Genomic DNA, 63,690 nt, shown 5'->3' on the forward strand with positions numbered 1-63,690 from the left:
AAAAAATTTATTTGAAAATTCGAGATTTTGTTGGGAAAACCCACATTTTCCGAAGAAAATTTTCGTCGGAGGAAATCGGGAAAAACATGCCTCTATGTAGAATTAAATTGGGGTAAATTTTTATTTGAGTGTTTTTGGTGTAAAGTTAAAATCTTCGGAGTTATAGACCAATAATTGGAAAAAACACGATTTGGGGCGCCATTTTGTTAATAAAAAAAGTAGCACACTATCTGCGGACTTTGCATACCTATATTATTAATCTATAGGATCATAATATTCGATTCCAGCAATAAAATTGCTGGTAAATAACCTTTCTTTGTACTTTACTAATTAGACCAGCGTATTATAACTATTTTTTTTTCAAAATTTAAAGATTATGCAAAAAAAAACGAAAAATTTATATTTTGTCGATAAAATATTAAATAAGCATCTCATCTTTATAATCTTAATAAGTTTGATCAATGTATCATGATTATTTTGGTTATTATTGCGATCGTAAATTGTTAATTAACAATTGAATTGTTGCTAAAATATTCGTTTAATTTTCACCGGCTTCTGGAATTACAATCTATACAAAGCTTTGATGTCACTAAGTTATTTAATTATTGATTAATAATTACTTACCTAAAACTTTATTTGAAAATTAGAGATTTTGTTGGGAAAACCCGCATTTTCCGAGGAAAATTTTCGTCGGAGCAAATCGGGAAAAACAAATCTCTATGTATAATTTAATTGCGGTGAATTTTTATTTGGGTGTTTTTGTTGTAAAGTTAAAATCTTCGGAGTTATAGAGCAATAATTGAAAAAAATACGATTTGTCGGCGCCATTTTGTTTATAAAAAAAGTAGCACACTATCTGCGGACTTTGCATACCTATATTATTAATATATAGGATCTTATAATTCGATTCCAGCAATAAAATTGCTGGTAAATAACTTTTCCATTAATTTTGCTAATTAGCTCTGAGTAATAATATAATCCAGACGCGCGACAGCCAGTGGCGGTTTCTCCATAAGTGCACATGTGCACGTGAACCCCCAAAATTATTTTCAGAGAAATATTCATATGTAAAATCTATCATTCTATAAAAAACATTTTAATCTAACTACAGTAATTTAAATCTCAAACCACAGATCCAAGGAGTTTATAAGTAATATTTAATTATTTTTATTCTATTTCGACGAGGAAACTTCACGAATGCGAGGCTTTAGACAGAACGTCTCGATCACCGCTCTCACGGGGCGTGCTATCCCTATGACTTTATCATAAGCAAAATACAACTCACCACACACCCCGCTTCCCGCTATAGCCCACAAGTTTAGATTGCCACGAGAGCACAAATCGACTGTGATCTTATGGAATTTTTAACGTGCACAACGCATATAATGAACATTTAAATTTTGCTTTTGTGAAGTTCGAATTTCGGAACAATATTAATCATGAAGGGATTTGTGGATGTGAATATTAGCGTGGAATATTTAACATCAATTAAATTTTCTTCTTTATATTTAGAAGAAAAATTACCAAATTTCTTAATTACGAATATACCTACCAAAGTGCAAAGGTATGTATTATAAATGATAATTTTTTAACATGGAGATTTATGAAAAAACTTATTGATTGTGTAGGTGCTACTATCAATATTTTTTACCGCTTTCCATGTTTCCTACATATTTGGAGAAGAGGAATCATAAAGAACAAAATAGAAGAATCCGATATTAACTATCCGGGGAGAGTCCACTTAAGTGAATTTTTGATTGAAAATAATTTACAAGATGATTTTTCTGAAATAATTTGAATTCTTCAATTACTTGTTAGGATGTCAGTCAACTGCAGACAAATGCAGAAACAGAACGGATGTTTCTCTGCATTGAAACTTATCAAAACCAAAACTTTCCTTAGAATGGCTATGGGCTAGGATCGACTAACAGCACTCGCAATGTTCTCAAAAAAAAAAATGATTCAGGAAATTTCAAATTTTACTGAATTGGGGAGCGTTCAAGTATTACGTAACGCAGTTTTTGGGGAGGAAGGTTTTGTAACGCGCTACGGCGCGTTACATGGGGGGAGGGGGGTTCGAACAGCGCGTTACGTAACATTCTTTTTTAACTTAAATAAAAAAACTACATGATTTCTTTTATGTTTTACATAGACCCCTGAATTGTATTATGATTTGTCTACTGATTTTTCAGCAGACCTACTGATTTTAACTCCGATCTACTGAAAACTGTATAAAACCTACTGACTTGAACTCCAATCTACTTATCTACTGAAAACTGTATAAAATCAACCGAAAACTCTAAAAAAATTCATTGCTCAAATGTAAACCATTTCTCATTTATATTATACAACCCAAAGCCCAACATCCAACAGCGCATAATCTTCTTTCGTTTCACTTCACCTAAATTATATTTAATGGTAAAGTTAGCGACAAAGGATTTTCAGGGTAAAAAAATGATGTCAAGTGCCTAAGTTAACAAGGGATTCTTTCGTTGAGAATTGTTTTGTTTTCAAAAGACCATGTGTCATATTATGTTTCCAATATCCGGAACTGTTCTCTCGGAGTTATTTATGGGTTTATCTGATGAATAGATAGGTAGGTACTTTATATTTTGGTAAAAATGCAATGGGTAATTTAAGAATTTAAGTCCATAACATGCAGTATCGTTTTCAACAGTAGGTAGGTATTCATTAATGTTTTAAATAGGTACGCAAATTTTCAAATTATTTAAAAATGTCTTAATGTTAAAAATAAATAAAAAGCATTAAATACAAAACCCACTATATTGATACTTAGTTTAGAAAAGTGATAGATATTTTAAAAAATAATACCCTTATTTAAAGTGTGATTCCTGAATTACTAATTTCAAAGTTTTATGTGATTAACATCTTGGCGAAAATTATACATAATTTCAAAATTTCACCTTGCATTATTCATAATAGACCCTACATAATCCACATTTTTGAGATGAGGTTGTTAAGCAGCTTCTAAAAACAAAAATATACAGGGTGTTTAATTAAAATTAATGATAATGGACTACGCTAGGCTTGCATGAATCACCCTGTAGGCACATTTATATTTATGTTTAAAAAGCACACATTTTTATATAGGAACATCTACGGGTCCCAGCGTTTTTTTTTAAATTATTTAAAACAAGGACAGAAATAATTTTATTCCATAAGTGCCTTCTTTCTTATATATATACAAGGTGTTTCAGAAAACGGTAACACGATCTCTAGGATAGGTGAAAAATTAAAAAATAATTGGGGTTTGCTTATTGAATAATTTTGGTAACGGCATGCGTTTTCACGATACAGGGCGTTGAAGAACAAAAAGTTTTACACATTTTTTTCACTATTTTTCAGAAACTACTGGTAACATCGTATATTATTCGTTATCCAAAAATTTTTACTAAGCAAAATAAAATGTTGAAATTATAAATATGTTATTTTATTTTAAGCTTTTATTAAAAAAGATAAAATAGAAAAATGCATGAGAAGAACAATAAAGAATGAAACCAAAAATGTATGTAAGGATGGGGCCAAGTAGGGAATATGTAAATGTAAATGTAAAATTAATAATAAAAGAATATTATTGTAAGTTTTGAACATATTTCATGTCATGGGACATGAAATTACGAGTAGCAGGGATAACCAGACACATGAACTGAATAGAAGAATCGTTCTTGGGTGGGCAGCATTTAGAAAACTGAGAGAAACTTTTAAAAGTGAGTTGCCCACATGCCTAAAGAGAAAGGTATTTGATCAGTGCGTCCTCCCAGTCTTGACGTACGGATCAAAAACACTTACCTTAACTAAAGCCTCGGCTACCAAACTAAGAGTAACGCAGAGAAGAATGGAGCGCTCAATGTTAGGAATAACTCTGCAAGACAAAATCAAAAACGAAGAAATCAGGAGAAGAACAAAGGCGACTGACGTCATCGAAAGGCTAGCCAGGTTGAAGTGGAGATGGGCAGAACACATTGCCAGAATGACAGATGGGAGATGGACAAAAAGGTTATTGGAATGGAGGTCAAGCGAAGACAAGAGAAACGTCGGTCGACCGCCTACAAGATGGACTGACGACTTAAGAAAGCTAAATAAAAACTGGATGAGAGCGGCGCAGGATAGACGTGGTTGGAAACGAGGGGAGGAGGCCTATGTTCAGCAGTGGACATTTAAGGCTGAATGATGATTGTAAGTTTTTATTATTACCTCAAATACCATTAAAATAATAACAAAGTTCTTTTACCGAGTTTCCGGTACTTTTCGCAACCTCGTTTTCCATTTAGGTTCAAATGGCCACTTGGGTGTTACGTAACGTTTAGGTAGGGGGAGGGGGGTACAGAAAAACGTTACGGTGCGTTACATGGGGGGAGGGGGTCAAAAATCCTAAAATTGCGTTACGTAATACTTGAACGCTCCCTTGGTTATTGCAGAATTTATCTAAAAAAAAATAACAGGCGACTTGACTTTCGTTACAAAACTTGCTTGTAACTTTTAAACACTAAATTATAATTTTAAGTAAATAAAATACATTATTTATTGTAATTTTTTAAAAATGTCCTTTGATTTTTACTGTTTAACGACACTCTAAAAATTTTACCTAGGGAAATAGGGCCTCAAGGGCATTTACCTCTTAATATTATGTGTGCACCCCCAATACTTTACACCAGGCGCCGCCACTGGCGACAGCCAAATACTCATCAGGATCGGATACAAGAAGGTTTGATCTTTAATTTAGACATCTCTTAATTTCATTCATTGAGATCTTCATTGCAAACTTATATAGGGTGTCCCAAAAGTAGTGGAACGGTCGAATATTTCGCGAACTAAACATCGGATCGAAAAACTGAAAAATACGTATTCAATCATTTTCAAAAATCTATCCAATGACACCAAACACCAACCCCCACTACACCCCCTGGAGGTGGGGTGGGGGGTAACTTTAAAATCTCAAATGGAAACCCCTAGTTTTTCTTGCAGATTTGGATTCGTTACGTAAAAGTAAGCAACTTTTATTCAAGACATTTTTTCGAACTGTGGATAGGTGGCGCTATAATTGGAAAAAACGATTTATCCTGATACCATAGGTAAATTATAGAAACGGTCTAATATCTCGAGAAATGCACTTCCAAATAAGAAACCAAAAAACAGGTTTTTAATATTTTTCGAAAACCTATCGATAAACACCAAAAATGACCCTCCAACCCAACCCCTGGCGACGGGGTGGGGGGTAAATTTAAAATCTTAAATAGCAACCCCCACTTTTTATTGCAGATTCGAATTCGTCATGAAAAATTAAGCAACATTTATTCGAAACATTTTTTAAAATTGCTGATAGATGGCGCTAATAAATCGTATTTTTCCAATTAAAGCGCCATCTATCAACAATTCTAAAAAATGTTTCGAATAAATGTTGCTTAATTTTTCATGGCGAATCCGAATCTGTAATAAAAAGTGGGGGTTGCTATTTAAGATTTTAAAGTTACCCCCACCCCACCTCCAGGGGGTGGGTTGGAGGGTCATTTTTGGTGTTTATCGATAGGTTTTCGAAAAATATTAAAAACCTGTTTTTTGGTTTCTTATTTGGAAGTGCATTTCTCGAGATATTAGACCGTTTCTAAAATTTACCTATGGTATCAGGATAAATCGTTTTTCCCAATTATAGCGCCATCTATCCACAGTTCGAAAAAATGTCTTGAATGAAAGTTGCTTACTTTTACGTAACGAATCCAAATCTGCAAGAAAAACTAGGGGTTTCCATTTGAGATTTTAAAGTTACCCCCCACCCCACCTCCAGGGGGTGTAGTGGGGGTTGGTGTTTGGTGTCATTGGATAGATTTTTGAAAATGATTGAATACGTATTTTTCAGTTTTTCGATCCGATGTTTAGTTCGCGAAATATTCGACCGTTTCACTACTTTTGGGACACTCTGTATATGGAAAAAATGCCATATTTACAAAATATCAGGTTTTGAATTTTCAAGATTTTGGTTACGTGGCAGATGAAACAGGAGTATTATCACCCAAATTTATGTCAAAAAATCCAGTACCTAATGAACTGATTCAACGATGCAAATATACAAAAACGTGCAAAACTAAATCATGTAATTGTAAGAAAAATAATGTTACTTGTGTACCTTTTTGTGGTTGTAATGTAGATGAATGCAAAAATATGAATTTCAAATAAATGTTGTGAACTTTCGAACGCTTTATTAATTTTTTAATTATTATTTATACATCAAACATCAAAAAATTATATTGATTTATACAAACTAAAAACATGGTTACCAAAAAGGTAGATACATATTTAACAAGTATAAAAAAGCGCCGTGAACTCCCAAGCTAAAAACGAAAAATAGCGATTTTCAAGGGCCAAACGCACCAGCAAAAAATATTATTATTGAGGTTACCAAGGGCCTCAATTAAAGATCAAACCTTCTTGTATCCGATCCTGATGAGTATTTGGCTGTCGCATGTCTGGACTATATTATAGTCCAGACGCGCGACAACCCTAGCGCCTGCCCTGTCATAAGCGCTGCATTAACAATTAAAAAAACAGTTTAAAATAAAACAAGCCCAAAATGCTCATCGGGAACTGATAAAAGAAGGTCTGAACTTTAATTTAGGCACTTGGTAACCTCAAAAATAATATTTTTCGCTGGTGCTTTCTTCCCTTGAAAATCGCCATTTTTCGTTTTTTTTTTTCAATTTTAAATTGCTTATAACTCGAGACCTTTTTTGTCCAGAATGGTCCAAAAAATCTAAAAAAAAATTTGTCTGGGAAGAAAATATTGACTTTTGCAATTTGGTAAAAAAAATGGACCACTTTTCGCGTGGGCGACTTCTTGCACCTTATTCTGGGGTGTCTCACGAATATGATTATGCAAAAAAATCTCAAGGGAATATTTTTCCCAACGAACCCGTCGATTTCGCCTTGTCTACGACGAACTCAAAAAAATTGTGACCAATTGGACAACGGAGGCGCCGAACGAAAGACAATGAAAATACACTCACCGGCACAAAATTCTGCCACCCAAAATTTTTGATTAAGTTTGACAATCTATAACTTTATTATTTGTACTGCGATTTTCAAGATTTTTGTATCCGTGTGAAGGTAAATGTATTGATGTCGTTTGTTATTATTCCGGTAACAAAAATGTTTGCGTAGATGGCATTATACGAGGGTGAATGGAAGCGTTGTATTTTCTCCTAATTTTAAAAAATTCTGTGGAAAAATTGAATGGCTGATTTTGCTTCATACTCCTTTTTTATTATCCTGGAGGTATCACTAAGGTTTTGTTTTTTGAATTATCCGAATATCCCTTTTCTTGTAAGAGCTGTAAATAAAAACACTGCTTTGAAGGTTTATTTAATTAAAATATCAAACGCAATAAAATTAACAAATCGAAACAAAATTAACAACAAAACAAAACAATTCAATAGCGGGTATGTCCACCTCTTGCAACAACGACTGCTCGCAATCTTTTTGGCATCGAATAAAGATGTGTTATCCTGGCCTGGGGAATAGCCCGATATTCATCTACCAGGGTCATAACTGTACCAAATTTTCTGGAGGTTTAGGATGACTGCGCATAGCTTTTTTAGTTCATCCCATAAATGCTCAATAGGAGTGAGATCTGGGCTGCATACGGTCCATTCTAATATTATCAATCCAACCTCTATTTTATGAATCAATCAGTGTTTTTATTTACAAAAAATGGTAGAGCTCTCACCAGAAAAAAGATATTCGGGTAATTCAAAAAACAAAATTTTAGTGATGCCTCCGGGATAATGTGACAGGACTATGAAACAAAATCAGCTCTTCCATTTTTCCACAGAATTTTTTAAAGTTAGGAGAAAATACAACGCTTCCATTCACCCCTGTATAATGCCATGCAAGGAAAATTTTCTTGTTACCGGAATAATACCAAACGATATCAATACATGTACAGTAAAATCTATCAGTAACGGCCACTAAAAATGAAAGAACTATTGGCCGATATAGAAAGGTGGCCGGTATTGCCAGTTTTTGTAGTCTACATATAATTGGTTTGGGGAATTTTTAAACTGGCCATTAGTACAGGTGGCCCGTAACACAGGTTTTACTGTACCTACAAATTGGTGCAAGAATTTTGAAAATCGGAGCACAAATATTAAAGTTATAAATTGTCAAACTTAATCAAAAATTTTTGGTGGCGGAATTTTGTGCGGGTGAGTGTATATGGAATAGACCTATGTTCAACAATGGACAAATCAGGGCTGATTGATAATGATGAAGTTTGTATTATAAGTTTTTTTTTATTACATATTTTAATTTACAATCTGCTTCATCGAATCTATAAGCAAATAGTTTGAATGTTAAATACATTAGGGAGAAGCTGCCCTGTGGCAACCCTCCTATTATAATTTTTTACATTTGATCACAATATGTATATTTAATTTATTAAATCTGTTGGCCATAGTTTCTTCAGTCGTCTTGCGAATTTGGGAGGAGTGTTCAGCAGTCTTGCTTCATCATTTGGATGACTTCTCAGTCCATCAAGGTAGCTCTTTGTGATCCTTGGAATTTCTTCCTCTACCAAGGGTGTAGCTGAGTCCTCGTGTAGGGTTTTATTGCTTACATACCAGGGTGCGTTGAATATCATCCTCAATATTTTTGATTGGACTCTTTGTATTATCTTGATATTGGATGGCTTTGAGCAACCCCAGAGTTGAACACCATAGGTCCAAATTGGTTTTATCATAGTTTTATACAGGAGCAGTTTATTTTCAATATTGAGTTTTGATTTTCGACCAATAAGCCAGCTCATTTGTCGTATTTTGATGTTGATCTGGGTTTTCTTGGCTCTCTTGGCTTCCATGTTAATCTTTTGTCAAGGGTTAGTCCCAAATATTTGACTTGTGTGCTGACTGGTAATTGTGTATCATTTAGTGTTATTGTTGGACATACATCCCTTCGGTTTGTAAATGTAACTTGGGTTGACTTCGTTTCATTTACTTTCACCTTCCATTTGTTGAGCCATGTTCCCAATTGGTCAAGGTGGTTTTGCAGTTGTGCAGACGCGATAATAGGGTCCTCATTGACAGCGATTATGGTGGTGTCATCAGCGAATGTTGAGATTTGGGTTGTTTCAGTGCTTGGGATATCTGCGGTAAATAATAGGTAAAGGAGAGGGCCCAGGACACTACCCTGTGGTACACCTGATTTAATGGGAAAATATGTGGAAGTTGCTGTTATATTTTACTTGGAAGTAACGATCTTCAATGTAGGATTTCATGATTAGGTTGTAGGGGGTTGGAAGAATACATTTGAGTTTGTATAAAAGTCCAGTATTATAAGTAAAGATAAACGAGCAACAATATTAACTTTGATAGAAAGGAGCCCGCAACACTCCTTATGGAAAAGTGGCCCGGTCAAATTTAACAAAAGTCTGGTCAATGAGAGTTCTCAGTGCGTAGATTAAAAAAGTCTAGGGCAGCGGTTCTCAATCTGTGGTACATATCATTATTTGCGGTGGTACACAAACACAAAAAAAAATTAAAATAGTACGTAGTACAGTGGAACATCGATAACTCGGATTAATCGGGACCGCGGCCGATCCGGGTTATCGAAAATCCGGGATAGCCGGAGAATATGGTAAAAATTAATAAAATACGGTATACTTACAGATAAACTCCGTTAAAATTGAAATAACATGAAATATACATATTTATAAATATGCACATTACCTACACATCAAAATTACTAAAAAAAAAACACCAAACACAAACGTAAGCAAACGGAAGCGAACAATACAAGACACACAATACAGTCACAACCATGTTATGTTATTTAAGAACAGTGAAAACTAAAGACCATTGTTTATAAAAGAATTTTTTAAATAGTCTTTCCTAAACAATGCTAAGATAGTTTGAAATAAAAAGGAATAGGTACTACAGACAGGTGCCTGTTGTTTCTGCGGCGTGTGCTATGAGTCATTTTTACTATCGTATAGTTCAAATTACACACATACACATTATCTCTCAAAAATATTATACATATTACATACATTGTTATTGTTGAAAGGTTTGTCTGATAATTAACTATTTTGATGGGAAATAAGCCACAATTAAATTGAAAAATAATTTTATGAACGTTTCGACGCCCAAATCGGGTCGTTGTCAAAATACAAAATATTGAAAATCAAAATGTTTATCTGATGAAAATCGGTCCGGGTTAGCCGGATTTCCGGGTTATCGGGGCAGACTTATCGGGGTTCCACTGTACTTAGTAAGTCTTGATAGTACAATCTAAAAAATATAGATGGTACCAAAAATAGTAAAAGGAGCTGTGGGTGGCATAGGCGCCCATACCTATGGGCAGGGGGAGGTGGCATGCCCCCCCTGGCTTTTTAGGTGCTTTAAACTATATATTGTCATCTAATGTATACAAAATGTAATGCGCAACATCTTAACGTCTGCCCCCCTAAAAATTTTTATATGGGCGCCCATGGTGGGTGGTACATGACTCAAAAAGTTTGAGAACCGCTGGTCTAGGGGACCTAGGTCTGAAAAACTATTATTCTGAAGTTATTGAATTTAGGTGCTCGGTTTACGTTAGGTGCACTAATTCACAGTCACGTGAACGAAAATATTTATTATTGAAAGAAGAGAGACCTATTTTTAGTCCATTCTTTCACGGTTTTTGCTCTAAATTTTAAAGAACCGCTTGGATTGACATGAAATTTGCATACGTATAGCTTACATGTCAAAGAAAAAAAGTGATATTGTGCCGATGTGTGCTTTTGCCCTGGGGGTGAGTTTCACCCCCTCTTGGGGGTGAAAAAATACATGTCCAAAATAAGTCCGGAAATGGATAAACTGACTAATTTTAAATAACTTTTGTTCTATAGAGCTTTTTCGCCAAGTCAACCCTTGTCGAGTTATTTGCGAGTGAATATGTTCATTTTTCAACAAAATAACCACATTTTTAGACGGTTTTTCGCAAATAACTCAAAAAGTAAGTATTTTGTCGAAAAAAACGTTCTTAGTAAAAATATAGCTTATAAAAAAGTAAAAAAAAATGGTGTACGCGTTAGGTCTCTGGATCTCGTAGAACCAGAGTTATAGCCAATGAAAAATAGATTCATATTCACCAAATTTCAAATAGAATATTTCGACGTGAAATATCTAAAAAATTAAGCACTTTTTGGGGAAAATCTATTATAACTTTTTTAAAGTCTTTAAAAAAGCTTTATTTCTGTTTTTACAAAAAAGTTTCTGGCATTAAATTTATGCAAGTTACGCTCAAAATAAAGTTGGTCCCTTTTGTTTTTGCAAAAAAAAAATCGGGAAGACCACCCCCTAATTAGCAACTTAAATGAAATTAATCGATACCGCTCCACAAATTATTTTACTTATGTTGTGTTTATATGATCTGTAAGTTTTATCGATTCAAAGTGCTTATTTAAAAAAAAATTGGTTTCAAACTAAAATTTTTAAAAATTTAAATTTTGAAAAATATGCTTTTTTTCAAAATAACTTAAAAATTGTTAGAGATACCAAAAATCTCGAAAAACAAAAAAAGTCAGATTTGCTTTTCTGAATATCATGTATTTTTTTGTTTTTCTGTTAGACAAAAATTGATTAAGATTTGGTGTTTCTAAATTTGCATACATTCGTGATCAGTGACTCGTTCAACCCCTTTTAACTACAGCCCTTTCAATAATAACGACTTTGAACCGATGAAACTTACAGATCATATAAACAATATATACACAAGTCAAGTAATTTGTGAAGTCGTAACGATTAAGTTCATTTAAGATACTAATTAGGGGGTGATTTTCTCGATTTTTTTACCAAAACCAAAAGGGACTAACTTTATTTTGAGCGTAACTTGTTTAATTTTGATGCTAGAATTTTTTTTTTATAAAACAAAAATGAAGCTTTTTTAAACACTTTAAATAAGTAGTAATGAGTTTTCAACGATATGTGCTTCATTTTTGGTTATTTCACGTTAAAGTATTCCATTTGAAATTTGACGAATATGAACCTATTTTTCATTAGCTATAACTCTGCTTCTACTAGGTGTAGAGACGTGATATATACACTATTTTTAAAAAATTTTTACAGGCTATATTTTTGCTAAGAATATTTTTTCGACAAAATACTTACTATTTGAGTTATTTGCGAAAAACCGTCTAAAAGCGTGGTTATTTTGTTGAAAAAATGAACATACATATCGGCACAATATCACTTTTTTTCTTTGACTTGTTAGCTATGTGTATGCCAAATTTCATGTCAATCCAAGCGGTTCTTTAAAATTTAGAGATTTTGCAATATTTTACCGTTAAAGAACGGACTATTTCTCCATGCATATTTGAGTGTTACGTATGAATTCGTGGTCAAAAATAGATGCATCATATTTTAGTCTTCAGAAAACATCCGATTTAGAAAAATTAAGTGGAAGATTTAATTTAAAGAATTGCGAAAATGAAATGGAACTGGGTAGGACACGTGGCACGACAAAACATCGAAAGGTGGACAAGAAACATTGTACATTGGAGACCACACGAGAGCTAATATTCCAGGTCAAATCAACACACTTTGAATTTATTTTTTTTCCTGACTTATTTAGATTTTGGTAAAATTTAGACTACTCATAGTGGATGATTAGGTGGAGAAAAATACAAAATTTTAAATTTTTATCTCAAGCCGTTTCCGAAATGTGGTTGTGTAGTTTTCCAAAAAAATACAAAATACCGCGACCATACTTTATTGGAATGGTTGTAGAAGCTGTCCTAATTGAGCTAGAATGCTGTGAGAGGTATCATTTTGCAGCATTTTTAAAACTCTATAGTGATATATACAACATGACTTTGTAATGGTAAACAAGTTTTTCTCAAACAAAAAAAATATATTTTGATTAAGTTTTTTTCCAAAAAGTACATAATTTAAAATTTTCATAATATTTCCACAAATACATAGTACTGTTGTTAATAACATATAAAAATTTTATCATGGGATGGTGATGGGTTCAACATAAAAAAAATCAATTTCACACATACAGTATGGTGCAAATAAAAGGAATAAATTCGTAATGCCGTAAGGTGGCAGCTTTAAGGAAAAATCCCGAAACAGGTCGATTTTTATTTTTAAATCGTAATTTTTTGGCATATATATCATACTAGTGACGTCATCCATCTGGGCGTGATGACGTAAATGATGATTTTTTTAAATGATACTAGGTCGTGTGCTAGCTCATTTGAAAAATTATTCAATTCTCTATTCAGTAATATAAACAATAATATAGTTATTTATACAGAGTGACAAAAAAGTTTTTTTTAATTAAATTAATTGATAAAAAGAAGAATGTATGTAATTTATTTAATTTAAAATCGATTTTACTGTTGCCAAAAAACAGATAAATTACATACATTCTTCTTTTTTGTCAATTAATTTAATTTAAAAAAAAACTTTTTTGCCACCCTGTATAAATAATTATGTTATTAAAATAAAAATGTATATCATTTTTATTCAGTTGCAATGCAAAGGCAAAACAATCTTACTTTTCAGTTAGAATACGGAGTGCAGTCCAGTCCCTTGAATCGCGATTTTCGGCTCTTATTGGAGCCTTCATCGGAAGGAACGTAGGCACTGTTCTCCATATTTTAACTGATTCGTATCGAGAGGTTTTCCCACCCATTGCAACTGAAGTGATGATAGTAGGTGGCTAACGCCATCTGGCATTGAAAGACGAAGTAGTTTTCAATCCTAATAGTAAATTATTAATATTGAAAATATTAAAAATATTACTAAAAGATTTTTAAATTGAAAACTTATTGGTACACTTTCCTGGTGACACCTCCAAGACTTCTACAATTTGCAAGTCAAATGGATGCTGCAGTGAAGACGAGAGGGAAGGAATTCTACACTATGCAATTCACATCCCCCGTCTGCAGCTGGTAAAGTTCCAACGGAAAAATGCACCTAGTTACTCTACGGAGTAATACGACTATAAAATAAAAAGGTATATCATTTTTATTCAGTTGCAATGCGAAGGCAAAACAATCTTACTTTTCAGTTAGAATACGGAGTGCAGTCCAGTCCGTTGAATCGCGATTTTCGGCTCTTATTGGAGCCTTCATCGGAAGGAACGTAGGCACTGTTCTCCATATTTTAACTGATTCGTATCGAGAGGTTTTCCCACCCATTGCAACTGAAGTGATGATAGTAGGTGGCTAGCGCCATCTGGCATTGAAAGACGAAGTAGTTTTCAATCCTAATAGTAAATTATTAATATTGAAAATATTAAAAATATTACTAAAAGATTTTTAAATTGAAAACTTATTGGTACACTTTCCTGGTGACACCTCCAAGACTTCTACAATTTGCAAGTCAAATGGATGCTGCAGTGAAGACGAGAGGGAAGGAATTCTACACTATGCAATTCACATCCCCCGTCTGCAGCTGGTAAAGTTCCAACGGAAAAATGCACCTAGTTACTCTACGGAGTAATACGACTATAAAATAAAAATGTATATCATTTTTATTCAGTTGCAATGCGAAGGCAAAACAATCTTACTTTTATGTTATTGTTTATAATATCATCCGACGCCCTGAAAGGCACTAAGGATTATGAGAAAGAAGAAGTTTATAATACTGGACAGAGAATTAAATAACCTTTCAAATGAGCTAACACACGACCTATAGTGTCATTTTAAAAAATCATCGATTACGTCAGTACGACCAGATGGATGACGTCACTAGTATGATATATATGCCAAAAAATTACAATTTAAAAATAAAAAACGACCTGTTTCGGGATTTTTCCTTAAAGTCGCCAGCTTGTGACATTACGAATTTATTCCTTTCATTTGCACCATACTGTATGTGTGAAATTTATTTTTTTTTGTTGAACCCATCACCATCCCATGATAAAATTTTTATATGTTATTAACAACAGTATTATGTATTTGTAGGAATATTATGAAAATTTTAAATTATGTTCTTTTTGGAAAAAAACTTAATTAAAATATATTTTTTTTATTTGAGAAAAACTTGTTTATCATAACATCATGTTGTATATATCACTGTAAAGAGCTTTAAAAATGCTGCAAAATGACACCTCTCCCAGCATTCTAGCTCAATTAGGACAGCTTCTACAATCATTCCAATAAAGTATGGTCGCGGTGTTTTGGATTTTTTTGGAAAACTTTACATAACCATATTTCGGAAACGGCTCGAGATAAAAATTTAAAATTTTGTATTTTTGTTTTCCTTATTTGCCGCTATGAGTTTTCCAAATTAAAACCAAATCTGAAGAGGGGTGGAAATTAAGTGTGTTGAGTTGATATGGAATGGCCCACGAGCACAGTCGTAGTAGAAGAAGACCACAAAAACGATGGCTAGACGACATCAAAGCAAAAATGGGGAGAAACTGGCCAAATAGCAGAAAACAGAGAAGAATGAAGAACTCATGGGGAGGCCATTTGTCCAGGAATGGATGCAAACAAGCTGAAGAAGAAGAAGAATATTACTTCCCCATTTGCGTAACTCAAATCTACCTCATTTCAATATAAATATTAATTCTTTTATAGCGATAGCCTCTTTTGTAAAAAATATCTTCCTGTCACCACATCAGCTACTTCAGCATCATTCAGAAGTATAGGTGAAAGTAAAAATTATGATAAGACAAGTTGTTGTTTTTAAATTATCACCTGAAATGGCTGGAAGTATTTTCAGTTTAGTTCTTAGCATTACTGCAGCACAATACAAATGTACACTGTGGGCCGAAATAAAGGAGTACATTTTTTAGTTGAAAATAACTATTTTGCTTTTTGGGCGATTTAATTTCTTTTTGCAGGGATAATAGCCTAACATGTCCCAAATATGACTGCAAATTTGGAAGCAAAAGTAACGTACAGAGTCGGACTTATATAAAAAAATTTATGTAACGGTGCATTTGACCTCGTTGCAAATGAAAACTGTCTCGACTAAAATTGAACTGATATGCTCTTTTGGTAGGTTAACTATCCAGAACACTTCAGTAAAAAGGAAATTTTTCAAAATTACCGGATTCGCAAAATATCATTTTTTTTATTAAATTAGGAAAACAACGTTTTAACAAATAACACATTTATGAAGACAGTTTAATAATTTTAAAACTTAGACTAAAATTTTATGAATGTGGCTAATATTATTGTTTGCCACTTCTTGAAGTCGTCTGCGTCATAAATTGATGGCCCAATTTATTAAACCCTGTTCAAAATTGTTCCAAACAACTGCATTCTTTCTTCGAGTCCGTCATACAAATTTTGTTCGAAAATTCCCCAAATTGAATAGTCAACCGGATTTAATTCTGGGCTGTTAGGTGAGCACATCTCTGGCTCAATATAGTTGGGGCAATTTCACTCAAGAATATCCTTGTATTGTGGGAAGTGTGCGAAGAGCACCATCCTGGTGGAAAGTGTAATCACAACATACTTCTTCCATTTCAGGTAATAGGTGCTGCAAGATTTGTTCTTGATATGTTTCTAAATTAAGTTTTACCCCTTCGTCAACAAAAATCAGACGAGATTTTTCCAACATGGATACTGCAACAGAGACCACTACACCTTTTGAGAAATGACTTTTTTCAATTAAAATATGCTCTAGAGGAATTTCTCTCTTAAATTGTACGTCAGAAAACACCCTATTATTTTGGGTATTTTTAGGAAGCCGTAATAAAACATTTTTTCATGTGAAAACCATATTTTTCTAATGTCTTCACGAGAGCAGAATCTTCTTAGTAGCAAATTACATCTTTCCAGTCGTTTTTCTCTTACATAGGCAGTAAGTGTTTGACAGTAAACTTTTTTAAATACTTTAAGATGGCAATCTTCTTTAATGATTCTTCGAACTGATGTGCGGAAAATCCTAGTTTCTTTTGCGATTTTCCTTGTTCCAACAGATTAGCCAGGTTGCAAATTTCCTAAAACAACCCTTACTCTAGCAATATTTTCTTAAGTTCTTGAGCTTCGCTTCCTTCCTCTTCCACTTTTATATTCAATATTCATGGGTTTCCCTTAGATGTGTTAAAAACTTCCCTATCGTTCCAATATGCCAATTTTTCTCAGGAAATGCATTTACAATTTTTCTTGCACCATAATTATATTTTTCACGTTAATATTTAATTAATATTCTGTCCTCTTTGCTTAAAAGTGACATTATGAACTGACAAATTTACTTACTTAACCATATAGGGGAAAGGTAGGTAAAGTGGAATAATTACCGATTCAAGCTTGTATCCCGGTAGAAGTATTCGTCTTAAAAGTTTGAGTTTATGGAAGAAGCCACTTACGTTATAGCCCTACGTAGTACTGTTAAGAAATTAAACTAATATATCACCACTTCGGAGAAAAACGTCAAAAGTAAAAGTGGTGTAATATTCCACTTTACCCGCCATATTGGAGGTAAAGCGGAATACAAAAACTTAAAATGAATTAATATTATTTATTCAACTAAGCATATAAACAGAGCTCAGGAACATTGAAAAACCCTCGTCTTAACTGTTTTGGTTCATTAATAATCATTTTAATGTCCTTAATGTTGTAATCTAATACATCATCTTTATTAGGCCATTTGAAATATTTTTGCGTCCTTTCCATACACTTTACAGACGCTGATTCACCTGATTTTGAAATTACTAAACCGGGAAATGTTTGTCCGTTGTACTCTACAGCTACATATATCCCTTCCTTACTATCTTCTGTTTTTATGGTAGGAATTTGAACTGGTAGGTCCAACTCTGAACCGCTGTCGGTGTCACTATAAATGCTGATGTTTGCATCATCTTCTTCTTCGCTGTCGCTTTGAAATAGTTGCTTCGTAACTTTCTTGGTTGGATTTTTTGGGGTCGGAGCCTTCAAATTCTTTAACTCTTCAATAAAAGGGGTAGAAGTTGCTACTACAGTTTTTCCTGATCGAGCCCTTTTCTTCGTTGGATTTTTGATATTTGAAGCGACCCGTGGGATAGGTAAAATATCCGCAGGACTAACAATAGTCTTATGGAGGAGAATGTCATTTGACACTGGAGTGGACGCTGATGGCAGGTTAGATGTAGCGAGTAGAGGCCCAGGACGATCAGTTGTATCTGCAGCCACGAAAACGTTTGGATCAGGTCTCTCAAACGGCCAAATACCCGTCTTCTTAAATCCTGAGATAGCTGATGCCATACTAGCTGCCTTCAAGTAAGCTTCTCCGAAGAGAGGACCGACATCATGAATCGTCACAACTTTCCCCGGGTGGGTTCGCAGCCAAACTCGCACTGCCTGTTCATAGAAGGTCGACATGGGATACATAAATGATACGTCCAGTGGCTGAAGTCGATGTGTGCAATGTGGTGGTAGCACCAGGATGTCTACAAAGTTTTTCTTAGCAAGCTCTAAGACTTCAATGTTTTTTATGTGGGTTGAATGGCCATCTAAAATTAGTAAAACCCTGTCCTCGGAGGTAGGCTTCGCAAATTTAATAAAATGGTGAAACCAAGCCGTAAAGATTTCGGTCTGCATCCATCCAGAAGCATGCGTGAAAATTTTGGTATTCAGAGGAACTCCAATGTCGAATGTCAAGTGATGTCTCACCCGTGGAAAAATAAGAGCAGGAGGGATGTATTCCCCTGCAGCGTTGAAGCAAATTTCTGCAGTTGTAAGCGTACCTCTTTCAGCTGATGATAAAACTCCTACTTGCTTTTTCCCCTTTTTTGAAATAATCTTTGAAGGCTTATTTGGCACGGTAGAGATTCCGGTTTCGTCACAATTATAGATGCGGTTAGGTTTGTAGTTGTGTTTTTGGTATAAGTCTTCCAATAAATCAAAGAACTTTCCGACACTAACTGCGTTAAATGCTGACGCTCGCGCTGCTGACGTTTTTTCTGGAAGTCGAAGTGAAAGAACTGGGTGCCGTTTCATGAAACCAAGCAACCATACTTTACCAGCTTCTTTCTTCTCATTATTGAATCTATGTTCAATGTTATTTCGTATGGCAAACTCGTAGGTAAGATATTTTAAGTCAGAAATAGTTAGCCCAAACAGGCGTTCTTCCATTTTAAGAATATAGTCTACCAACATCCTCTCTTGATCTACCGTGAACACGCAACGGAATCGTCCAAGTTGCTTCACTAAACGTTCTTCTGGTGGTCGCTTTAATCTTCTAAAAAGAGTTGTCGATGGAATGTTATATTGTTTTGCAGAAGAATGAATTGATAAACCACCTTGACATGCAGTTAGAGCCTCAGCCATTGCCTTCTCGTCCCAACTCTGCTGCGAAGTCTTTCGTTTGTAAAAATTAGGCATGCTAAAAAAATGTTGTCACTTAATAACATTGTTAAACTTTTAGGAGGTAAAGTGGAACGTCATTCCGCTTTACCCGCATACGTTTCATTCCACTTTACCCGCATCAACATTTTTTCTGTACAAACACGATAGCTACTAACCAAACGTGCTAATAAGTTAAAGAAAGAGTATTTATGTCCACAAATAACCATTTTATACAATAGATAATAAATACGGTTAGAAAAACTTACCTGTTGCTGATAAGAAATTTCGTCTTAGTCACCAAATATTACAACTTTTTGTTAAAAAACAATGATCTTGTTTAACTCACATGAACATATCAATGAAAGTGCGCCATATTGAAGTAAATATTGCCAAATGTCAAAAGGTATATTGTGGTAGGAGTTACAACAATAACCGCCAATTTTGAAATTAAATTTTAAGCTTATTCCGCTTTACCCACCCATTCCACTTTACCTACCTTTCCCCTATACCAAAAAATTCCAGGGCAACCTAAGCAGTCATGGCTTACTAAGTAAAATTGATATATTTGAGCGTTTGAGAAATTCTTAAAACATTTAACAAAAAATACTGCTAATATGAGGCAAAAACGATGTAAAAGATGTTATTTAGTGTTAAGAGGGTTTAGCTCTGGTGAACATAATATTGGAAAAGTACTTGAATAAGATTTCCTAATGTAAGTAAAAATGATATTTTACAAATTCGGGATTTTTTAAAATTGTATGGCGAAGGCGTGTTTTGAACAATATTTAAATAAAAAAATGATATTTTGCGAATCCGGTAATTTTAAAAAATTTCCTTTTTACTGAAGTGTTCTGGATAGTTACCTACCAAAAGTGCATATCAGATCAATTTTAGCTAAAAGAGTTTTTATTTGCAACGAACTCAAATGCACCATTACATAATTTTTTTTATAAGTCCGACTTTGTACGTTATTTTTACTTGCACATTTGCAGTCATGTTGAGAACTTGTTAGGCTATTATGTCTGCAAAAAGAAATTAATTCGCTGAAAAAACAAAAACGTTATTTTCATCTAAAAAATGTACTCCTTTATTTCGGCCCACAGTGTATATCCTTTTCGTGGAAGGGAAGAAAATAAAAAGTATGTGGTATATTCAATAAAAACACAAATAATCACAATAAAAACACAAGTAAAAAAATATTTATTTGTACAATAGGAACGGAGTATCATTCTTTCAGTTTAGACAATTTCGTTGTAATACTTTAGAGTTAAATTATCATATATTTTCAAATTTAAAAAACTTTCTCAACGTTTTTCGCATAGGTCTTTGTACGACCCACACTAATATATAAATAGAAGTAACTAAACCTAACAGAAACAGATACTTATTATTATCTGAATTCCTCTTAAACCAATTCGTATAAACGCTCAAAATTAGAGACAATCCTCCAAAAATGACCACTACGCTGCCACTTGCTACGTGTATAGCTGTATTTAAAGCTGGCTTGATGTAGCGCTTTAGTTCGACATCAAACAAAGCTACAGTACCATTTATTAAGGCAGGTATACACCCTAATAAACCTATGAGACCGAAAATCGCATGTAAGGATTTAAAATGTTCCTTGCCGTGGTTGTTTTTGCTTATAACTACTATTACGAAACCGATCGTAACTAAAATAGAACTAATTGTTAAAGCTATCCAATGGTAACGAACTTTTAAAAGGCGGCCCAAGTTTAGTCTTCTTCCTATCGGATTTTCTTTGGATATGAAGAGGACGCCTTCTATCATTATAAGCATCCACTAAAACGAAAAAATAATTAAAATAACTATAAAACAGTATGGTTATACAGTAACAGGTAAAAAACCATTCACAATTAAAAACAACACACAAAATGAGACATTGTAAATGAGTAATTGTATGTAAATGTAGATTTGTAAAAATATTGCAAAGGATGACCGCGAAATACCGCAGGAAATATATCCGATTTTGTCACTCCTGATGGTGGCAAACACAAATGTACCTACGTTTGTCTTTTTAGTTTTGCATATAGCCGAGGGCACCACCAAAATTAGTCCAAATTCTAAAGACAAAAAACGTAGACAAAAGGGACTTACGAATAATAACAAACCTTTTAGGCTATTGATTATGTTCAAAATAAGAAAGCTAAAAGGAACTACAACGTTAACGGGATTTTATTGTCTCATATGGTCAACGGACATCTATGTTTGAAAAAACCGCGGAGTGCTACCATTTAGATGGGTGCTTTTTTGAGAAAGGGGTGAATTAGTCCCTAGGCACAGGGTGAATTAAGGTGAGTTCCATTCATTTTTGGTACAAACACTTCTACAAGAAAATTGGTCCAGGATAAATTTACTATCCAAATATCATATTTTAAAGTAAAAAGTATTTTTTTTACAAAAATACATTCAAAAGAAAAGCAAGAAAAAAACTCGAAAGAAAGCAATTTTGTTTTTAGCCCCATAACTTTTTTTCCGCAGGGATATAGGTATAGGCATTGCTTTAGCAAAAAATAACTTCCATCCTTTCTCTTTAAAATGAGGTTTGGTAGAAGACTCTAGGATATAAAGTTTCCAAAAGAGAATTTTTCAAAGTTTGCCGCTCACAGAATTTTTGAGCCATTTTCCCCATTATTTCGCAAACATTGTTCTGTAACTTTTTTCTACGCATTTCTAGGTATATGCAGTGGTACATTTAGTAGAAAGAGAACTCAATTACCTTTCCAACGGTCTACAGTATAAGGTCGTACGTCTATTTTTAAACAAGTTGTGCTTTTTCAAGGTTTTATGCTTTTAATGATTTTTTTTATATTTTTTATGATTATTTTTTAAATTTCTCAATATGACTTTTTTTCTTGTACATTTAAGAATATACATTCTGGAATAAGAAAAGCTTATTTTCTTTACTTTAAAATGGTGTATTGCAATCGCCTCTAGGACTATTTTTAAACAAGATATCCGTAGGATATCTAAGGGTATCCGTAATTTGAGAAAAAATTTAAAAATTTTTATTTTTTCAATTAGAAGAATATAATTACATATTGTAACATAATTTTTAATTCCAAATAACTTTTCTTAATAACACTTTTCGATATTGTGAAATATAAGGGTATTTTACTCTTGAGTGAAATCCATATTTTTTAACATACCTCGTACACTATTGATAAAACTTTATATCTGATGATTACATCTTAGGTTTTAGACTATGAAGAGCATTTTATAAAGAATAATTTTTTTCATAAAGTTAATAATAAAAAGTTTTCCATATGGTTCCAACTTAGTGTGACCTATTGCATGTGTATATGTCAAACTTTGAAAAAGCATATCTTGTTTAAAAATAGACCTAGAATTTTTTACAATACACCATTTTAAAGCAAAGAAAATAAGCTTTCGTTCTCATTGCACAATGTGTATATCTAAATATACAATAAAAAAGTTATAATGAGAAACTTAAAAATAATCGTAAAATATATCAAAAATCATTAAAAGTGTCAAACTTTGAAAAACCATATCTTACTTAAAAATAGTCATACAGCCTTCTACGATAGACCATTTTAAAGGTAGTTGACTTTTCTTCCTACTAAATGTAACATTGCATATACCTAAAGCTGCGTAAAAAAAGTTACAGAACAATATTTGCGAAGTAACAAGGAAAATCGCCCAAAATTGTTGTGAGTGGCGAAATTTGAAAAATCATATTTTGGAAACTATAAATCATACAGACTTACACCAAACTCCATTTTAAATAGCAAGGATGGAAGTTTTTTTTCTGTTAAGCAATGCATATACCTATATCCCCGTGGAAAAAAGTTATAGGGCAAGAAACAAAAATGCTTACTGTCGTGTTTTTTTCTTGCTTTTCTTTTAAATATATTTTTGTAAAAAAAAATATTTTTGACTTTAAAATGTAACATTTCGATAGTAAATTTAACCTGGAACAATTTTTCTGTAGACATGTTTGTACCAAAGGTGAATAGAACTCACTCTAATGCGTCCTGTGCCTAGGGACTAATTCACCCCTTTCTTAAAAACGCACCCGTTTAAATGGTAGCACTCCGCGGTTTTTTCATACACAGAGGTCCATTGACTCTATAAAACAAGAAAACCCCGTTAACGTTGTAGTTCCTTTCTAAAATACATAATCAATAGCCTATTTACTGGAATCAAAGAGCACAAATTGTAATAGATAACGTCCAGTCCAGAAATTGAAATCAGGAGAGGAGTTAGGCAGGGATGTTTTATGTCTCCATTACTCTTTAATGCATATAGTGAAGCCATTTTTGAAGAAGCATTGCTATCTCAAAGTGAAGGAATAATAATTAACGGAAGATCTATTAACAACATAAGATATGCAGATGACACCGTAATTATGGCAAGCTCTGCTGAACAACCCCAACTACTACTAAACAAAACAAACAATTTCTGTGAAGAATATGGACTAAAAATGAATATAAAAAAGACCAAATACATGATAATAACTAAGAATACAAACAAGCATACATTTGGGAAATGTACCGATAGAAAGGGTTGATAAATACAAATACCTAGGAACCTGGATTTCAGAGAAAACTGATCAAACAACAGAAATAAGGACCAGGATAGAAATAGCAAGAAATGCGTTTGTAAAAATGAAAACAGTTCTCTGCAACAAAGACCTTAGCTTAGAACTGAGAGTAAGAGCTTTGAGATGCTACGTGTTCTCGATACTACAATATGGACCTGAAAGCTGGACATTAAAGCAAGAACACATAAATAAGCTAGTCATTTGAAATGTGGTGTTACAGAAGGATGCTTAGAATAGCATGGACACAATAAACGAACACGGAAGTATTGCGAAAAATGGGTAAAGAATGCGAAATAATAAACACAATAAAAATAAGAAAGTTACAATATCTGGGACAAGTAATGAGGGGACCGCGATATGAAATGCTAAGACTGATAATACAGGGAAAGATAAGAGGCGGAAGGAGTATAGGAAGAAGGAGAGTGTCATGGTTGAAGAATTTAAGGGACTGGTTTAAATGCAGTTCTATTGAACTCTTTAGAGCACCGGTAGATAGAGTAAAGATAGTGATGATGATATCCAACCTCCGATTAGGAGACGGCACTTGAAGAAGAAGAAGAGGGCACCACCAATAAAAACTTCCGACACAAATGTAACTTCAACCTTTTGTTGACATAAATCCACAATTTCATTGCGATACAACAAGTCGTGTAGATACAGTGACTTTTGAAATTAGCAATTCGGTCGAAAAATGGATCTCAGCCAAGAACATTTTCAAGCAATCATTTTTTACAATTTTCGGAGGATTATCCCAACAGTAGTGTGTCGCTGAAATGGATTCTGTATTTGAGAATGAAGGATCATACCAGCCAACTATTCCCCGCTGATATTGCGAATTTCAACGTGGTCGCTCCAGTCTCAGCTAGGAATCCAGACCAGGTCCACCCAAAACAGCAGTCACGCAGCAACACATTGATGCGGTTCGTCAGCTAATTAAGGATGACCGCCGTGTCACATACCGGGATAAAGAGGCATCTTTGGGCGTTTTAAAGACCTCGATCCAAAAGATCCTACATGAAAAATTGGGTGTTACGAAATTGGTTGCCCGTTGGATGCCTCATTTGCCTACAGAAAAGCAAAAAGCGGTTCGCGTCAATTGGTGTCTTGGAACGGTTCAACAAACGAAGCTCAAAAAACGTTTATACATAATATTGTTAATGGTAAGAAAACACAATTATTTGTTTAATTTATATTTTGATAATGATTCTCGAAGTGGAAATCGAAAAAAATAAATGTAATTTAAAACTTAAATTGTCGTTAATTTCGAATAAAAGTAGTACCTAAATATTAAAAGCCACACATAAATAATGTCAATATCTGAAGTGGCACCACAATTTGGAAAGAGCACTTATAATTCTTGGAATTAAATACATATAGGTACATAATAAGTAGGGGAGATGTGCCTGAGACGGCATACTGGCTCAGACGGCATATCACGCGTTTTTCTTAAACTATTTCAAATTTGGTACCTAGTGTGACAGTTTTCAGTTCCTCAAGTTATAATTTGTCAACATTGCTGAACTTATGCATGTTAGTTTTGTTTTGACAACAGTAGCCTTTGCAATGTTTAATAAGTAAAACAATATATTTATTGGCTTTTTTTTTGTATCACATTATAATTCGCGAGTCTTTACACCTAAGTTAAGTTTTTAAATTTTGTGATGTTCTTTTACCTTATGCCTATCACGCCTGCATCAATTTATATCTTAAAAATGTGCTTAAGAAAAATTAATTTAAAAAACGGTCTGATTGCAATGTTGCTTGAGATGGCATAGTAAGTAGGTGGATTAGATGGCATAGGTATGCCATCTCACCCTTATACGTTTTTACACTGCATTAATTTTGTTATATAATATGATCGTTACAGTTATGGGTCGTTTTCAGAGGAATTAGAACCGACAAAATCGATTCCGTCGAAGTTGAAACAAGTGACGAGGACGATGCTGCTTGCATTTTTTGTAATGGCCTCTTTTCATTATCTCGTTCTCGAGAAACCTGACTAAGATGCCAAATTTGTGGCTAGTGGTCATATTCCGAATGTGCCGGTGTACTTAAGACTGCAAACAATTTATTTGTGATTGTTCTGAAGCTATTTCCTTGTGGCATTTTTATGATTAATTATTTATATGGGAAATAAGCCACAATTAAAATGAAAAAAATAATTTTATTAACGTTTCGACGCCCAAATCGGGTGCCGTTGTCAAAATACAAAATACTACTAATGGAAACAAAAATGTTGTTGCTTAGTAAAAAAAAATTCTTCTAATAATTTATTTAATTTGACTCATTTATATCGGCAATTCAGATACATATGATACATTTTAAAGTAGAAGACTTTAAAATGATATTGCCAATATTTATGAGTTGCGTTCCTGGGACGACTTTACTGAAAGATAGTTCATTCGATTACATGAAATCAACCCCAACTCAAGAATATCCGTCACAAAAAAAAATCATAGCATGTGATCTGTCTTTAAAAAGACAACCACATGCAACGGTGACATTAAAATTCTAGTGTTAGAGATCTCATAGTAAATCACGAGGGAAAACCAGGAAAAACCTCGTGATACTATCCCGACATCGTAAGTATTTGGCCTTACATTTAAATTACTCTTAAAATTAATACCAAATTCTGACTTTACTATAATTTTGTTTAAATTATAAATAGTATCAATAATATATGGATATATAAGTAATACTAAAATATAAAATATGTACTAACTCGACTATTGACTTATTAATTGTGGTATTTTCTTTCTATTGACTTCCTCTTTCAGTATGGGTATCCACATCCTACTGCATTCCACCGAGGAATTTGCGACACAATTGGTTTCGTTTAGCATAATTAGAGCCGCGTCTTTGATTTTTCTCTTTTTACTATCTGTTTCTTTCAGGACTATACTTGAATATCTCCACTGAACTCTATGTTCATTATCCCATGCGTGTTGACATATTTGAGATCTATCAAACTCTCTATTTTTAATATAAGATTGATGTTCACTTATTCTAACGTTTAATGGTCTTGATGTTTCACCTATATAAAACTGTTCGCATTCACAAGGTATTTTATAAATACAATTCTTTGTCCTTTCTTGTTCATTGTTAGGTTTAGTCTTAGATAGAATAGATCTCAATGTGTTGTTTGTTTTGAATGTTGTTGAAATGTTGAATTTATTTCCTATTGTTTTAAGTTTCTCGGATAGTCCTTTTATGTATGGTATTGATATTTTCCTCGTATTATTTCTTGTGAAAGTTGTAGGATCCCGTTCTATGTTGTTCTGTTCCATTCGATCCAATCTTGACAATTCCTTATTTATAAACGATAAAGGATAATCATTTTTTAATAAAACAGATGTTAAGAATTGTTTTTCTTCTAAAAATGAATTTTCGTTAGAACAAGTAATTTTGGCTCTATCATATAAGGATTTTATGATTCCCTTTTTAACGCTGATGTTGTGATTTGATTTGTAATTGAGATATCTGTTGGTATGTGTTGGTTTTCTATACACTTGAGTCTCATATCCAGTATCCTTCTTTGAGACTAAAACATCGAGGAAAGGCAGGGTGTTATTATATTCCTTTTCCATTGTAAATTTTATTGTCTCTTCTTGATCGTTTATAATATTCAGGAATGTATCCAATAATTCTGATCTATGAGGCCATATTGAAAACACATCATCTACATATCTCCACCATACAGTGGGTTTTAAATTTTGTTTAGAAATGATATTAGTTTCGAAATCCTCCATAAATATATTAGCCAATAATGGAGATAAAGAGGAGCCCATTGCTAGACCAAAATTTTGTTTATAAAATTCATTATTTAGTTGAAAATAGGTATTATTAGTACATAATGTCAATAACTCCATTATAGCTGATACATTTAGTTTTGTCCTATTTGTCAATGTATCATCATTCTCTAATTTCGTTTTGATTATGTTTAAAGTTTTATCTAATGGCACATTTGTAAATCAACTGTTTATGTCAAAACTTACTAAAGTATTATTTGGATTAAACTCAATAGTTGATAATTTGTTTAAAAAATATTTTGTATTTTTTATAAATGTGTCATCATTATTAGCAAATGGTTTTATAATGTTTAATAAAAATTTTGATAGTTCACTACAAGGAGAACTGATGGTACTACAAATGGGTCTAAGTGGTATGTTCGCTTTTTGATTTTTCGGCAATCCATAAAAATGTGGTGACTTACTGTAATGAGGTGTTATTTAATTTACACCCGATTTGGGCGTCGAAACGTTAATAAAATTATTTTTTTCATTTTAATTGTGGCTTATTTCCCATATAAATAATTAATTTATTTGTGACTTATGTCGAGATTAGTACCTTTATTTCAAGGGTATGCCATCTTACCCACATGTATGTGGGTGAGATGGCACATGTAATACTTTACAATTTAATTTTTCAGAAAAAAACTATAATGTAGGTTGTTTAAAAATAATGTTATATTTATGTAAATGGTCCTAGCACTGACTTTGATTTTTATTACATGACTAACTCTATCGATTATCGATTACAAAACATTAAAAAAAAAGTATGCCGTCTCATTTATATCTCCCCTAGAACTAAACAATTTTTGGAATTTTTATATTAAATACGTAGTTTACCTAAATATTTAAACTAAATAATACTAAATATAGTAATTGCGACTGCAACAAAAACAGAAAGTTTTCAAAATTTCCCAATGCCAATATACGCCAATCCAATATGACGTTGTTTGAATTACTCACTTCTCACTTTTCTTTTAAATTGGTAAATAAAAAATCCCAAGGTTATTAATAATAAATTTAACTGATTACAAAACCGAAAGTATGTAGTCAATCAACCAACCGTGTCAGTAATCGAAAAAATATTGAAAGTCTTATAAAGAAGTATGTAGTCTAATAAATAAAGAATTTAATGATTTTTCAATATATTATTGAAAAAGTACAGCTAATACCGACGTGAGATTAGCTGTTAAAATAATAATTAAATATGATGACGAATTCAGAATTGCATTAGAAGAAACAAGCAGAAAGTGCGAGCATTATCATAACGAAAATTTTGTTTATTTGCGTATTTAAATTCATAGTATAGAAAATTATTGCTATATAGTTCGTCCGCTATAACTTTTCCCATGCGTCACGATTCATTTTCAAACAAATTAAGTCAAAACATAAAGTGAAACGTACGCCGATGTGTGTAGTATATAGTATACAGTGTACAAAATGTATATATACATCGACGTTCGTTTCACTTTATGTTTTGACTTAATTTGTTTGAAAATGAATCGTGACGCATGGGAAAAGTTAAAGCGGACGAACAATATTATGAAAAGTTGTTTAGAATTAAAAACCATGTTTTAATTTACAATTATATCAGTCTAATTTAAATACTGTGAACTATAAAGGTACTTTACTCTTGAGCGAAATTCATATTTTTTACATAGGTACCTCGTATAAAATTCGATAGATGATGGTTGCATCGTAGATCTTAGACCATAAAGAGCTTTTTATAAAGAATAACTTTTCTTCGTCAAATTAAAAATTAAGGAGGTATAAATGAAAATGATCTTGGTTCAAATATTTTGTGCTTTTGCCTACATGAGCTCTGATTTGGCTCGATATCATTATGACAATAATAATAATAAAGAATGTATGTACTTTGTACGCACGTAAGAAGTTTCTATTATATGATTTCAACAAAATAAATATATTTTAAACAGTTTATTTGTATTTGTTTTAAATATTAAACTAATTTTAATACCTACTACTTTCCAAAAAATTTTATTAAAACAATATAAAAATTACACAAAAGCGAGGTAAGGCAACAAAATGAGGTATTCCTAAGCGGTCACTCATCTAACACAACCGCATTAAACACTGCTTGACTACGGTTATCAGGCGACAACCGAGTAAGTCAGTGAGCTATGGCCGTAAAATTGATACCAAAATGAATTATTTTGACAGATTGAACAAATAATATTAGGATTGCTCTTTTTATGCTTACTTTCATCACATCTTGATACCTGTTATCCCATTCCCGACGAATACAAATCCAAAGACACAAAAATTATAATAAATAATTTTTGATATTGTTAATATTAAAAGTAAAACTTCCATTAGTATTAAGCAAATGCCACCACGGCATCCATGCCATCATGTTATTTCGTTTTGAACCGATACCGGAGTCCCGACTTTTAGTGGTTCAAAGAGAATGATATATTATGCACTCTCTGAAAAAACCCTAAGGGTTAAAACTAGTTAGAAGTGCTTTTAACGCTCTCTGAACTAAGTAAAATAATACGGCTCGGCTCTTGTTTCGATTTACAACGAAATGATTATTTATTATAATAAATATATACTCAGTGACATTAGAAGTATTACACCCAGAAGGAATTATTTCTGGAACTTATTTTTTTGGCAACATGGTACATTTTCATCAGGAAAAAAACGATAAAATTGGCAAGGTTTTTTATTGACATGTAATCAAAAAAAAATTAATAATGTGTTTTGCTACCCCATAGCTGAATACACTTCTGTACACGTCTAGGCATTAACAAAATGAGATGATCGATGTCTGCTTGTGGCACCTCGTTACAAGCAACTTGAATTTCATGGAATAACTGTGCCAGAGTCTGTGGAGGATCGTGCAAAGTGGACAGTCTCCTCCCCATCATATCCCACGCATGTTCGATAGGATTTAAACCCAATGAACGGGGTAGCCACGGCAAAAAATTAACGCCAGCTTCTTGGAGATAGTCCATAGGTCGATGAGCAATATGGGGATCCGCGTTGTCTTCCTGAAAAAGGGCGTTTCGACGGCCGTCTAGATAAGGCAGTACAGTGGTTTGAAGGATGTCATCAACATAACGCACATGTGTCATATTGCCTCGAATAAACAAAAGTGGTGATCGACTACCATAGGCAATAACCCCCCAAACCATTACTCCAACTGTCCTGTGTATATACCTCTCAACAGTAAACCCGATTTCTCGGCGCTATTCACGGCGCCGTCTTATCATCTTACGAGCATCATGCTTACCTAAACAAAATCGCGATGCATCGCTGAATGCTGCATTATGCCATTCTACCACCCAATGCTGCCGTTCTCTGCACCAATTCAAACGTTGACGACAGTGGTCCGCAGTCAAAGGAAGTACTCGTGGTGGGCGGAATGAAACCAGTCCAAAGGCTCCAATGCTACAGTATAGGGTACGTGTAGTACTAAGTCTACCTTCTACTCTAAACCAAAATTACCACCATTTACCCACTGGTCAGCGATTTGACGCGTAGTAGCAAAACGGTCTCGCAGAGCCAGGAGTTTAAAGCGCCTATCTTGACGCCCTGTGGTACGCCTCGTTTGACTAGTTGGTCTTTTTCGTATTCCTCTACCTTTGTTTGTCCACACACGACACAATCACATAACTGTCATTGCCATACAATTAACACGACAGCCAATTTCGCGATACATACGCTCTGAGCTTCGCTGGTGTCGCTCCTAGAGGATTACTAACGCAACTTTCACCGGTAATTTTTAAATTTATTATTTATTTGTTATCGCTTAATATTTACAACGCAAAAAGTAATTAAATTGTAATCGATTTTTTAAAGATTTTGCTAATCATTTTAACGTTCTATTAATGAAATATTAATATCTTACTTCGGCTACTTTCACAATTATCGTGTAGATGGCGCTGAGATTAATTTTTAATTACATATTACGAAGTATTAAAAAAACTTAAATTCAGTATTTAAAACGTAAGTATATTTAAGGTAAAAATATACACCACAGCTTTGACCAACTAATATTATTTCCTATTAATGTTTTTAATTGCAATGTTTTAAATTAATCACTTTGACATTTATGTCAAATTTCCAGTAAAAGCTTACAGACTTTTCACTACTGGCGCTCGAGAATTTTTAATTATCCCCTCTACCTAGGAGCTCATAGCGGATAGGCAATAATTCTACACCTGTCAAAATCACTAAAATGGTGGTAATTTTGGTGTCTTCGAACTCAGGTCATATTCTGGCACTGAATACAATTAGAGTGAGGAATAAAAACTAAAAATTTCTGTACCAACCGGTCTTCATAAATTGGTCTTTTTAGAAAACAATTTAAAGATAAAACTTTATTTTTACAAAAACTATGAAAGCTAAAACATTGATGTGGTTATCATAGCATGCCCTAAATATAGTCATTGTGCTGCCAAAAGATTAAGTTCAAGAAATGGTGTAACACTTCTAATGTCACTGAGTATATTTACTAAAAACATCGACGTATTTTTTCACACTTTATTTGCACTCGAAAGACTTAGCTTTACTTAACTTTAACTTAAAATATTTAGCAACCAACTTCATACTGTCTGTGTGCGCGGAGTTTACTGTCGTTTTTATAAAAATTCACTTTCAATATTTTTCCCAATCGCACCTAAAGGAGTATAACTTTAAAAACAGAACAATATGAGAACACAGAAGAAAATGCTATTATTGGTATTTAGATGCCACTGAAAGCAACAGCAACAGCAACGAACAGAATAAACAATGAAATAAAGTCAGGAAGATAAATGGATGAATGAATTACAAAAAAGAAAAGTGATACATTATTTGACCAGTACCTACGTTAAAAAGCATAAGATGATTGAAATCCCTTGAGACCACTCATCAGCCGTAAAAAACTGTAAAACCGTGGAATTCTGAGAATCAACACCGATTTTAATAAAAATTTGGATTTAAACTCTTCTTCAAAATCTACCCTATGCCGAACTGCGCTTTTGCCTTGGGGGTGAAAAAAACCTCATTTAGGGGATTAAAATTTTCTAATCAAAATATCTATGGAAATCGATAGAGTGACCAATTCTAAGTAAATTTTGTTGTATAAATTTTTTTTTGCAAAATTGACACTTTTCAAGTTATTTGCGATTGAAACTATGCATTTTTCATTGAAAAAACTTACGTTTTATAACCGTTTCTCATGAATAACTTAAAAAATTTAATTTTATAGAAAAAATCATTAAGAACAAAATTGTAGCTAATAAAAAAAACAAAGAAACTTGCGTCAGAAAGACATAGGTAAACCCAATAAAGACTGAGTTATTGCTTTTTAAATGATGTGTATTTTCGAAGAACCTCGAAATGGAGAACCTTCAATTTCAATCTCAAATAACTCGAATGTGATGCATTTTTTGGGAAAACTTAAGAGACATCTTTTAAAGTTCATTTAAAATATTTTAAATAAGCTCTAACAAAAGTTTTTTGCATAAGAGCTCACTGACCTATGACGAAAATAAAGTCGCTCTTTGCTTTTTTCTTTTTAAAATGTAAAAATTAAACCCTCCTTGTTACAATCCTAATAGATATAAATAGCTTCCCACTTGAAATTTGCTTTATTTACGGATAATTGATACAATTCATGTGATTCGACCGGTTTGGAATGCTTAGTTTAGAAAATATAGTTGATTAAATCGAAAATGACATTATTATAATTAAAAAAAGGTGCGTTTTTCTTAAATAAACCTAAAAGTATTCATGATACAAAATCAACAAAAATCAAAATTTTCAGTAAAAGAAATTCTACAATTAATATTTGAAACATTTTTTCATATTATGAATACTTTTTAGATTTATTCAAGAAAAATGCACTTTTTTTTAATTGTAAAATGCACTTTCAGTAAAAGAAATTCTACAATTAATATTTGAAACATTTTTTCATATTATGAATACTTTTTAGATTTATTCAAGAAAAATGCACTTTTTTTTTAATTGTAAAACTGTCATTTTCGATTTAACGACGTTCTACACCTTCGTTGCGGGGTATGCCTCTCAGAAGAAATGGGGGAAACTTATATGCAAGCGAAAGTTGGTAACAATGCATTTATAGCAGAATACTCAAATCATGCCTGCTCGCCAGCGTAGGCAGTATAGAGATAGAAAGCGAAATAAATTTAATTTATCTGATTCAGGAAAAGATTTATTGAATATTTATATGAGTGCAGCTCATAATGCTATGTTCGACATAGATATTTTAGAAAAGTTGAGCTTAAAATACATTGACATTAATGATTTTATTAAGCCAAAATTAACTATAAGTGAAATTATTTAAAATGCTGATAGAAATACTAAGAAAAAAGAAATTGAGAAAACATTTAATCCTTTATGTAAGGATAAGATTATTAGCAAAGCAATGATCGAAAGATTAGCTGATAATAATATTTTGTGGGGTGATATATTAGAGATATATAAAGAAGAAGGAGAAAAAAGTGTATTACGTTCCTGAAAGGAGAGGTTGATGGTAAATCAACAATAATTAAATCTAAGAAGATTTTAGTTAATATTATAGAGTATATTAAAAAATGTGATAAATGATATGTTTCAGTATTGAATACTTTATGTATTTAGTGCGTCTGCGCATTGACGACCACGACTGCAGCTGATCTCACTACCAACTTTGTTAAATTTCGAAACAGTATTTTCACTTTTATTTAATAATGGTACGGTAAACAATCCTCATTTTTTTAATATGTTATTCCTTACAAAAAAACCTTTAATTTAAGCACAAATAATTAAAAATCGTAAATTTGGGTCAAAAGTTATTAACTTTTTAAGAATTCCCATAAGAGCTCATGTTAAAACTTAACTTTGACCCTTAATAGTAATTAAACGGCACGGTAAAACAATTTTTAAAAAATCAAGTCTTAGTTTTTTGAAGTAAACTATAACATACTAAAATTTCATGCAAATCCTTCATTCTTTGCCGAAGGTGTCGAACGTCGTTAATTAACTATTTTTCTAAACTAAGCATTCCAAACCGGTTAAATCACATGGATCGTATCAATTTTACCTAAACAAAGTTAACTTCAAGTGGAAAGCTATGCATTGCTATTAGGATTGCAACGATGAGGGTTTAATTTTTACATTTCAAAAAGAAAAAAGCAGAGAGCGACTTTATTTTCGTCATCAGTTAGTTAGTTCTTATCCAAAAACTTTTTTCAGGGCTTATTTGAAAGGTTTTTTATTGAGCTTTAAAAGATGCCTGTTAAGTTTTTCCAAAAAATTGCACCATATTCGAGTTATTTGAGATTAAAGGTTCTTTATTTCGATGTTCTTCGAAAATAACCGTCCTTTAAAGAGCAATAACTCAGTCGTTATTGGGTTTACATAGGTCTTTCATACATGAATCTCTTTTTATTTTTTTTATTAGCTACAATTTTGTTCTTAATGATTTTTTCTATAAAATTAAATTTTTTTAGGTTATTTATGAAAAACGGTTATAAAACGTGAGTTTTTCAATGAAAAATGCATAGTTTCAATCGCAAATAACTTGGAAAATGTCAATTTTGCAAAAAATCTTATAGAACAAAATTTACTCAGAATCGGTTGCTCTATCGATTTCCATAGTCATTTTGATTAAAACATTTTCATCCCCTAGATGGGGTTGTTTTCACCCCCAGGGCAAAAGCGCAGTTCGGCATAGGATAGATTTTGGCAAAGGTTATAATTGCTACGTAAATCCAAATTTTCAAGGAAATCAACCTTGGTTCTCAAAATTACACGAGAAAATGGCTGTTGATTGGACTATTGATTGAAAATACTGAACTGATGGCATTAATAAAAAATCATATGCAATATGCAATGTACTTTTTCAATAATTTTTCTTTTGAGCCTGAGTTTACATTAACAAAACACAGATTTGAAAAAAGATTTTATTTGATATTTAATTATTATACAACCGTACGTTGAGCTAGTAGACATTCCTTCTTTTGCAACAAACAACAGTTTTGTATAGGGCTTTTCATCGATTGTCATTTGTTTCGAGCTTCTGTCATGTGTCACATAATTATGTAATTACATAATATATCTACGTCATACGTCTCTGGTTTGTATCATTCGTTATATACCAATAACGTATGACGTAGATATATTAATATTATGTGACACATGCATGACAGAAGCAGAAGCTCGAAACAAATGACTGTGAATGAAAAGCCCTATTAGTTGTGTTGTAAACTTAACCTTTTCAGTGATTAAATTATAATTATTTTTGATACTCTTTTATTTTTAACACTATTTAATTCCAAGTGCAAGTGTAATGGAATTAGAAGCATTAATTTTAATTATTTTTTATAATTAAGCTTAAAACTTACCCCTACAGACATCAACAAAGGATGCCACGTGAAGAATTCAAACGGCCGTGCAAAACATAAATACAAAATAAGCCCTACGAAAATCACCACAGAAACATGTGCAATTGTTGTTAGATCATCTTTTAATCCAGGGGGAGGCGGAGGTCGAGGGCCTTTCTTGTGTTTTTTCTCTTTATCGGCTCCCCCCAATTTACTTTGTTGTTCTTTCGTTGCACTCATTTCTTTCGCGGCTAAGCTATCACAGTTGTTCTGATTCTGATTATTAACTGGTGCAAAATCGATATGAGATTGTGATTCTATATCGAATGGTTGCACTCTTGTTGAAGTTGAATCATACTCGGTGTCGGTGCGTTGTGGTGAGGGGTTTTCACTAGTTATTTGAATTTTCGTACTTATCATTTGCACGTTCTCATTTTCAAGGCCAGCCATGTGATTTCTGAATTGTTCTAAATAGATTAAATTCTTCCAGTCTATCTTTATTTATCTTTGCTATCAGGACCTACTTTAACATCTATCTATACAACAAAACTACAGCGTTTATTAGACTTCAGTTAAATAAAATCAGTTAATTTCGATTACAACATGTGTAATGCAGTGTTTTGAAATTGTTGATAAGCTCATAATGACCCAAAGAATTCCCGTAAATGGGAAATTTTCTGTATTTAATAAACATTAAGATAATCTTTGAACTTCTTGCTATACAGTGTTGGCTCGTAATAATTTTCGTTCCTATTACATATAATAGGTATTCACAGGACAGCCGAGAGGAATGAGCGGGCCCCGGAAGAAGTGAAGAGCGGGCCCCGGCTCAGCAAAAGTGAAAATATTTATAATGCAGGTGCTTTTCGAGTTTTCTAATTGGCAAAAATGTCTATAATTTTCGAATAATAGCATGATTTTGCCAAATCATTCCCAATGCCAGTTAGATCCTGTTTCATTGTAGATCTCTAGCATTTTTATGCGAGAAAGACAACTACAGTGGAACCCCGATAAGTCGGCCCCCGATAACCCGGAACTCCGGCTAACCCGGACCGATTTTTATCAGACAAACATTTCAACAATAAAAATGTATTGCTGTTACAAAATCTCGTGAACCTAATTCATTCATTTGGTGACGTCAATATACGAACGAAACGATTGATGAATCCGACATTACTGAAAATATCAGGGTGCAGATGGGACCCTGTCGCGCAATTCGCAGCAAATAAAATAGTCGTATGTTTTTGGCTTCATTTTATTTCGGTTATACATACGCATTTTCAAGGTTCACGAGGTTTTGTACCAACTCTATGTAATATAATATTTGAGAGATAATGGAACCGGATTGAACTACATATAGCATAGTAAAAATGACTCATGGTACACCACATTCATTGTCGAAAACAACAGGAACCTGTATTATCCTTTATTTTTTTGAAACTGTCTGTGTTAGCATTGTTTAGAAAAGACTATTAAAATTCTTTTTTTAACAATGGTCTTAGTCATCACTCTTATTAAATAACATAACATCAGAGACGGTATTGTGTGTAGTAAAGTCGTATTATTGTTCGCTTCCGTTTTGTAATCGTTCGTAAATTTATTCAGATTTTGTGTTTGCGTGTCTTTTGTCTATAAGGGCAACAAAACGTAAAAATGCAGTGACAATGGAAAAGAAACTAGAAGCATTAAGTAGAATTGATAAAGGTGAATCTTGCAGCATTATATTATGGTGTCGGTACATCTACAGCATCGGATTAGAAGAAAAATAGAACTAAAATCGAAGAATTTTTTTTTCAAAATGATAACAAAAGACAGTTTAATCGGTGCAAAGCTAAGAATGAGACTTTTGACGACGCTTTGTATGTGTGGTTTTGTGTGGAATGCGAACGTGGTTTACCAGTGTCTGTGTGACAATTATAACGGAGTTTATCTGTAAGCATACCATATTTTATTAATTTTTACCATTTTCTCCGGCTAACCCGGATTTTCGATAACCCGGATCGGCCGCGGTCCCAATTAATCCGAGTTAACGGGGTTCCACTGTACTTAAATGATCTTTCCGCTTCTGCGACTGTCACGGGTAATGTGCTAACTATTCTTTTAACGCAATAACGACGGCGACGCTTAGGAAATAATCAATCCAATTTGAGATGTTTAACTTTATTAAGTAAATCTATTGGAGAAAGTTGAGATTCACCAATATTATTCTTGTATATCACTCTGAAATGAAAAATATCGTCTATCAATTCTTCACTGATGTCGTCTTAATAAAACACGCTCAATAGGTATATCAATTCTTTTCTTAATATTGTCGTCATCTTCATGTTCGGAATAAAATCTTAAAAACGAATAAATTCCATTTGCTGCATTAAATCTTCTGGTAAAATTTCTTATTATACAATCAATGACAATGTAAAATATTTCAAAGCCAAATATTGCGTCGGGCTCAAATTTTTATCAGTCGCGTCACTATTAGGCCCAGGCAAATCAACAAAAAATCTCGCATGCTTCTTGCGCTTTTTTTCTTTATTTGATGTTAATTCTCGATTTATTTCATAATTGTTGGCAACTAATTTAGATTCTTCAAAAATGGAAGACCATGAATTACTGATTTTATGAAAAATTACGTCTTTGGTCTGGTCGACGCCGGGCCCCAGTAAAATGTACCTGCTGTAGCACCCTCTCGGCGGGCCTGGGTATTCATAAGCTGAAATTCTTTATCAAAAATGTTGTTTAATGTCTATAATAAATATACCTATTGATCACAATATTAGTACCCAGTGGTGTAACCAGGAGGATTTGGGGGGTTATATTAAGATGTATTTTTAGATTAAATTCGCGGTATTTCATATCCCCCAAAAACCCTCCAGTAGTTGTAACCCCCCTTAGGATCATCCTGGTTACGCCGTTGGTAGTATAACCTTGGAAAAATGAGACAGATAGAAAACGGTTACAAGGACAAATAAGCAAACAGTTACTTTTGATAGAGAAAAGAAGTTAAATGATACTGTAAAACAAGAAACAACTAGTGCATTAGAACAAAAATAAAGTTGACATCAAGCATTACATGCTTCATTGATTACCATAAAGCGTTCGATACAGTAAAGCGTGACAAGCTGACGGAGATTTTAACAAACATTGGAATAAACACTTGTGATTTAAGAATTATCAGCAATCTGTACTGAATCAAACATCGTCTATCCGGACAGAGGTAGGAGAATCCGACGATATCAAAATCAAACGTGGTGTCCGTTCAGGGATGTATAATGTCGCCACTGCTGTTTAACATCTACTCTGAGGAAATCTTTCAAGAAGCAGTGGATGATGTTGAAACCGGAATTCGAATTAACGGCGAAATAAGACACGCAGACGACACGGTGGTATTCGCTGACAGTTCTGAATCCCCCAGGAATTAATGAACAGGATCCAGAAATCAGTCAGAGATAAGGACTTTCACTAAACACGTAAACACTAAGAAAACAAAATGTATGATGATCTCTAAGAAGGAACAGCAATTTGGACAAATCAGTGTGAACGGTCAACAAATTAATAGAAAGACTAAAAACACACCTACCTTGGTACGAACGTCAATGAAAATTGGGACCATTCCAAAGAAATCAAATGTAGGATAGAGAAAGCAAGACCTGCATTTCAAAAAATGGCCAAGTTATTCAAATGTCATGATTTATCATGACTATGTTATATCTGTAATGGGATGTAAGGGATAGTGATGCGCAACGTATAGCCTCTCCTATCCAAATGTCAACCTCACCTGCCCGTGTAATGGTCTTGATACTGACCTTTCGGTGCATCCTGCCAGATAACAAACGAGGCTCTGACGTCCGAGCGATTGCCGGTATAAGCAATCCCCCCACTTACTGGCCAACGGCTTCGGGCGGATGAGCTGATAAGTGGAAGGGCACCTTTTTGTCCTGAGATTGATAAATCGGTCTCGAAGGCGGATGAACCTAATAACAACGTAACGGTCAACGGCATAAAGATGCAGAAGGCAACGGGGAACCACTGCATTAAAGACTCGGAGAGTACCCCTAGTACAATTAGCATGACTACGACAAATCATAGAAACGATATTACTGATCATGGAACTCGGATACCAAGATCCGGCAGAGAAGGACAATCACAAGACGGCAAGGCCTTCTCGGTCGCCAGCAGAAGAAATCCTTGCCAATATAGTGTAAAGATAAACCTCACGATCTGCACATGGAACGTTAAAACATTATACGAGGCAGGTAAGACTCATAATGCAATCAAGGAGATGGATAGACTATCAGTAGACATAATGGGAATAAGTGAAATGAGATGGACGAACTCTGGGCAATGTAAAATTAATGATCATCACATATATTATTCAGGTAACCCTAATGGAAGACACGAAAATGGGGTAGGTATAATCTTAAATCAAGAAACTGCCAGACATGTTAAAAATTTTGTACCTATATCGGAAAGAATACTCCTCCTTCAACTTAATACCTACCCAATTACAACTAACATTATCCAGGTATATGCCCCTACAGCTGACAAACCGGACGAGATAATTGAAGCATTTTATAATGAACTATCCAACACCTTAAAATGCCTCCCCAAAAAGGATTTAACTTTGATTATGGGTGATCTAAATGCTAAGATTGGTAGGGGACAATCGGGAGAATTCATAGGGCAATTTGGACTTGGAGAAAGAAATGAGCGAGGAGACCGACTGGGTGAATTTGTGGCAGAAGAAGAGTTTGTGATTACTAACACTTACTTCAAACTCCCTTACAGAAGATTATATACATGGAAATCACCTCAAGACACTCCAGGCCGCATAGTGAGAAATCAAATAGATTACATCATGATTAATAAAAGATTCCGTAACAGCATAACATCAGTCAAGACATACCCAGGAGCTGATATCAAGTCAGACCATAACCCACTGATTGGCAAAATTAAGCTCAGGCTAAAGAAGGTTAGACGTAGTGTCAATCCAAAATTCGACATAAGGCTATTAAAAGACCAAAACACAGAACAGAGTGTAAAACGGTATATACAGAACAACTTGAATACCGTTATTCAATCGGATGTAATGGACCAGGAGATAGAAAAGTTGCATACAGTTTCACAAGACATACGTGAGAAATTCCTCAAACCACCAAAAATAAAGAAGAAATCGTGGATGACAAACGAGATTTTAGATATGGTGGAAGAGAGGCGAAAGTCCAAAGATCAGGACATGTCATTATACAAAAGAATAGATAAAGATATCAAAAAAGCAATTAGAATAGCTAAGGATACACGACTAAGAGAACAGTGTGCGGAAATCCAGCAATTGCAACATAAACACGATTCATTCAATATGCACAAAAAAGTTAAAGAAGCTGCAGGCTTATACAAACCTAGAAGAGTTGGGTGTTTGGCAGATAACCAAGGCAAACCACTGTTAAGTGTGGAAGAAAAACTAGACACGTGGAAGAAATATGTGGAAGTAACTTTTGCAGATGAAAGGCAGAATACCATTGAAGACATTGAATGCCAAACAGGACCCCCGATTACCATTGAAGAAGTCACGTCAGCTATTAAAACAACTAAAGATGGTAAAGCTGTAGGGCCTGACCAGTTTTATGTAGAATTCCTAAAACTTATGGATGAACAAGGAATAAAATGGATAACAACCGTATTCAACAAAATATACGTAACTGGAAAAATACCCCAAAGCTGGTTAAAGTCGACCTTCGTAACTTTACCCAAAAAAGTAAATGCCAAAACATGTGAAGACTACAGAACAATTAGCCTAATGAGCCACTTACTCAAAACGTTTCTGAAGGTGATACATGGCAGAATATATAAAAAATGCGAACAACAGATATCATGGACGCAGTTTGGATTCCGCGATGCCTTAGGCACCCGAGAGGCTCTATTCGCTGTCCAAGTGCTTATGCAAAGATGCAGGGATGTTGACTGTGAAGTGTATATTTGTTTTATCGACTACAAAAAGGCGTTTGATAGAGTAAAACATGATAAACTCATAAACATCTTGAAAGAAGCGGGAGTAGATGATAGAGACTTGAGAATCATATATAATTTGTATTACAACCAAACTGCCAATATTAAAGTGGAAGACCAATTAACAGAGGCAGTCTCCATAGATAGAGGAGTGAGGCAAGGATGCATCCTGTCCCCGGTGCTGTTTAATATATACTCTGAATGTATCTTCGAGCAAGCGCTGGGAGAACTACAGGAAGGCGTATTAGTCAACGGAGTGCGTCTGAACAACATTAGATATGCCGACGACGCTGTAGTTTTTGCAGACAGTCTAGATGGTTTGCAAAGAATAATGTCGCGCATATCAGATATAAGTAGAGAATACGGACTTGATCTCAATACGAAAAAAACAAAGTATATGGTAGTCAGTAAGCGCGAAATATTAAATACACAGCTTTTGGTTAACCAACAACTAATTGACAGGGTCGACAGCTACGCATACCTTGGTACCAACATAAACAGCCAGTGGGACCACTCAAGTGAAATAAAACAACGCATAGGAAAAGCGAGATCAGCGTTCATAATGATGAAGTCTCTTTTCAGAAGCCACGATTTACCTCTTGCTACCAAAATCTCTATCATCAGATGCTATGTATTTTCTACGTTATTATACGGAGTAGAGGCCTGGACACTTTCCGAGGCTTCTTTGAGAAAACTCGAGGCATTTGAGATGTGGTGTTACAGGCGCATTTTGAGAATTTCGTGGGTGGATCGTGTGACTAATATTGAGGTTCTACGTAGAATAGGCAAGGAATGCGAGATTATTAACATAATCAAAGAGCGCAAACTAGAATATCTTGGCCATGTTATGAGGAATGAACAGAGATATGGCTTGTTGCAACTCATTCTTCAAGGCAAGGTATTTGGAAAGAGAGGACCAGGGAGAAGAAGAATATCTTGGCTTCAAAACCTGAGAAAGTGGTTTAATACATCGACAACCGGACTATTCAGAATAGCAGCAAGCAAAGTTAGGATAGCCATGCTGGTCGCCAACATCCGGAACGGATAGGCACCTTAAGAAGAAGAAGATGTTATATCTTTCCTATACTTTTGTACGGAGTTGAGTCGTGAACTCTCACAGACGCCACCTTCAAGAAAATTGAGGCTTTTGAAATGTGGCTTTATCGTTGAATCCTGAAGATATCTGATACCACCACGTTACTAATCAGGATGTTTTGCTTAGAATGCAAAAAGAAAAAGAGCTTTTAACCACAATAAAAACAGCCAAAATCGAATACCTCAGTCACATCATGAGGAACAGTGAAAGATATGGACTGCTGCAACTAATCTTGCAAGAAAAAGTAGAAGGAAAATGGGGACCAGGAAGGCGAAGGATATTCTGGCTGAAAAATCTACGTACCTACGTGGTACGTGGTTCAACACAACCACAAATATTTTTATAGCAGCGGCATGCAAAGTACAGAATGCCATGATGCCAACATTCGAAACGGAAAGGCACTACAAGAAGCAGAAGAACGAGGAAAGTACTGACGAAATCTGGACTTGAACTAAATATAAGTATAAAATATAATGAAAGAATGTTCAAGAAACAAGATTAAGTGCAGTAAAAACAAGAAGAAAAAAAGAGTGGATGGCAGATGAAATACTGAGACTCATGGACAAAAGATTAGAAGTCAGAAATTAAGATAAAAACGAATACAAGAGGATCCACGCAATAATCAGACAGAAGATAAGATATGCGAAAACACAATTTCGTAGTAAAGAATGTAATGAAATTGAAGACTATGAAAAGAAACACGATACATTTTTTCATTTGCACAAGAAATTGGAAGAGGTCGCTTGAAACAAACGGAAACAATTATCCTAAAGTTTAGAAGACAAAAAAGGACACAGCATATTAAATATTATCAATGAACAGTTAAAAAAATGGAAAAATTACATTCCTGAATTATTTGAAGATGAGAGAGTAGAACACTATACCTATTTATATACACCGATTTTTATAACAGGTCCCTAATACAGTTATGGTGCAAATGAAAGGAATGAATTCGTTATTTCGTAAACCGGCGGCTTTACGGAAAAATCCCGAGACAGGTTGATTTTTATTTTTAAATTATGATATTTTAGCATATAGCTCACACCAGTGACGTCATCCATCTGGGCGTGATTACATAATCGATGATTTTTTTAAATGAGAATAGGGGTCGTGTGCTAACTCATTTGAAAGGTTATTCAATCCTCTATTTAGTAATATAAACATTAACATCGTTATTTATACAGGTTGCCCAAAAACAATTTTTTATATTAAATTAATTGACAAAAAAAGAAGAATGTATGCAATTTATTTAATTCAAAATACATTTACTACTGTCAGAAAACAGGAAAAATGTGTTTATTCGAAAAATATATCATTGCTTTTCGCTTAAATTAATTGTTCAAACTTCCAAACAGCAGGTGCCTAGCGGCAGCTGGCTCGAACATTGAATTTAAGCGAAAAACAATGTTTATTTTTCAAATAAAGATTTCTTTGTCTGTTTTCTGATAACAGTAAAAGGTATTTTGTAGTAAATAAATTGCATACATTCTTCTTTTTTTGTCAATTAATTTAATTTAAAAAATTGTTTTTGGACACCCTGTATAAATAATTATGTTAATGTTTACATTACTGAATAGAGAATTGAATAACCTTTTAAATGAGCTAGCACACGACTCCTATTCTCATTAAAAAAAAAAATTATCGATTACGTCATCACGCCCAGATAGATGACGTCACGCGTGTGATATATATGCTAAAATATCATAATCTAAAAATAAAAATCGACCTGTTTCGGAATTTTTCCTTAATGTCGCCGGTTTACGAAATAACTAATTTATTCCTTTCATTTTATGTTTATTTAGGTAGTACACATTATGCTTTTTATTTTTTTGTAAATCTTTATTGTTATTCCTAAATAAACATTATTATTATTCCAGATTTAGCCATACGGCTCACACTCCCTCTAAGGGGAAAATTGACTCATCCCAGATACCTACGGTATCAAAAGGATTGAGCTCTGGTGGGACTCTTTCCGTGTTATCGAGCCCTAGGTGACTTGGAATGCAGGTGTATCTCCCAAAAATTTTCGTACACTTCTGGCCGTCGCGCGTCGCGAGTAGTACAGCTTTCTGCATGGACTTATAAAGATGTTCATTCAGACCCAGCTTTTTTATGCTTTCGAGGAGGGTCTTCGGAATGACTCCAGTAGTAGACATAATAATCGGTATCGTCTGGGTACTTTGCATTCTCCATTGCCTTCGTATTTGAATTTCCAGATCTCTGTACTTGGCATTTTTTTCAGTAAATTTACTACGTAGATTATTGTTGTTAGGTATCGCCACATCAATAAGTGTTGTTTGTCTTGTTAATTTATTAACTAGTACGAGATCTGGTCTATTATGTGCCACTGTTTGGTCTGTGAGCACAGTGCGGTCCCAGTATAGCTTGGCGATCTGTCAATCAAATTGAGTGTCAACTCAGTTGACACTCAATTTTCAATATGTGAGGTTCAATTCCCCATGAATGAACTCCCCTAAACGTATTAAGAGCCATATGTGGTAGAGGTACATCTGCAGGGTACCAGGTTTCTCCCCATATGATAATCTGACGCGCTCGAGTAACTGCAAAAATCTCCGCTTGGGCTCCCCTTCCATCAGGTTGATTAAAATTAAAAATTAAAATCTTTTGTTGGTTTTCAATTTTAAACTCTTCTCACATTCCCGATGGAATAATCTCTTTTCGTTTTTTCTCTTTTCCCTATACGCTGTGAACTCGTACGTAGAGGGGATATTTACAAATTTGCGAGCGCCAGTCGACAAGTCTGTAATAGACTAAGAGCCGCTATAGGTGAAAATTCTTAATCATTTTAGGCACGACGGGACCCTATAACTTAAATAGTAGAACCTAAAAGAAAACGTTTGAGCACTGTGCCGTCACTTTTCAGTGGCACATGCGTCTACAGTAGCGCATCAAACTTTAAAATTATGGACGGGATACATAAATTAAAAAATACCCTCCCTCATTACCAGAGTTTAATTTTTTTCATTTTTTTAAGTTTTATGTGATTAAAACATAAGATTCATCGTAATTTTAACCCACCACCCCCTTCTCCCTGCCCCCACCATCCAAAAATTTATTTTTCGATTTTATTTTTTTTTTGGTGGGATGCAATCAATTTTAAAATTTCAAAAAATTTACACGCATAGTTAAGGCTTTTATAAAACACGTCTATTTTTTATAGACCTGTAGGTTGAATGTACATAACCTCAAAAAAATTTTAAAATTTTTTTTTTGAAAAAAAGCATATAACTTTTTTTTGGGGAGAGATGCAGATCTAATTTTTTCTTAGTCTTGTGTATTTTATCAAACACTATATTTCTAATTTTTTTCAGATTTTTCTGTAACGTTAGTCACCTTCAAAAATCCAAAAAACTGTTTTTTAAGGGGGTTTTGGGGGGTTTGAACGTGTTTTTCTGATTTTTAAATATTCTAAAGAACTCAGTTACTTCAAGTTACATATAAGCTATAAAAACAAAATTGATTTGATATATTATGAAGTCTATAAAATAGGGAAAATCCCCCAAAACCCCTCAAAAAACAGTTTTTCGGATTTTTGAAGGTGGGGAGACTTACGGAAAAATCTGAAAAAAATTAAAAATATAGTGTTTGATAAAACACACAAGATTAAGAAAAAATTAGACCTGCAGCTATTCCTCAAAAAAAGTTATACGCTTTTTTGAAAAAAAAAATCTCTTTTAATTTTTTGAGGTTATGTACACTCTACCTATGGGTCTATAAAAAATAGGCATGTTTTATAAAAGCCTCAACTATGCGTGTGAATTTTTTGAAATTTTAAAATTGATTGCATCCCACCAAAAAAAATAAAAACGAAAAATGAAGTTTTTGATGGTGGGGGCAAGGGGAAGGGAGTGGTGGGTTAAAATCACGATGAATCCTAGGTGTCAATCACATAGAACTTAAAAAAATAAAAAAAATTTATTTCTGTTAGTAAGTTCTGTTAACTTTTAATTTATTTATCCCGTCCATAAGTGGAAAGTTTGATGCGCCACTGTCGACGCATGTGCCACTGAAAAGTGACGGCACAGTGTTCAAACGTTTTCTTTTAGGTTCTACTATTTAAGTTATAGGGTCCCATCGTGCCTAAAATGATTAAGAAATTTCACCTATAGCGGCTCTTAGTCTATAAACCTTTACCGGAAATTTGACATAAATGTCAAAGTGATTAATTTAAAATTAAAATTAAAAACATTAATTATAAAAAATATTAGTTGGTCAAAGCTGTGGTATATATTTTTACCTTAAATGTACGTTTTAAATACTGAATTTAAGTTTTTTTAATGTTCCGTAATATGTAATTATAAATTAATCTATTAATCTTAGCGCCATCTACACGATAATTGTGAAAGTATCCAAAGTAAGAAATTCATATTTTATCAATAGAACGTCAAAATGATTAGCAAAATCTTAAAAAAATCGATTACAATTTAATTACTTTTTTGCGTTGTAAATATTAAGCGATAACAATTAAATAATAAATTTAAAAATTACCGGTGAAAGTTGAATTAGTAGTCCGTTAGGAGCGACACCAGCGAAGCTCAGAGCGTATAAGTAGGTACATTCTGTTGCTGCCGTTTCTATGGTTTATCTTATATTTCGCAATTTGCTTCGTTTAGTTGCATAGTCATACTCAAGTAAAAGACCTCACTGTTATTGGATCTTCTTCTTCTTTACGTGCCATCTCCGCGACGAAGGTTGGCAATCATCATTTCTATTCCAATTTTTAACACTACAGCCCGAAAGAGTTTAGTTGAGCTGCATCCAAACCATTCTTTGAGGTTTCTCAGCCAGGACATTTTTCTTGTTCCTATGCTGCGCATTGCTTGAATCTTTTCACCTGTATTAATCATTTTAGGAATTCATATATGTCACCACGTGTTATATGACCCAGAAATTGTAGTTTTCTTATTTTGATGGAATCCAGTATTTTCCTGCTGTTCTCTATTCTTCTTAGTACCTACTTCTTTATTGGTTATTAGGTATAACTGTCCAGGAGATTCTCAGCATTCTTCGATTTGTCCACATTTCAACTGCTTTCAATCTATTAAGACATTGTTTATTAAGAGTCAATATCTCCACACCATACAAAAGAACAGAAAATTCATAACACTTTAGTACTCGTTTTCTAAGATTTAGGCTGAGGTCTCTACTACATAATATTTGTTTCATATTATTGAATGCACTTCTAGCCTTTTCTATTCTAATTCTGATTTCTTTGGTATAATCGTTTCATCGTTTGTTTCATTAATGTTTGTCCCTAAATAGTTATAATTCTGAAACTCATTCTATCGTCTTATTATTTATGTGTAGCTTGATGTTTCTATTTTTCTTTGATATAACCATGAATTTTGTTTTCTTTATGTTTAGTGACAAAACAAATTATTCACTCGTTGCAACAACTTTATCTAAAATTCTTTGTAGATCTGTAATATTTTCTGCTATTAGTATTGTATCATCAGCATATTTAATTTCACATATTTATGGATATTTTATGACTACTACGAAATAATTCCATTTATATTTTTTACCAACAGAAATACTTGTTAATAGTACCTACCTAATTCAGTAAATAGCCAACCAACTAGACGCACGAAAATATTAGCGAGATATTATGTGAATCTATGACATGTTATCATATGCCCTTACCAATACTGGCACTGGTAACGGTAACGCAGGAGAAACCTAGCTATCGCTCGGGACTAGCTCTGAAAATTTTGAAGGACCGACGCGACGGGTCTAATAGAGACGGCGCGCGGGCACGCGGTGCATATCAGTATTGTAACCATTTTGAAGATTGGTAACGTTGGTTTAGTACCTATTACAGACTACAGTGTGCGTGCATTTAAACATGGAAGAGTGTTGCTACGTATTGCGTAATTGATCAACTACTTGGAAAGTCATGCTACTTGTATATTTTTTTATATATTATTTTAAAGAAAAAAATGATATTATTAAAAATCGAAGAATTAAAATATAAACAATAGTTTTCAAAATCTGTTCTTTTCCTACTTAGTCCTGTCGCCAGGGGGGGTACAACGGCCTCGTTAATTCAGATGGACTTACCCAAGTTTTTTTTATGTATTTTGACCCGTAGAACACGAATTTTTTGGGTAACAGTTGATCCGGATGTCGATAAGATTGTTATAGACCAAGAACTTGAGGAATCAAATAACAGCGATTTTTGGCAAAACAAAACAATATTTTGTATTTTTTGGGTCATTTTAAGCAAAAAATATTTCTACAAGTTTTTTAGTAGGATGCACAGTTTTCGAGATAAACGCGGTTGAACTTTGAAAAAATCGAAAAACTGCAATTTTTAAACCCGAATAACTTTTGATTAAAAAATAAAATAGCAATTCTGCTTAGCGCCTTTGAAAGTTCAAGTCAAATTATGTCGGTTTTGATTATTTGCATTGCTAAAAATTTATTGTGTTATTGTTAAACAAAGCTACAAACAACTAGTGCGTGAGTGATGTTTCTATGATTTCTCATTTAAAATCGAACGAGTAGGTAGAATAGGTACTAGTGCAATCAAGACTATTTCTACGTTACATGCGTCAAAACGCATGTAAAAGCACGGGAAACCCTACGTGTTTATAGCTTTGTTAAACAATAAAAAAATAAATTTTTACCAATGCAAATAATCAAAACCGATATAATTTGACTTAAACTTTCAAATGCGGTAAGCAGACTTGCTATTTTATTTTTTAATCAAAAGTTATTCGGGTTCAAAAATTGCAATTTTTCGATTTTTTTAAAGTTCAACCGCGTTTATCTCGAAAACTGTGCATCCTACGAAAAAACTTGTAGAAATATTTTTTACTTAAAATGGCCCAAAAAATACAAAATATTGTTTTGTTTTGCCAAAAATCGCTGTTATTTGATTCCTCAAGTTCTTGGTCTATAACAATCTTATCGACATTCGGATCAACTGTTACCCAAAAAATTCGTGTTCTACGGGTCAAAATACATACAAAAACTTGAGTAAGTCCATCTGAATTAACGAGGCCGTTGTACCCCCCCTGGCGACAGGACTAACTTGTTCATTTTTTATGTTAATTTTATGGTAGAATAATATGTTTAGTTTGTTTATTATTTATTGTTATAGGTACCTGTTACATATTAGTTATTTTTATGATATAAGTGTTAAAAGTACACGTTTAAGGCACGCATGTGAAAGTTTGCAGAATGAGCGATAGCAAGTTCTGCAATTCACATGAGTGCCTTAAAAATGTACTTTTTAACACGCATATAATACAATATTTTTTCTACAAACGTAATTGCAGGACAATATCTACAAAAACGTTTACTTGAACTTGACTGACATTCCATTTTTATATTTTTTTGACATTACATCAAAATTGTCTATACGGTCAATACGAATTGCAGTGCCATAAAATTTTTTTAAAGCACTGGTGCCTTAAAGTAGCATTTTTAACGCTCGTATGGAGTGCTAAAAATTGCATTTTTAACACGGTTGTAGAAAAACATAATTACATACGGTTACTGTTCATATAAATGGTTAATTTGACTTTTATAATACTAAAAAAATAAAGTTCGTAATTAAGTTATGTTTTTTATTGTTTTGAGTTCTTACATACTCTAAGTTTTATGATTTTATGAAAGCAGAGCTTAATTAGTAATATATATTTTTTAATCGTTCTTTTTGGTGTGAAACAGCAAAAAATAGTCATTTCGGTAACACACTATAAATAGGACTAAATATATTTTTAAATTTTTTATTTTTTAAAAGCTAACTTAAAATGATAGTATTTTACTACAAGTCATCTTAGGTGGTAGCTAAAGTTTAAAACTGTTTTTCTTATGTTGCAATAATTAATTTTTTTTAAATGCACAATATATTTGACTTTATTTTATTCTAAATTGCTCTAATGAAATTAATGGTAGCGTTTTTTCAACTTGTTAGCTTATACTTTATTTATAATTAACAACTATGTTTTTTCTGGTTTTAGTTAAAAAATTTATGTTAAAAAAATTATTTTGCAGGCGTTACCGAAATGACTCAACGTTTCCGAAATGATAACCCTTATACCATTTTAAAGAAAACGCACATTTATAACTATGTATTTATTGCCATAAAAACGAAAAACGAACAACAAAACAAGGAACGCAAACGTAAATGGGGAATTAGATAACTATTGTGTTATTTTATTTTCTAAAACATGTAGGGCAAAGAAATATTTCACTATTTTTGTTAAAGTGATGTTTAACAATGCATTTAAGATGATAAGTTCTGCTACAGTCGAAACATTTGCGTCCTTCATTTTGGATGTTTAAACTAAAAGTACAATCGTAGCAAAGACCTTTTGTCTCTTTAACATTCCTTTCAAAAGTCTGTAATAAAATATTTGAAATTATCTTAATTTTAGGTATTGTATTTTTTTCATCTTCATCTAAAGAAAACGACGACACATCTGTTTCACAATGTTAAGGAAAGTGTATTCATATTAGTTATGCAAAAATGTATTATTAAATGAACTTTCATTAAATAAATAATTAAAGACAAATTATTAAGGATATAATTTTGCACACTGCTACGCAGTAAAAATATAACTTATTAAAAAAGGATACTGGAGACATTAGAGAGTTCCATGTCAGAACAATTTTATGAAGCCAAAGTCAGATTGGGACTAATATATTGTTCTTGTTTGGAGGTTCCACCAACAGATTGTAATTTCTGTTTCTTAAAATCTGGTAAATAGTGATTAAGAAAAAGAAGAACTACTTTTGCAAATAACATTTCAATATTTTATAAAAAGGATATTTTTGGTTTTTGCAGCAATTAGTACCACTGATGGCTTCACACTGTAATGAATGCAGGGCTCATCAAATTTGCATGCAAAACAGCTAAGTTTTCTTAAAAATAGTTTGTCTGCAAATTTTTTGCTCCATGTCACTTGGTGCATAGACATAATATTTGGAACTTGACTAATATTATTTGGGATTTCAAGTTTTGCGTCTTTTATCTCTTCTTCCAAAACTTCCCAAATTTTAACCGAACTTTCTTTAAGCTTATGTACAAAGTCACCTGCACATATTATGTCTTGTCCTTGCAACACCAATCTATCAGCTTTTCGTTTGAGTGATCCTCCTACACCATCCATGGGTCCCTTGCCATGGCCACTTTCACTATAATTCCAGGACATTGACTCAATATTTTTAAAATACTGGGGAATTTTCTTGCACATCAAGAAACAGTTATTTCTATTTTTATACTGAGATGTAGGACCATCAGATAAAAAATGTACTTGTGTAATATTGGGAAACCTGTTAGCCAACTCCAATAAAATGGTATGTAAGTGGGCCCATATTGCGTGTGATTGATGATCTAGATTGTCACTGACTGAACAAAAGCTCTGAGATTTTACAAGAGCATCACTTTCTTTTCTGTAATAGTAAACACCAGTGTGTAGTGAAATCTGCTTTTTTGAAGCACCAAAGTGCATTGACTGGATTTCGCTTTCATATTTTGCAACATAATTTTCGGAAAAATCAATCTGTAGTAAAAGTTCATTTGGTTGCAAGAACTGTTTTAGTCTGCAATTCTTTCTGCTGGTGTCGCATAAAAAAAAACATGCTTCATGTACGGCGTAAATTGAACCTGTAAAATCTTCAAAATGTTTTTAACAATATCATTTTTTTGAACATTTACTGTTTTGCGAACATCTTTAAACTCTCCTTTGATTTCCCTTTTTTCGGCTTTTGATTCCCACACTGCGTATATTATGATTTTGTTTAAATTTTCATTTACTTCGCTTTTTACAGGAATTGTTCTTTCTTTGCATCTAGGACAATTGCGCAGCATGCAATCTATATATTTTTCATCACAAACCATAGCTTTCAAAAGTTCGTCCGGCTTCTTAGTTGGTATAGTTTTAGCATTATACAGTGATGCACATATCATTTCTACATTTGAATGCTTTGAGCAAGCGCAAGTTTCTCTATCACTTTGCTTTGGAGCGACTACCCAAAAAGGTCTACATCTACAAAAAGTTGTTCTGGAAACTTGAAATGCGAATTCAGTTGCTAAATATTTTTTGTGTGAGTTGCAAAGAGAATCCAACATAATACGTTTTTGTTTTTTAACTTTATTTTTAGTTATATAATCCTTTTTTCCTGGACACATTTTTGAGTTTTCATCCCTTTCTAAAAAAATTTGAACTGATTTTGACAACTTTTGGATAACTGCATGGTTACGTTTTGTTCTTTCGTATTGGGAATTATTAATGAATTTGCGATGCATTCTATACGAAAGTATTTTTGAAGTCTCGCCCCTTAAACGATATTTATTTATTATGCTTCCAGACACAATCGATAACGTATTCTTAGTTTTGTGATTTTTTAACATTTTGGCGTTTTCTTCTAATTGATCTTTAATAACTTCCCCAAAAACTAACTTTCTTTTGATTTTATCTGGAACTTCGATATCAGCTATCAATTTAGTCACCCTTGTTTCAGGAGATTCTTTTTCTTTTTTTTGTTTTAAAAATTGTTTAAATTTAGATTTCTCCCTTTGTAACCTTTTTCGATCTCTTGCTAACTGTTTGGTTAGGTCTCTAATTTTTAATTCTGCCTTTTTTAATTTTCTATAACATGAAGATTTTTCTTTTTTCACTATTCGTCGGCCAACATTTTTTTGCCTTGAAGGTGTGTTTTTCTTTTTGACAACATCCATAACATCTAAATTTTCCGCAAGATCCTCATGAAATGGGTCGTCCTGATTTTCAGTTGTAACTTCATCTTCACTTGTTGCGGGTGAATTATCTCTAGCAAATCTTTCGGTTTCACCTTTCATTTTTTTCTTCTCTCTATATCTTTTGCTGTTTTTACTCCATTCCTTTCTTTTTATTCTTTGATGTCGTGGTGTCAAGTCTTTTATAAACTTAACTTGTCCTTCTTTCTTTTTTTTTTGTATCACTCTCGATCTTTTCTTCTTTTTTTCTTCAAGTTGCTGCTCTGTTAATTTCATTCTATGTTTCTGAACTCTTTTTCTTACTTCTTCTTTCATCTTTTCGTTGCATTTCCTCTTTTTAATTTTTATTTTCGTTGGTGTTCTATTATTCTGCAAGTACTCTTTTTTTATTTTTGCTTGCGCTGTTTTATCATTATTATTGTCGTGAATATTATTTACTTTTTTTTTTCAGTTCAAGTTTCAATGTTTTTTTCGGCTCGACATTACGTTTATTCTGTTCGAACTTGAAATTGACTTGAATTTTAGGCTTGGAGATGCTAGTTTGGGCCGAAAAATATCCATTTGAAGTTGAAGGCTTAGTCATCCTATCTTCTTCAAAAAGTTCGGACTTTTTAGGATTTAAAACAGTTTTATTTTTATTTATTTTTTCTTCTTCTTTTCTGTTCTTCTTTATTTTTTAAATTTAATTCGTAGGAATTTTTTGAAGTTATACTTCTTTACGGGCGTAATGACGGTGAAATTTTATATGGGAAAACCTAGCGACCGGGCGCATGCGCATTATAACTTTGTTCTGATTGGATGTTCAAATGACATGACAAAAATTATCCAATATGGCAGCTGTGGCACAGCTGTGGGACTGTGCATGGTTTGGTTATAATGTATGCTTGTTGCGTTTTAAAATTTGTAGGAAGAGAAACAACAAACAAAAAGTTAGTTAATGGTTAAACTGCCTTTTTAAATAGTTTTCATATTATATTTTTGGACTTATTTACATAGAAGAGATGATTGTTGCATGCCAATGTGAAAGCTCATCAAACTGTGCCTAGTATGAGTGCCGCAGATCTCGCTTATTCAAAGCTAAATAATCTTTCACTGGTAAGTGTTTTATAAATAGTTGATCAAATTTTGTTATGATATTTGAACATAGCCACTTCGCACGACGCAATTGATTGCGAAATTTATTAGTCATTATACGGGCTCCGATACCTACCTTGAACCTACCAAAATACATAAGTAGTATGTAATACTTTTATTTTACACCTTAATATTCACCTAATATATTGTCTTCTTACCCTATGTTTTGTTGTATTTTTTCAATTCTAAATCATTTCAATTCAAAATCAAAATAATTTGATTTACATAAGTTAAAAATGTCAAAAGGTTAATCTGTTTAGTTAGACGATCTTCGCATCTTCGCACATAATGACAAGCTGTGTCTGTAGCGCAGTTTTAATGCGGGTGAATCCCAATACAACGCAAATACCAGCCGCGTGGTAAGTTGGTTCGAATCCCAATAGAAACTTTTATTTTTTTATTTTTTTTTATACATTTTATGATTGTAAGTATATTTATTATATAATTTTATTTTCAGAAAATACGTATTTAGTTAAAAATTTTTCCGACAATTAATGTTCAGAAATCATTTGTGGCATTTTTAATGTGTTTGTGTGTGTTTTATTTTTTTATTATTTTAATTTTTGGCACTGTTTTAATAAAAATGTTTGAGAAGTATTAAGTATAAATTAATTTAATATTTAAATAAAATATAAATAAAAAGTGTATTAATTTCGTTTATAATCATATAATCATATAATAGAAGTATAACTTCTTACGTGCGTACAAAGTACACACACATTCTTTTTTCTATCTTGTGTTAATTTTTCTTTTAAACATTTTAATTTTTCGCTGTCCATCATCTATAAATAAAAAGAAACTAATCATTTCTGTAACAAAATATCATTTCGGTAACACAATATTACTTTTAAAAATGTTGCCGAAATGACGTTACCGAAATGACGAAATCTTACATTTCGTAATTTAGCTCCCTCTAGGAGTAACTTAGATTATTAAAATTTTTGAGGTTATTAAACATGTCCTATTTTTTAAAAAGAAAAATACATTATATTGCTTATCTGAGGCAAAAACTTCGATGAAAAAGTAGTTACCGAAATGGTCAATAATAAGTATACGCCGAAAAAAATCAGTCATTCATTAATTTATTAAAAAAAAACTTACCATATTACTTAAAAACCACTGCCACTAACTCATACATACGCTACGCGCGAACATGGAACTCGAAAGAAATAAACAACAAGTTAAGTCGGTATTGTAGATTTCTTCGCATAAAAGTTGTGTTACCGAAATGATGCGAGAGGTCTGGGACATAACTTTCTAATCTACAATATTTTTATTGGTAAGAACTAGTTTTTTTTTTATATTTAACTAAAAAGCTAAATATTTATTTTCTATAAAAATGACTCTAAAAGGTATATACGTCAAAAAGTGTTACATATATTTGGGTTTAAACTACAAATTGTGACTGTACTTAGGACAGTTACCGAAGTGACGATTTTAAGGTTTGACGATAAATAAAAAATATTTGTAACATTTTTGCAGCCAAACCAAAAAAAATGCTTCTCGAAACAACTCCGTTCTTTTCAATAGTTTTGGATTTACAAAAATATCTAAAACAGAATTCGAAATAAAATAAAAACCTATATAGTACATTTATATGAACAATACCCATACATATAATTTGGGAATAGTGATTTGTTTAATTTTATCCCACAGGATTGAAAACAAAAACTTATATTTGGGAGGTTCAAAATATTTTTTTAAATAAGATTTTTTTACATCTGGTTTTGGTAACACTTTAGAAAAAGTCACGCGTCGCCACTGGACAAGACACAGCCCTGTGCCCTGTCTAACACCTCTTTTGATTTTTGTTTTATTAGTTTTTAAATTATTTATTCTTATGACAGCCTCTAGTTTATAACACATATTATTTATTATTCTTATATCCCGTGTGTCGATGTTCCTTGTTCTCAGTAGTTTCATTAACGGATTGTGTTTCACCGTATCGAATGCCTTGTTATAATCTAGGAAGCAGACATAGATGTCCTGGTTAACATCTCTGTATTAGCACATTTACTGCATATAATGTTTCTCTGGTTCCTTGAGCATTTTTAAATCCGAACTGAGTTTGTTCAATGTCTTGTTATAACTTTTTATATATTCTACGATGAATAATTTTTAGAAATACTTAATACTTTTAGAAGTGCATTCAATAATATGAAACAAATATATAGTAGAGACCTCAGCCTAAATCTAAGAAAACGAGTAAAAAAGTGTTCGCAACATTGTCTGGCGTTTTTCTTTTTCGGTATAGTCACGAATGTTGATAGAAGCCATTCTTTAGGTAATATAGGTACCTGTTCTGGATATGATATTAAATGTCAACAATAACATGTTTATTGCAGTCGGCTATAAGTTGCAATATTTCTGTCGGTATTTCGTCTGGTCCTACAGCTTTTCCAGTTTTTATTTCTTCAATTGTGTGTTTTACTTCACTTTCTGTTATTTCTGGTCCAGTCTCTTTAGTTATTGGATCATACCTATTTAAAAAAACTGAATCCTATTATTTGGAATAACCTATAGTGCTTCAGTGACTCTTTATCTCAAATCTTTCTATTTCCCAAGTTTTTATATTAAAAGAAAACCGGATTGTTTAATAATTCACCTTATAACAAGTATATTTCTGATTGGAAATTACATTTCCTTAATTTGAAACGAATTTTGGTTTAATTTAGGTATTAAGCAATTGGGAAAGTTTTACCAGGCAATTCGAATTTAAATTAAAGCAGTTCTCAGCTTATGCCTTCCAGTGAAATAGTCCAGAGAAATAAGGTTTTTATCGGGACACTTGAGCAGCCAGGTTGCAAATGGGTTTTTTGGGTACTATATACCTAATACATTATACATACAAAAATGCCTGTCACAGTTCGGACGAGAATTTTAATTATTAACAAATAAGGGTCAAAAATAGCAGTTTTTTCGTTTAAATCGCTACAGGTAAAAATAGGATAATTAACTATCTTGTTTATAGTATTCTTCTTTTAGTAGATGAGCCAATGTTTAAAACGGCAGTTTTTTAATTTTGGTCCGATCATTTGTTGCATCGAAAATTGCAAAATAAAACTAAAATTTCGAAAATAAAAAATTTGCTAAAACTTTCACGAAAGTGACCTTACGACTTTTATATTTCACAAAAAGTTGAGTCAAAGAGTCCATATACAGTGCGTCCATAAAGTAACGCATAAATTCATTATTTCGTAAACCGGCGACTTTAAGGAAAAATCCCAAAACAGGTCGATTTTTATTTTTAAATTACGATTTTTTTCATATATATCATATTAGTGACGTCATCCATCTGGGGGTGATGATGTAATCGATGATTTTTTTAAATGAGGATAGGGGTGATGTGATAGCTCATTTAAAAGGGAATTTAATTATCTATTCACTAATATAAACATTAACATAATTATTTATACTGGGTGTCCAAAAAATTTTTTTTATTAAATTAATTTGCACAAAAAGATGAATGTATGTAATTTGTTTAATTTTAAATACATTTTACTGCTCTTAGAAAACATAAAAATGTTTTATTTAAAAAATAAACAATGATTTTCGCTTAAACGTAATGTCAAATTTCCAAGAGGCAGGTGGGTGGCAGCAACATTGAATTTAAGCGAAAAGCAATATGTATTTGTCAAATAAACATGTTTTTTCTTGTTTTCTGACAACAGTAAAACGAATTTTAAATTAAATAAGTTACGTACATTCTTCTTTGTGTCTCAGTTAATTTAATTTAAAAAATTGTTTTTGAGCACCCTGTATAAATAATTATGTTAATGTTTATATTGGTGAATAGAGAAATGAATACCCTTTCAAAGAAGCTATCACATGACCCCTATTCTCATTTAAAAAAATCATCGATTACGTCATCCAGCCCAAATGGATGACGTCACTAGTATGATATATATGCCAAAAAATTGTAATTTAAAAATAAAAATCGACCTGTTTCGGGATTTTTCCTTAAAGTCGCCGGTTTACGAAATAATGAATTTATGCGTTACTTTATGGACGCACTGTATTGCACAAACATTTTTAAGACGATTCGTCAATTAGTTTAAATTTTATTCAATTTGTTTATCCCAAAGAGCTTTTTTTGTAATGTTATTGTTCAGAAAATAATAATTATATAGAAATTCTGTGAAAACCACATGAAAGAACAATAGTCTTGTTTTCAAATTATCGAAGAAAATCATTAAAAAGTAATTTTTTTCACTACGAAAACATTTTTGGCTTTTAAACAATTTGAATAGCTTTGTTAATATTGACTGTAGAGTAAATTTACCTTAATATTTCAAAAGCTGGTATTTTTACACAAATTTTCAAAAAAAACCTTTTCGCCTAGGTTAATTACGGTCAAAGTTAGCCACTTTTATTATTTAATTCACAGTTACTTCAATATACATAAAATTCTCCTGTAACAGTGTTAGTTACCATACTACTCCGTAACGGCTTGGCCGATTTTTATGAAATTTTACAAGTATATCCTATGGGACTGAGAATAGGTTTTAATCTATTTTTCATACCCATAAGTTATAAGGGGGGTTGCCCCCCTAACATTTTTTTTTATTTTTTTAGACAAAATTGTCTATTTTACAACCCTTAATTTACACTTTTCCATCACCAACCCCTATTTGTTAATACCGATCTATATATTTACATCTATAAAATTCTCCTGTCACAGTGTTAGTTGTCATACTCCTCCGAGACCGCTTGACCGATTTTTATGAAATTATATACGTATATTCAGTAGGTCTTAGAATCGGTCGAAATCTATTTTTCGTATCCCTGAGTGATAAGGGGAACTCCCCCTAACACTTTGAAATGTTAAGTGGGGATTTACGTACATAACGTACTCTACAAGACTACGAGTACATACAATTTAAAAAAATTATGATCAAAATCCACCAACAAGCTCTGTAGACATTAATCGCAGCATATGTTTGAAGAATCAGTTTCATTTTTTGAGTGCACGGATTTTAATAATTCATTTTCACCGACCACAAATCGATTTCGTTAGAACGTTATTTTTAAAGCTTTATTAACAACTCTGTTGAAGTTTAAAGTTTACTCAAATTTTTACACATAAACTATATACCTTCAACTTTGAAATAGCGCTAGTTAGGTTGCTTAATTGTTATAAACAAAGTAGCTGTCAATTAAATAAAAAAAGTGGCTAACTTTGACTGTAATTAACCTAGGCAAAAAGTGTTTTTTTCAAAATTCGTATAAAAATACCAGCTTTTCAAATCTCAAAGTAGTTCTAATCTACAGTCAACATTAACAAAGTTATTCAAATTGTTTATGAATTAAAAATGACCCTACTTTAGTAAAATGTTTTCGGAATGATAAAAATGACTTTTTAAATTTTTTTTTAAAATACTTTGAAAATATCACTTTTCTTCTTTCATATGGTTTTCACAGAATTGCTATATCATTACTATTTTCTGAACAATAATATTGCGAAAAGAAAGCTCATTGGGATAAACAAATTGAATAAAATTTAAACTAATTGACAAATTCTCTTAAATTTTTTTGTGCATTGTATGATGGACTATTTGTCTCAACTTTTCATGCAATATGAAAGTCTTAAGCTCATTTTCACAAAAGTTATAGCAATTTTTTTATTTTCGAAATTTTAGTCTTATTTTGCAATTTCTGAAGGAACAAATGATCGAACCGAAATTCAAAAACTGCCATTTTAAACCTTGGCTCATCTACTAAGAGAATAACAGTATAAATAAGATATTTAATTACCCTATTTTTACTGGTAGCGATTTAAACGAAAAAACTGCCATTTTTGACACTTATTTGTTAATAACTAAATTTCTCGTCCGAACTGTGACGGGCATTTTTGTATGTATAATGTATTAGGTATATAGTACCCAAAAAACCCATTTGCAACCTGGCTGCTCAAGTGTCCCGAACATGGTATATTTTTGCCTTATTTCCCTGGAGTAAAAACCCTATCTCACTTTAGGTAGTATAATACAAGACAAGTATCAATCTATTTTTGATGTTTTTATAATATGCATTAATATTAACTTTATGTTGGATATGACCAAAATTTGTTTGCTAATTGTATTGTTATTGCCTATTTACATATGATAACACCGTGGTTGTTTTTGTTTAATGTTTTAATCAAAATTAATTCACATTTAAATACATTGTTTTTTAGCCTCATATTAAAAATATTTTTAAATTATGTAAATATTAATAATTAACCTAAAATTTTTAAAGATTATTCCGAAAAAATTATTTTGTTTCAATATTTTTACACGTTACTTAAACAACTGATAATTTAAAAATCTGAAGTGGTGTAGCTAAGTAAATACCTACGTAGCCTGAGCCCTGCGCAACGTCCAACCAATCCCGGATTAAGAATCTTGAGGCCCCTAGGCAACCCAAGCTATGAGGCCCCTTAAGGTCTCCACCTTCTCCCTTCAAAACCACCTCATTTAACCCCTCCATCTCCATCCTCCATCTGCAGTTTTAAGTTCAATACTGACAGCGTTGATGCGTTCTAAAATATTGCCCAAAACTCATTCATTACGAATGGTTCTTTTTTTGACATTTCTTTCAATAAACACTTGGGGCCGGTTGTTCGAACGCTAATCAACAATGATCACTATCAAATATTTAATTACTGTCAAAACTGTCAATGTCACCTTTGGTTGGGTTGCTAAAAACATAATTGATTACAATTCTGAGACTATAATCAATTAATATAACAATAATTATTAACATAATTGATAATAAATCTCATAATTTTAATTAGGTAATTATGTTTTCAGCAACCCAAACAAAGTTGACATTGACAGTTTGGTGACAGTAATTAAATATTTGATAATGATAATTGTTGATTAGCGTTCGAACAACCGGCCCTTAGCCTCTTAAACTGTTTTATCCTTTTGATTAGTGTTTTCAGCAAGAGAATGCACAGCAGATTTAAAGACGTTGTAGCCTCTAGACAAAGCTCTTGTTGCGTCAGTCCTTGCACTCCATCTTATGCTGCTTGTTTTTTTAGTGGCTAGATCGTGGCGAATGGGATCGCTTAGTGGAGTTTCATTTACGCATTTTATCATAACTTTCCAACGGTGGGTAGATGCTGAAAAAAAGTTGTACACGGACTGAACAAACCCAAAATACGATATTGCTCCAACGCAACTTTCAGCAGCACTTACTCCAATTAAATTAAGCGAGTGTGCAGCAAAAGGAACGTAAATTGCAAGTTAGTTAATCTTAGATAAATGAGCCTGGATATCATTATATTTGCCTAACATGTTTGCTGAATGATTGTCTCCTCATGTCGTTTACATCAATGCCCCAGTCGGTTTAAACGATTAAAACAGCATAAGAAAGATTTTCTCCAGTACGGCAACTTATGGGTATGAATGTGAGAGAACCCTCATACACTTTACCATCAGCTGGATTTACATATCTTAATAAATAGTCAACTGGTCAATATGAGACAAATCTGGTATTGAATCGACACTTAAGGAGTAGTATTTGGCTTCCTTAATTTCTTTAACAATTGTATTCAAAACGTATTTTCTCCTTACCTACTTCTATTATTTCTTCCCAGATATTTGAAGATAAGTAAGAAGGCTTTCCAGTACCGTTATTGCCATACTTAGCTAAATGAGAGCTTAAAGAGCATCGTACTCTGTAAGTAGCTCTAAAATGACTAACTAGTTCGCATTATTTTGTAAACGAAGGATCTCTGTATCACTTCTAAATGCTAATCCGCGAGAAGATAGAAACTTAACCACAGAGACTACTCTTTTCAGAACTACAATCCAGTAACCTCATTCTTGATCAAATTAAATTTCCAAACAGCTGTCAATTCCAAAATGAAGGCGCTGTCTGTCGATGAGTGTTCGCCAAATGTTAGCCATGTTCGCCAAAAAGTATACATGGAAAGCAGTAAACGTTTCCATTTGAGGGAGAGTACGTTAGCCAATCTCTTTTAATTTTCGTTACACTGATATATTTTCGAAAAACCATAGATTGTGCAAAAAATCTTGTAATGCCCTCAAAATTTATTTTTGTTGCTGAAAAACTTCCATCAAGATTTTTACATTCTGAAGAACCTTTCCCAATACAAAATTTCCATATTTCTTCAGTGATGGTATTCCATAATCCTATGTTGTTTCCGAATTCTGGGCCCAAGTTACCTGTAACTTCAATTTCTAACTTAGTTTCGTTTTTTGGTTCTTTTCTTGAACTGGAATATAACTGTCATTGTATGTTTTTTGATCTTCTTCAGTTACGGAAGCTATGTTTCCCTCAGCTTTTTCTATTTCATCACGTGCATTTTCATTGGTTGCAGCTTCACTAGCTGTGGATTTCCGTGTGAAACCGAGTTTATGGTATTGCGCGATATTTGAATTTTTCAACATATGTGATTTATAGTTTTTATTTAATTCTAATTATTATTTTTTCATTTTGGGGCCTACAAGGCCTCCTTCCTAGGCAACCGCCTATTTTGCCTAATGGTTAATCCGGCACTGCGTCCAACGCTGAACCCTGTGTATGAGTATGACACGTTCCACAATTAAAATCACGTTACACAATTAAAACTTCCCCTGTTCCAGTGTTCCCATACATCAAAGTTTGTCCGACTGGACACCGTTAAGCTATTAACAAATGTTCAGCTTGCTATTAGTAAACTTTTTTTTTGGTATGCGGGATCCAGGCCTATTATTGTTTTATCGTAAAATGGAAAATAAAAAAGTTATAA

General features: G+C 32.9%; 3 protein-coding genes across 3 annotated transcripts; all 3 read right to left on the minus strand.

Moving 5' to 3' along the window:
• Window positions 1-17,227: 17,227 nt before the first annotated feature.
• Window positions 17,228-19,703, minus strand: LOC126889680 (uncharacterized). The gene is made up of 2 exons (XM_050658198.1): window positions 19,549-19,703; window positions 17,228-19,319 (listed from the first exon to the last, which is right to left on the minus strand). The coding sequence occupies exon 2, from the start codon at window positions 19,316-19,318 to the stop codon at window positions 17,486-17,488; it is 1,833 nt and encodes a 610-aa protein (XP_050514155.1). The 5' UTR covers window position 19,319; window positions 19,549-19,703; the 3' UTR covers window positions 17,228-17,485.
• Window positions 19,704-20,466: 763 nt separating this feature from the next.
• LOC126889681 (uncharacterized) lies at window positions 20,467-36,608 on the minus strand. The gene is made up of 2 exons (XM_050658200.1): window positions 36,010-36,608; window positions 20,467-21,082 (listed from the first exon to the last, which is right to left on the minus strand). Exons 1-2 carry the CDS (start codon window positions 36,436-36,438, stop codon window positions 20,558-20,560), a joined length of 954 nt encoding a protein of 317 aa, XP_050514157.1. The 5' UTR covers window positions 36,439-36,608; the 3' UTR covers window positions 20,467-20,557.
• A 16,047-nt stretch (window positions 36,609-52,655) lies between these two features.
• Window positions 52,656-54,131, minus strand: LOC126890315 (uncharacterized). Its single transcript, XM_050659176.1, has one exon. The coding sequence runs from the start codon at window positions 54,129-54,131 to the stop codon at window positions 52,656-52,658; it is 1,476 nt and encodes a 491-aa protein (XP_050515133.1).
• Between the last annotated feature and the right edge of the window lie 9,559 nt (window positions 54,132-63,690).

The sequence above is a fragment of the Diabrotica virgifera genome, chromosome 8 (assembly GCF_917563875.1).
Source record: "Diabrotica virgifera virgifera chromosome 8, PGI_DIABVI_V3a".
Lineage (NCBI taxonomy): Eukaryota > Metazoa > Arthropoda > Insecta > Coleoptera > Chrysomelidae > Diabrotica > Diabrotica virgifera.

What these genes read in the sequence shown, in the direction of transcription:
- LOC126889680 (XM_050658198.1), bottom strand. Translation starts at nt 19,318, where the DNA reads ATGCCTAATTTTTACAAACGAAAGACTTCGCAGCAGAGTTGGGACGAG.
- LOC126889681 (XM_050658200.1), bottom strand. Translation starts at nt 36,438, where the DNA reads ATGGCTGGCCTTGAAAATGAGAACGTGCAAATGATAAGTACGAAAATT. An exon ending in CTTTGTTGATGTCTGTAGGG is followed by an intron (nt 21,083 to 36,009) that starts GTAAGTTTTAAG and finishes TTTTCGTTTTAG; the next exon opens with TGGATGCTTATAATGATAGA.
- LOC126890315 (XM_050659176.1), bottom strand. Translation starts at nt 54,131, where the DNA reads ATGAAAGAAGAAGTAAGAAAAAGAGTTCAGAAACATAGAATGAAATTA.